Genomic DNA, 61,098 nt, shown 5'->3' with positions numbered 1-61,098 from the left:
TCTTTTTTCCCCCACACTTTCGACCTCCTTCCCAACAACACCTTTTTCCCACGCAAACCCTGGTCCTCCTCACGTCTAGGTATACCACTAGGGCGGTAATTACGCCTTATTCTTCGAAATCTCGAGAATTTGATCCAAGCAGATCGGTCAATTCTTTCAAGTGTTTCCTCAAGGTGCGTTCCTCGCCCCGCCATTAAATATCCTCACCTGCCAACCACATTCCAGCTATCAATCCACACCAGTTCCCAGCAGTTCGCCGAGGGTAATACCTGTTCTTTCTTCTCTAAGCTCACGAAGGTCAATGCTGGCTGAAAGGGTCCATTGGATCTACCATATTAGTGGCTTGCTCGAAGGAAACCCTTGAATACTTCCATCGCGTCTCCTGATTATCTAACCATTTGACCATCGATCTATGAACCGCTGCTAATATCTTCGCGTTGCAGCAGATAAAAGATTCTGCGGCCTAGATATCTATCGTAAAGGTACGCACTCCCCGATTTCTTACTCCAATACCACCAAGATCGCATTCCGGTCATCACTTGCTGCGCGAACCGCTGAGCACCACGCTGCTCGAATAATTGATCCCAATGCTCCATATACTAATAGCTTCACTCTGAACAGGTACACTTCCTCTGATAGCCACGACAAACCACCACTACGTTGTCACTAACTACTCGTGCGATATACGCGTCCCTCAACACTCACATTCCCCCTGATAATCTGTCATCTCAGACATAGCACTACCACTACCCCACAACAAAACAGAATCCCTACTTGATTCGTTTTGATCGCGGCGTTTGCTGACCTAGTCCTGTTCATAGGTTCGTACCTAGTCGTCCGCGATACCTCGGAATTGTTTCTCTTGCTAGAGGGTCTGTTTACTACATCAAGCGGCCATATCTCAGCAATTCTACTCACACCTACCTTCGAGCCCACACAGAAGTACACCTACACGCACTCACTGAACACAGGCTCTCCATTGAGCAACGAGTTCAACTAAGAAAGAAAAACAAAGGTACGTCTTACCCGATACCGAGATTCTACTTAGGAATTCTGCGCACTTCTCCGAGTGCTGGGAACTGTCCAGCAGCTTCGATCTATGAAATTGGCAAAGCTAATGCTCAGATAGGGAGGTCTTCTCGGAAATCTAAATTCCAACGGACTCCAGTATGTTTCCACTTTAATATATGCTATATTCTTTCAGTCAAGCTACTCCTTCCGAGAACCTCCACTTCTCTTACTATAAATCCCATTCCTCATGGTAATCTGAAACTCTTTCCGCATCTCGGAAGTATCTCGAATGCGGTGCTCCAGACCTCCTGCCACAGATTTGAGCCAAAATTTTGCCTCGCAGCTATTCAGCTTTGCTCTCAAGCATGAGAGATACAGGAGGCAGGAATCCAGTACTCGGGGTGCAGCTTGCCCTTGACTTACGTGCGTTTATTTTACTTCCTTTATACTTGCTAACAATCTCAAGTACACAGTAAAGGCTGTACACCAAGCGAACTGCCGGTTGTTTTCTCTTTGAAATCCGGTAACGGGTAAGCAACTTCCAGTTCCCTATGGCTATTGGGGGGAAACAGTCATTTCGTTGCAGTCTGCATGGCTCCAGGAGAGCCAATTGCTCTTGAGCTTCAGAATACGCAAAGGCACAAGCTCAACTGTTGGCCACTTGCCTTCTTATCTTCATGCCCCTCCGGCTGGATGGCAAGATCTATGGCTCAATTGTCTTTTATTGACTCTGTGCACGTATAGTCTTGTTTCCAATGCTAATATTCAAAGGCTTAGGGTACTGTCCACCAGGTGCATTGGCAAGATTAAAAAGATTGTTGAGGCGCCAGATCAGGGGTGGTAAGCAAGGTAAGCTCTGCCTCCCCTCGCTCTTCACAACCCTTCACAACTCTTCACACCCCTGCACCTTTTACCATTTCCTGCCTCGTTATAGCGCCGCGTTGTTCTCGCCGACAAGTGCCTTTCCTCTTTGGTCTCTATAGCCCCGAAGCGAATTCTGGGGCACACCCCAGAAAATTTCTCCTCCTTGTTCTCATTCACCTTTACCGCTCGAAGAGTCTTTCTTTATTTCCTTCCTTTCGAAACCTCTCATCCTCCCTCCTGGCACCTTTAAGTCTCGACATCTTCTGCACTTCCATTTTGCCCTTCGGCCTTGCCGACCGTTTTCGGTTTTGGTCAACATATTCTAACTCGTCTTTGAACTATCTGCAGGAAGAGCTTCAAGGCTCTCTTTGGATCCTCTTGGAAATAGAACGACACCCTTTGCAACAATCTTCTAAATCTTACCATCAGCTTCAATCTACTTATGATGTCCTTCAACCTCCCGAAGAGGCAAGCCACGGGCAAGCCACCAAGCACCCAATCAGATCCTCGTCCTGCATCAGGTTTGCTGAAGGCTCTGATGGAAACTGGCCGAACCAAGGGCAGTTCTGCAACACCAGCGCCCCCAGTCATCTCCCCGAATCCAAACAGAGACTTCCAGGCGCAACTTGACAAGATGAACAGCGCCAGTCATGCTCAGCAAAATCAGATTCAAGATATGGGCCCAGCTGATGCTCGTTATGGTCCGTCTTCCCAACGCCCAGGAGCCACTCACAACCGCAATATGAGCTCGGTCACACAGCAATCGTTCCAGACCGGGGGTTATACGAGTCGAAACCCAACTCCTGGAGCAGGCCCGTCTCATTTTAGACCTGATGAGGACCGTGGGTCAGGACAAGGAAATTACCAGGTAAAATTTGCAATTCCTATACGATTTTTACTTGCTAACTTTCTCAAAGCCAATGACGGTGGCCAGGCTTGGTCAAAATATTTACGATGGGCTGAATGCTCTCACCGCAAAAATCCAAAATTGCAATGGCATGAGCCCTGCTGTCCAAACCCACTTGATTAACGAGACCCGCCGACTCGATCACGAGTTGTCTGATGCTCAGCGACTCCTTCAGCTCGAGGTCGATAACGATTCCAACGCTCGAAATGCCCTCTACCAACAAATCGACCATGCTGAAAAGCAGCTTCAAACTGCACAGGGCGACCGAGATCGCTATTGCATGGAGAGAGACCAGCTCCAACGGACTCTCGACGCTGTCCGAATGAAGGAGAAGAAGAATGCTGAGAAATGGGAGAGATCCGAGCAAAAGTATAAGCAACAGATTGAGGATTTGCTCAAGCAGGTCACGGTTCAAGAGGAACAACTGAAGGGAAAGCGGGCGTTATGGCTCGAGTCTAACCCTGGCTCAAGTGCTCGCCGGGAGGCTATGAACGCAGCCATGCGTGATCCGTTCAGCTCACCATCCGTAAGCCAACGCACAGGTTTCGATAGTGGTTATATGGGCGGCGTTGGTGGATCCGTCGCATCGTCTGCAATTCGAAGCCCTCCACAAAGCTCATTTGGCCAACCTACCCCGAGCCTGGCTCCTATCGGCGCTCCGCGTGGCCCTCGCCGCCGAGGTAACCTGCCAACAGGCAGTGCCTTGCCAGCAAAGGTACTTCCCGCTTCCACCTGGACTGAGCCTTCCTCCTTCCGTAACTTCAAGACCGAGCCATCCACTCCGCCTCTTCCATCCATGGCATTGGTCCCGTTCTCCAACGAAACTGATCCGGCTCCTCGATACAAGGCCGAGTTCACAAAGGTCTACGAACTGGTTGAGGGTTGGGTCAAATCATATGCCAATCTCCCGAACCTGGGTAATGATCAGAAGATCGCCCGATCCAACAATGTTCTGTGGGACTTCATGATGAACTGCACCTATCCCGGCCAACGCCAAGATGCGCACACTCATGTCATGACCCTGCTCAATGATCCGAACACTCGTTGCTGGTTTGTCATGAGAATGGCTATCACGTACCTCACCAAGGACATTATGACTCTCGGTGTTTTCGATAAGTTCAACCCCGCCACGGACGCCGAGTTTGACGAGGTCAAGAAGAAGCTTCAGGAGCTCCGAGGTAAGCGAGCCTAAAGATTCCATCCGTAATACCGCATGAATGCTAATATCCTCATCAGGCCTGGCCACCGAATCTCGTCAGAAGCTCATCGATCAACAAGCTAGAGCGGTCCAATCTATCATTGCGTCTCCAACCTACCAAGACTTCCGGTCAACCCAAATCAGCTTTCACTCGAAGAAGCTTCGCGATATGCTTGGTCCACTCTTAAATCCTGGCTGCGTTCGTGCGGAGGCGGGGCGAGACCTCGGCGCCATTGTCATCAAGGCCTGGGAGCTGTCCGTCAAGATGTACACCTCTCACCTGACCTTCCAGGTTTACTTCCCTGAGACCGCTGCAAAGTTCATGGCTGCTACGATGATCGCCAAGGACCGTCCCGGAGTCGACGCCATGCATCTGCAAATCAAGCAGACTCGTCTCAAGCTCGTCATCACCCCCGTCATTACTTTGCGTGATGATCGCGGCACTACCATCAAGGCCAAGAATTTGCACTTGTCAACCGTCCTTACCATGGGATAGGTTGTCAAAACTGTTTGCAATCCCGGTTCTTTTGCCTGTATCTGGAGATGGGATGGTCATCATTCAACATTAGACCGTCAGCTCTTCTTGATATTCGTTCTAGATCCCAGGGATCCTGTCCTTCTAACGGTCTTTGATTGGCATCAAGTCTCACCAATGCGCCTGTTGCTCGGAGGAGGATATTCGTCTTCAACTTCGATTTTTACTTTCGGCCACTGGCCATGCCTATCACGGTTTCGATGAATGATCAAATATACTTATGAGAAGCTCGCTCGTCATATCAACTCGACTCTTCATTCTCGGCATCACTTGCTTCGGAGTGAATTCTTGCTCGGTCAACTTGGCATACGCGGCATCTCTCTCATTTGGCACTTTGCTGAATGGGTCGTGCGGACTTTGTTTTTCCTTTCATGACGAAAACATCTTTTGCAGCCGCCTCGATACAGCCTCGTTGGAGCAGTTGTCTCTGACGACTTGTTCCCTCCTGCGATGGATCACAGAGAGTACTGGCGTTGCATGTATTGAACCCGCGGTGATTTCGTTGGGGGCCGAGCATAGCATATGGCATATTCGATGGGTTTCAGATCATTTATGGGATTATGGCATGTCTCCGCTCTACTGGCTATTCTAACTTCGGATGGGCACACCGGCTGCTCGTCTCTTGATGAGCCGAGACGTTGTCTTCTCAAGAGAATGGATTTAATGCTGGGGAGCACTTGAATGAGACATTCGTTGGCAGGCGACTAATTTTCCTTTCTTCTCAAAAAAAATTGACTTCTGCGGCATAGACAATAAAACCCCCCACACCGTTCTCTTTGCAAGATTTGTGACCGTGGCCATGACGGAGGGACAGAAACAGAGAGCACAGCTTCTTCGCGTGGTGACTGCTGGAGTGCCTCTTCTGACTTGAGAATTTTCCTTGAACCTTCACCCGAAGCCCGTTGTTTCCCTATTTTATTGTTGATCTTTCCTGCCTGCCATCGGTCTCACTCCTTTAACTACAGTAGTTGCCATTGGTACGATTGAGACGAGAAGGATAGTTCTCGCGGCTATATCAGAATATTTTAATCAATCTGCGGGTATTTCAAGGGTGAATTGCGTCAATCTGTCCCACACGAACACATCAACAGATTACCAGGACTAATCCAGTCCGTTCGTGAGAGGATCCCTCTCGGCTGGCCAATACATTACTCTCACCGAGATTTCTGTAGCTTTTGCAATAATCTTGCTAGGTACAAGCGTACGGAGCCGGCAATCCCAACTGTCTCTGAACTGAACCGCAATGAGCAAATTATTATACTTGAATGCAACAGTTGCAGACACTTCGTTACGCCTTCAGCAGTCTGGGAATGATCATTATTGCACCCGGCTCTATCAATATCGAGCACAGCGCCATCCTAGATATACGTATGGATAAGATAACTGATATCTGACGACAAACATTCAAGGCTTTCCTCGTCCCGCCTCTGAAGCAACACGTCTTCCAATGGACACACTCGAAGACGCTTCCATGTTTGAGATCGCACAGGAGCACGTCAAGCCTCACTCCCGAGATGGCCTCGATTTTGTCATTGGTCTGATTCAGGATTCTGTATGTCCTTGCTACCACGCCCCCTCACAACACACCGTGATGCTAACTTACTATGCTTCTAGCTTCACACGCAACAGAATCTCAGTGCTCTGCCATCGGCGGAGACTCGTACTGATGAAGCTCGTTCCAGTCCTCTCCAGTCCTCTCCAGTCCATCTCACAGGCATGTCTCCAGGCTCCTTTCAGTACGCAACCCTTCAACTCCTCTTCCCGTTTTGGGTTGCCCTTTACACCAGCTTGTACATTGGCAGGTTCAGAGCTGGACCAGGTGGACACCTTTCTGTCTGTGCTGGACTCCATGAATACTCGTCTGTCCCCGGCAGCCCGGGAAGCAACAACTATTCAAGACCAAGCCTTTCGGGGCAGACAGAATTGAAAGGCTGCCTGCCCCGTAATATTATCGGTGAGATCGATTCTGCCGCCCCACAAAGCCGCCTATCTTAATTAGTATAGTCAACCCCGCAGTCTCAAGCTAAGCCCAAATGACCTGCGACGAGAGATCAAAACATAATTCGCGACCGAGAAGACATATGCTTTCCCAAGTTACAAATACAATACTGTACTCTGTAATAAACTGTGATTAACATGGGATTTGAAGGGGAGGCCGGCGGAGTTGCAGAAAGGGCTGTGATGGAAGAGCGAGTGGCATTACCCTGCGTGCACCTTCGCGAAACCTACGTTTCCCAAATAAGTTAGCAAATCGAATTAGAGGAATCAATTAGGCATCCTATCTTATACTTTTATATGGTTTCTAGGATTATTGTAAGCTCATTGTGAGATATAGTTGAGGTGGAAGGCTAGCTTAACTCCGCAGAATAATGTCACATTATCTTACAAATGTTCACGACAAATCAAGGGCAATGAAAGCGAGATAGGCAGAATTACGAAATCTGGTTCGATATCTATTTCCTAGGTGTCCCTGGGTATCAAGACCATGCTCTAAAAACGCCAAAGTCCAAAATCCAAAATCTAATGTTTTTGTAATACACTGTTGAATGAAACGAACAAGCAGAGTAGGAGTAAGATCTGCTCCTAACTTCAGCACTTGCCCGTCTGCGATCAAGTCTCTTAATACGCGCGCCGAGCAAGGCCAGATATCAATGTCTGCTTCTCCTGTCCAAACGCCGAACTACACTTCCTAAACAAACCTTAAGAATTCCATCCCCCGTCAAGCCAATACCTCCCTCGCTGGAGCTGCTTCCACCAGTCCAGGTGACAGTGTCAACCATATCTCTGACACCACCTTCAACCAGCTCACTGAGTCCGTCGTCTAGCTCCTCGAGTGCTTCCTTGGCACCCTCTTCATTGCCCACTTGGAAGAATTGAACACCGACTTGGAATGGTGGGGCATCGAGCTTGTCCAGCTTCTTCGCTGCAGACAAGAGAACCGACTCGACGTCATCCGAGGGAACACCGTCTGTGAGAACGATAAGGTTCAAAGGCTTCGTTTCTCTGCCTTGAGCCATTTCACTCTCCAACTTTGCCAAATATGGCTTCAGGATATTGTGGACTCTGATACCCGTTGGAGTTCCCCCCTGAGGTCGGACTCTCTCGAATATTTCGGTTATCGTAGCGGCTCGCTTAATGCCCCTATATCCACCAGCGGCAATACCCTCTGACACTGCGCCCGGGTGATTGGACTTGTGATTCAGGAAGTAGATGTCGATTCCGTCACTATCGTGCTGAGTCACGATAGGGGCGATGGTAGCCAGAGCTTGAGAAACCTCGCGCCATGATCTTCCCGCCATGGAACCAGAGTCATCGATCAGAAGGGTGGTATCGAAGGTGGCGAGAAATGAGTATGGATCTTCGCCGCCACGTGTGGCTGAGGAAGGTCTTGATGATGTGGCTGGTGTTGCTGCTTCTGGGACAGGAAGCTCAGAAATCTGGGTGGCGAGAGTTGGGCCTGACGCGGCTGTAGGTGATGGGGTGTACGCTGGCGGCGGCTCGTTCGAGGGAACTGTAAAGGCGTTCATACCTGGTCGATCCGGGCGCCGTGTCGCGGGCGATGGGTTTGTGAGGGGACTGGGGCTTCTCCGTCCCACGTCACTCGGCGAGAATGGGTTCAAATCAGCTGGGCCACGGAAGGTCGGGGTCGTTGGAGTTTGAAGTTCTGACTGCGTTGCTGAGTGATCGGATCTCTGAGAAACGTTGCTGCCTTTGCGACTAAGTTTGCGTATGGAGCCACTGAGGGAACCAAGGAGGGATGATTTGGCTGGTTGGGGTTGAGGGGTAGGCGTAGGATGAACATTCCATGGTGATGAAGGCATGATGAGAGTTGGGTGGTAGCTTGACAGGCGCGACATCAAGATTAATAAGGAGGAGGCGTTGACTTGTTTTTCTTTGTCACAAGGAGATGGTGAATGTTCGAGGAGTTGTTTGTTGGAAGCTGACCCGTGTGAGCAATCGCTTCTTTATACTCACTCACTCCTTGATCAATGTCGAATATGCCAAGATTTTTGCCTAGCCATCACTCGCTCGAGCAGTGCTCTGGGCTATGGAGCCATGTCACTTCGCCTTGCATGGCAAAACAGCAGTGATGCAGGCCACAGGTTTGAGACGTGAAAGCGTGAGTTTTGTGCTCTCCTGACGTGGGGGATGATCATTTGCTGAGCATGCGCGGAGCTCGGCAGCGGCTTGATTGGCTGGCACTGCCACAGCCACCTTGCCGCAGCATCTTCGATGGAACGACCTAGGCGGACGAGGCCGCCATTTCCTCACGCACCATCTTGAACATTGGATCAGGCTGTGCAATCGCGCCAACTGGTTTGGTGGCTCGGGCGGTTTGCCTTGCCCAGAGCCTTGGGTCAGTCTCAACAGCCGCCCACATTTCTTGAGGCACAAGGGCCTCAGCCATCCCGCCACCGGATCATCTCTGACCAGATCACCTTCCCCACACTGCCCTGGGTCCAGTCCAACGCCAGAAAGATGACTTGCAGCACTTGGCTTTGATCTTCCGGATTCCCCTGATGCAGGAACTTGTCCTCAAGATAAGAGTTTCACGATCGAGTGGGGGTTACAGACCAGCACGGCCAGCACGGCCAGCACCTTGCCAGCCTGGCGTTTTGGAAGGCAGAATTACAGCCTCGCTCCAAGAGAGGAGTTCTCTGAATAGGGGAAGGTGGTAGTGAGGCTACTTGGAGGGCTTCCTCAACCAATACGATTTTGAGGATCGATGTCTTCCAGGAGGGCGCAAGACAGAACGAGTATGCCACCAGTGGCGTTCTACACAATTCCCAATATCTAAGAATGCGGCTCTTCTGGGCAACTCTTCTTGGAAGGCATTCTTCCAGCCCGGCGTTCCCGGTATAAGTTGAGGGGTTTGTCGCCCCACAGGTCCAATTATACGAGGCTCTTGGCTTGAGCGCATATAACCGGCAGAAGAAAAGCCGGAGCTTTCAACACGTCAGCAGATGGGACTGCCCACCAGTGATCTCCTCACGAGGGCGTGTGTTTCTGCGGTGCTCGGCTGAAAAGTTTCCATTTCACTGTTATTGTCGTCTGGGAAGAACATGTGAAGAGTAGTGAAAGTTCAAGAATCCTCTTCGATCCAATATTTACATGAAGACTCAAACAAATTTTTCCAAATCATTCTCCCTTTGCTTCCTCAATCGAGATTTCTGAGCCCCGCTTTCAGTTGACCACACAACTGTAAGCAGAGGTTTTGAACACCGCACCAGACCCGGTGAAAGGTTCAGTGCCAGCGCCAATGTTCAAGAGATACTGGCTGGAAGGGAAGCTGAAGCTGGAGCTGCTTTCCAGATATGTGTAGAAGGCCTTCAGATCGCCAGAGAAGCTGGTTGTCTCGCTCGCAGCAACGAAAGAGTATACAGTTGTGGCACCATTTGGTCCACTGTAGAGCTTGAAGTTCACGCCACCAATAGTAGGTGTTGCCACAGCGGATCCATTGCTTGAAATTGGTCCCGCACCTCCGATAGCAGCAAGCCAAATCATAATTTCGTACTCGTTGGAACCTGATGCGGTTGATGAGGTAAACATATCGTAGGACACATCTGCAACGATGCTGCTTCCTGTGTAGCTGCGGAGGAACCTTGGTCAGTACTTAATATTAAGAAATAAGGAGCTCAATCCTTACCTCCATTTCCAAGTGGTAGGTATACTGGTGATTGCAGATATCTTCTTAATGCTTGACATAGCTAAAGATCAGAAAGTCAGTAGCTGTCTCCTTGATCATGGCTTGGAGATTTTATCAGCTCCTCAGATGACTTACTAACTGCAGCATTTGCGTAGGATTTAACTTGGTTCGATGCGCCTTCCCACGACCAAGATGTCGACCACGCTAGAGTGTTGCCAGAGTCCGATGTGACCGTGGTGCATTGAGAGCCATTTGCTGCTTGGCCTTCATTCCACAGATCCTGGTAGCTGAGCATCATGGAATCAGTAATTTGTTTCTTGACCAAGGGCTGAAACTTCCTACACTGTGTAAGTTCCTGTGACTACTGAGTCCCATTGGCCACATATCGTCGCCGACCGCTCTTGCAGAGTACCCGTTGGAACGGCAAGGGCAGTTGTGGAAATGACGAGAGGGAAAAATAATTGGATGAATTTCATGATTGTAGATTTAAGAAATCGTTGATTATGACCGTGTGGCGGAGAACGAATGAGTATGGCTACTAAGAAAAGGACTCACACACAAGAGGAAAGCATATTTGTATAGACTTCGCATCAAAGGGTATTGGTGGAGCAATTATGAGATGAAGGAGAAACACGCTGCTGTTGACCCTGCAATGTTTGATCAAACATGGCCTCACATGATCTTCCGGGAAGAAACCAAGCCAAATTCAGCACCAATCTTCGGAACAGTTCCTTCTCGAAGACCCTTGCAAGAAAGGTGGAGTTCAAGGGTTACTGTGGAGTTCCGTGTTTCAAGCGAATTCCGCCAATCCCGCTCTTCGAAGCGTAATCAAGAAGAAACGGAGATCTCGACTCAAGGCCCTGTTTCGCACGGACGCACGTCTTTTGATTGCTGGCGTTCGCTAACAACGAAATACTAGCGTTCAATACTCGATATTAGAAGCTAGCTACTAATAATTTAGAAGAGTTTCGCAAAATGCAAAAACTCAATAACCATTGCAATTACGGAAGTTTCAGAGTATTCTCCAGTGATCTTAAATCTCAAGGCTTACTTTTCTTTAGTGATTACTCCCTATAATTATAAAGTATTATAGCCTAATAACTATTCCTCTCATAAGGCAAAAGTAATTAATTAATTAATTGCTTTACTATAGCTTTTCTATTAAGAAGAATTCACAATAAAAATTATACAAGAATCGCAATATTTATATAATAATTAAAATATTGTGCCTTAAGAAGTGGCATTTACATTACATATGGTTGCGTAAGGCCGAGCTTCGAACGCTCAGTTTTTTCAGAACCACCTACCATAGGTGGTTCTGAAAAAACTGCGATTTGTATGGGAGCAAATACTGGTAATCGAATACCAGTATTTGGTTGCTAGCATAGAAAAATTTACGAAACACTAAAATTCCTAATAATCGAAGGCTAGCTGGTGCTAGTGTTCGATTGCTGACCAAATGCAAGCATTCAAAAGTTGCGAAACAGGGCCTAGTATAAGTGGCCGACAGGTGGAATTACTGTGCATTGCGCAATAGGAGAAGTTTGAGATGATTTGCAGTTCATTTTTCCTACAAGGGAACGTCAGAGTTCTGGATTGGCAGTGCAGACTGCAGAGCTAATCAGTTCCTTCAGCAAGTTCGGTACACTGTACACTGTCATTGGATCAGGAAGTTCATCGAGGTTTTTGAGGCGTTCAAGAAGGGTGGGGGAATGGAGTGGGTCTGCAAAAGAGCGAAGTCAGGGGAGTCCGCTGATTTGTCAGGTCTCGTCACTGGATTTTGCTCCTCAATCGTCCTCCACTGTCGTCGAGAATAGATTAAGTTTCTATGCCAGTAGACGAGTAGACGTCTTCCCCGTATCTGTTGAGCTAACGAGTTCATTGGCTAGCCCTTCTGCTATGCTAATAGGCTCGAAAGCTTGAATATTTGCTAGACAGAGGGTGGTCAGTTCTGATGAGCAGGACCAGCAGCCAAACCAAACTGCAACTCATCCGTGAGATGCGAGCTATATTCGGCTCTGTGCATCGTTCTGCAAGGCACTCCAAGATTCCCGTTACTGGTGACATGTCAATGATAATCATGATTCCAAGAGTCCAGAAAGGTCGCCGAAACTCTGCGCCGCAGGCCATGCGGAAGACTGCCCAGAATAACAAGGATACAGGAATGGTGCCAGGATGAGAGGATTTCTTATTCTCTTGTATGCGCATGTACTGAGTACACAGCTGGGCCCGTCAATTCGAGACTAGCACCAAAAGCGCAATACGGTCCTAAGCCCCTTGGCTGTTTTGAGTTAGCGGACGCTTCTGCACGTGATATCAATTGTCCTGGAATGCGAGGGGAAAGGTAAAAAGGACATAATGTTCCGACCACCAGGACCACCACCGAGCTTAGTGATTACTAATCGTGATATTGAAATCACAGGAACATCTCCATCCACATGCGGCTCTGCTCCCCCACATCATTGATCGCGCAGAACGTCCGGCTTCGATTTCATCAAAAGACTTCGCATCTACCCTATCGCATCACTGCATCACTTCCAATCCTTAATACTCACCTGCGCGTCGACTTATCGCTCCGCGCATTCCTCAACGTCACCCTCCAAGCAGCTTGAATTCCATTAGATGGACAGAGCAAGAACAAAACACTGATAACGACGGAGGGTTGCGAGCGAGCGCGTTGCGGAGGGCGAAGCCTCAGGATTTGGCTTACGCCGAGCAGAAATAAGATGGCTCCATCCGCGACCACGACCCAGCCAGTGTCTTCGAAGATAAAGCGCCCAGTACCGCCTGGTATCCAGACAAATGGAATCAACTCATCGGCTTCCTCCCCATCACCGTCTATGTCTGCGAGCAGACTTCCCTCCGGTTCCAAAATGGGCCCGAACTCAGCTACAAGCAATGGGGTTGGAAACAATTCAGCGGTGCGGCCTCCGAATCGCACCAGACGCGAAGCCCCACCTCAGTTACTTGGAAGAGGTCAGAGGAATGGCAGCGTAGGGTTGGGGCTGCGGTCTGGAAGCATCGTTGGAGACTCTGTGGTGGCTCAAACACTTACCCCGCAACCATATGGTACGTTGAGAATCCATTCTCATACGTACGGCACTAAATTTGGCAGTGAAATCCAACGAATATATCCTAAAAAAGTACCACGGCCAACCGCCGTCTCTCATGATCCATCTTCACCCAACACATTTTCGGTTTGACCAGCAAGAGGGCAGTTTCTCGTATAAATCTCCAATGAAGATGGTGCTCGAACATATTAGGAGTGGAACCATTCCCCATGACCTCATCGAATATTTTACGGATGTTCCCTTCTATGAGGGTTGCATGATTGTTCAAATATACGACCATAAATCCGCTGCTCCCGCACAAGGATCGACTCGAACAAACACAAGCGCCACGAAAACCGTTCCATTTTCTGTCCACAATTACAATGCTTACTTAACCCCCTCATCCTATGTTCCATATCCTGCGCAGAACACGATCTCTGGGAAAGGGAAGCTTCTTGCGGATGAAGTTGATGATAAGCCAAAAAGCGCTGAACAAACGGACAAGGAAAATATGCCAGCGCCTTCGATACCTAACGACGGTCAACGGAATAAGGGAGCTGGACCAAGAAAACCCAAAATACATACTACCGTTCTGCACCCCACTCCTCTCAGCAGCCACGTTGATCTGGCGACTAAAGCAGCTGAGGCTCGTTTCGGCATAGATGGGCGAAGGGATTCTCGACAAGACGGAGGCCCATTATCTGCAACTGTGCCACCTACTCCTACCACGGCGATACCTTCTACCCCGCAGATTAGTATGGCTCCACCTGCGAAACGAGTGAAAAGGACCAAGGTGGATCTGGATAGCGCCAACATCCATGCGGCAGAGGGACAGATCATTCACCTCACAACGGCTCCGCTGAATCTTGATCCTGTAGGCAATGCAAGGGAGATGGCGGCTCTTTTAGACTCCTTAGCTCATCCGATGCACTCAGAGAAGCCGCCGTTGCCAAAGAGCCGGAAGAGGACTGTCGCTGAGATGGCTGCGGATGAGGCATTTGCTGCCGAGCAAGAGCGCTACATGCTCATCCTAGACGAGAGGCTATCATCGAATACAGTAAATGCCCAAGGGGGTGCCAATCCCACCGACGGCGATGGTCAAGCTGGTGGGGCTTCCTTTGAGCCACGGTTCGAGAAGTTCAAGGCTCTTGAAAATATCAAAAATCAACACGAGGAGAATAAGAAGATCGAGAAACAAAGACGGGACGAAGCTGAGAGGAAACTTCAACAAGAGCGAGAGAGGAACAAGCTCAGAGATGAGGCTAAGGAGCGGGATCAAGAGAAGCTGCGGAATATGGCTGCTCAGCAGCAACAAGCTGCGAGACATCAGCAACAGCAACAGCAAGCCCAACAAGAAGCTCACCGACGTTCTCAAATGCAAGCCCAGCAGTTACAACAAGGGATGCAGGCTCAGGTTCAAGCTCAACATGCCCATCCTCAGGCGAATGGAACTATGGCAAATGGACTCCCCCCGCAATCTCAACGTTTCCATCAACAACAGGTCTCGCAGGCACAGGCTTCTTCTCCTATTGTTCGCAACGAGACACCGCAGAGCCATTCTTCTCCCACCGTGAATACAATGGGCAATGTGCCTATGCAACAATCTACATCAAGCATGGGTGGAAGCCCTCCACGTCCTGGATCTGTTGTTCAGCAAGGTCATCCTCAGATGGGAGCTCCTCCCGGCATGAGTGCTCAGAGAAGCCAGCAAAGTCATGCTGGGACTCCCAGGATGCCAAATTCCACTCCCAACGTGCAATCTACGCCTCTTAGTCGTCAAATGAGCCAGACTCCAAGGATGAGCCAAGGAAGCCCGATGCAGGGACCCATGGCACAAGCTCCGCAAATGCAGCAGATGATGCAAATGAATCCGGCTCTTCAACAACAGAGGTTGCAAATGATGCAAAACCAACAGGCCGCTCAGAGAATGGGTGGGATGATGGGAGGAGGTCAACAAATGCAACAAATGAGCCCACAACAAATTATGCAGGCACAGATGAGTATGTAGTGTTCTCTGACCCCAAATCTCTTCTTTCAGGTGTTTTGCGGAGTTTCCTGCTCTCTAGATATGTCTCGAGGGCGAAGAATTTGTGAAACACAGTCTTGGACCCTACATCTCTTTCTATACTGACTCTGAAATTTATAGTGCGCGCTCAGCAGCAGCAAGCTCAGCAACAGGGCATACCAGCACAATTAGCTCAAAATTATGCAGCCACAATGGCGGCCATGGCTCAGCGGTCTGGAGGCATCCCACCGAATATGAACATGAACTTCGGCAACAATCAAAGCATGGCAAACATGCAAGGTATGAACATGCAACAGGTGCAGCAAATACAACAAATGCAACATATGCAACAGGCACGAGCTCAAGGTAAGCTTCTTTCCATGCCGATCTGATATTTTCTGTTTGAGACCTCAAGCCCGGAGCTTCTTGGGAGCTGACTCTTGAGCTCCTGGGCCCCAGGCTCCTGAGCCCCCTCTTCTAAAACAATCAGGACGTTACCATACTAATTCGATGATTAGCACAAGCACAGGCACAGGCACAAGCCCACGCACATGCCCAAGCTCAGGCTCAGGCCCAAGCCCAAGCTCAAGCTCAAGCACAAGTCCAAACGCCTCAACATCAAATGATCCAGCAACAGATCCTGGCAGCCGCCAACACGATTTGTATGTAACTTTTTCTGGCCTCAAACCTCCCCTTTTCAGATGTCTAGCTAGGGGTTTACTCTCTCGAAACTCGCGAAACATTGTTTCAGCGCTCAAAATTCTTCCTGTCGGAGTAATGCTAACCCCGAGATCATCTAGATAATCAACAGAGACCAATTCTAATGCAACAATATCCTAATGGGATTCTTCCAGAAGAAGCTGACAAAAATTTGAGGGGGAGGTGCCAACATCTCGCTCAGCAACAGGTCACCGCAGGATTTAGAGCAAGGAGACAGCAGATGATGGCGGCTCAAGGAGGCATGCAACAGATGAACGGCATGCAGAACGGAATTGGTATGTAGGGTCAAAGTTTAGGGGTTAGGGGCATTTTAACCGGCGTTCTTGTGTCAAGAGTCTTGGGGGCAATTGGGCAACAGGTTTCGGCGCATTCATGAACCACGGATTTGGTTTGGAGTTGGGATACTGTATAGGATCCGATGGAAGAGATGGCGGCGTTTTACACGGTCTGCGTATCGAAGCAGGCTACTGGTATAATTTGACCTGAACATAGAGAAGGATACTTTTGAACGGAGATTCCTCACCTCGTCCAGGACGCGAATATCATTCTTCGCGACCACCTATCCTTAGGTGGCTAAGCCAAATGTGTTGATACATATTATTGTGCTCTCATCCTGCCCTTCCATCAGCATTGCCCTTTCTCCACTCTGCCTGCTGGCGATTCCACTCCTCGTCACTCCCATCAAAGTCTGGAAATGGAACATTGAATGCATCCCCCCACTCTAACTTCTTCTCTCTGCTTTTCCATACATCTTCACTACTCTCTTTGCCCAGAGTCTTTGCATACTTCATCGTCTCTTTTCTCCTGTAGTGCTCCTTGATAGCAGCCTCTTTCTCCCTCTCCGAATATCCCCTTGTGCGCATGCAAAACCAGAAATTATTCCAATTCTCTGAACAGGATCTCAGTGTCCCATAGCGATATAGGTCATTGAAGCGTCCACCGAATGAATTGCAATAAAATGCCTCGTCGAAGGCGACACGGCAGCTCATCGTTCTTGGAAGCAATTGCTCCGCCAAGGGTTCATTGCCATCATGGGTGCGGGTGTTGGGGCTCGAAGAAGCTGGTGGAGGCTGTCTTGGGACGCGGTTGTATTTCGAGCTGATTGGTTTGACATCGGCCTCTAGTTCTTTAAGGAGTGATTGAAGTTCTTGCTCCGCAATCTCGTCGCGGGATAACGGCTTCGAGGATGAGTTTGTGCCGTGGGATGAAGTTGGCGGTTCTGGTGCCGATTGAGGTGGATTCGACTGGTTTTGATCTTGAGCTGGAGACGGCGCAGGTGTAGGCACCGTATCAGACCAAAGCCAGCCCATCCTGTATCATGAAGTCGGACTGAGCTGATCGAGTAGCCTTTAGCCATACTGTGAAGCAGGAAGGCTGAGGCTGAGTTTTTACGCGAGCTCATTTGCGCGACAGCCTCATGACCTCATCAGAAAGATGGCAGCTCCAATTTCCTGAATTGCTTCACAAGGACAGTCTCCACGCGAAATTTTGGCACAGCCTCCGCGTGCCTACCTTGACAACATGTTGTAAACATCTCCCGTCACCAGTGAGCGACAATGCAGACTTCACGCCGCATCTACTTCAACCCAACCAGCATTCCCAGTCTGAGGACACCGAGATGTTCGAGACGAGACTTCTACAATGCGGGGGAGGTAACGAGAAGCGGCCGGAGAAACAATGCTAGAAGGGGAATTCGAATGGAGAGTACCGAAACAGGAGAAAATCAAACGGGACATATCAGCGCAACCTCAAATGAGGCCATCCTGTTCTTTGACAGTGAGGTGTACGCCAACTTCACGATTCTCAGAAGCTTATGCCTCCTAGACATTTTCCCCTTAAAGCTCACCTGGCTTCTGCGGCTGCCATGGCAAGCCGAGCGAGACCTACCGGACCTCCTCCGAAGATTCAACAACCAGACACTCAGTACTTTCGAACCCTTGACTCTTGTCAAACGTGCAATTCCTAACTCTGTACCTATGAAAATTACCGAGATCCTTCCACGGCTTAAAGATGGGTAAAAATAATTCTGGCTTCTGGGTGGACCTGGACTTATGGTTTTAGGGGCGCTTTTGTCAAGTTCTCGCATCCGGACGGTATCACAGCTAAGGAGATAGAAGGTAAGAGATCGTGGGGATCTGGGGGAATTGGCTGACGCTTCTGGAGGACTTGTCTCAAGATATTTGAAAGAAAATCCAATAAAGCCATGGTTCAGCCCCTTTAGGCGAATAAGATCAAATCTTGTGGTGGGAAAACCATGGCTAGAGGATCTCTATCGATTTCCAAGCTGTCGGATTAAAGTCGAATTTGTGCCTATAAGTCCAGGTGGACCGGCAGCTGAGCTATCCCAAGAGACGTTGTATAGCCTCTTTCGAAAGTATGGAAAACTTGCTGAAATATCATCACAACCGTCTGATTCGAAAGTCTTGCCTAAGTTCGCCTATCTGGATTTTGCGAGGATGCGTCACGCAATAATGGCAAGGAATTGTATGCATGGAATTAAAGTTTTAGAGGCAGAAGGTGGTGGGGCAGCTGGCACAGAGTAAGCATTGTCTCATTTGCTTTTTCTATCCTCATTTGGCTCTATCTGCATTCGAACATCCTAAACAAGCAAGGCTAATTCGGATATCACTAGGCTCCGTCTTTCCTTTGAGCAGAAGATGAAGTCACACTGGATCTGGGATTGGTTAGCATCACATCCTCGAGTGGTTATCCCCGCCGTTGCTGCCTTGCTTGCAACCGCTGCAACATTGGTTTTCGATCCTATCAGAACCTTCTTCATCAAGGCCCATGTTGACCATGCTTTTCACATCAGAGATAACAGGATATATAAATGGTTCAAGAGCCAGGCGACTGATATCTTCACTTTCCGTCTCCATAGATCGGAAGAAGCTGGTTTGGGCGCAATCTGGGACGATAGAAAGCAGGTCATTGATCAACTGCAAACCTGGCTGATGGAGACGGCCGACACGTTTATTGTGGTTCAAGGACCAAGAGGTTCTGGGAAGAGGGAGCTTATTCTGGATCAAGCACTCAAGGGGCGGCAGAACACATTACTTATTGATTGCAAACCAATTCAAGAGGCGCGGGGCGACAGCGCGACAATATCAGCAGCTGCAGCCTCTGTGGGATATCGGCCGGTCTTCTCTTGGATGAACAGTATCAGCAGTTTGATAGATTTGGCCGCGCAGGGAACTATAGGTGTAAAGTCGGGATTTAGCGAAACTCTCGATGCACAGCTAGGGAAAATCTGGCAGAATACGGCAACAGCTCTAAAGCAGGTTGCCCTCCACAGTCGGAAGAAAGATGACAAGGACGCTGCTCTCGGCGATGATGACTGGCTAGAGGCTCATCCTGAATGCAGGCCAGTTGTAGTTATTGACAACTTTCTCCACAAAAACGAAGAAAGTAGTGTTGTTTACGACAAGATCGCAGAGTGGTCAGCTGGATTAACGATGGGCAACATTGCTCACGTTATTTTCCTTACCAACGACATCTCCTACTCGAAGTCGCTAAGCAGAGCATTGCCAGATCGAGTATTTAGGCAAATTGCGCTTGGTGATATTACACCAGAGGTTGCCAAGAAGTTTGTCCTCACTCACCTGGATTCCGACCAGGATGATACTCCCGGCAATGACGTTAAGTTGACTGCTGGCCAACGGCAATATGATATTAGTGAGCTTGATGACTGCATCGAAGTCCTCGGTAAGTCAACCTATACCTCCTTCACCTAATGCTGATCGGGTATATATCTCATTGTCCTCTTATTTGACACAGGAAGAGAAATGCTGATTTGCAACAGGCGGTCGACTAACCGACTTGGAGTTTCTTGCGCGAAGATTGAAGACCGGACAAACCCCAAAACGTGCAATCGCCGAGATCATTGAACAGAGCGCTTCCGAGATAATGAAGATGTATCTTCTTACTGTCGACAAAGGGGATCGGAAATGGTCTCCTGAGCAAGCCTGGTACTTGGTCAAATCACTCGCCACCAATGAGATCCTCCGCTATAACGAAGTTCTGCTATCTAATACCTTCGCTTCATCCCTCACACCTTCTGCATCCAATGGAGAGGCTGTCCTGGAGGCTCTGTCTGCTGTTGAGCTGATCGGCATCAAGACTCACAATGGCCGTCCACAAACCATCAAAGCTGGGAAGCCTGTATATCAAGCGGCTTTTAGGCAACTCACCGAGGATAGAGTCTTGAAAAGCAGACTTGATCTCGCCATTCTTACAGAATTGTCCAAGATCGAAACGAAGAGTATCGATAAATACGAAGCTGAGCTAAATATGCTCGGCAGTCTGCCAAGGCAGCCCAGAGAGGTTGGACCAAGGATCAATTTCCTCTTAGGCAAGTTAGCAGCAAGCCAGCAAAAAGTTGAGGCATGGGAGAAAGAGATGGGAGTCTTGAAGAAGGTTCTGATGGACGAATACTAATGCGCCGAGTGATTCTGATGAATGTCATTACCCTACTCGCTTAATCTTGTAATGTACTCAAAGGAATACCGAACTTATTCCAGCACAAGAGCTCCCCTTGCTTCGAAGGTTTCCTTTCCTCGCTCGATGCAATGATGCAGCAGCAAATTCTCGATGTACCTCTATGGACAATTCTAGATGCAATTCTAATCTGTAAAATATCTATAAAGCCTCCAGAGACCCAGCAGTCTCCTTATTTGTGGAAGCCATTTTTTGTTTGAACGCCCCGCCAATGCTATCTTCTGTTCACGCACTGAATGATACACAATTGGACGAGCATGTTGTTGAAGAGCCTGTGGTTGAAGCTGAACCACTAGAGATCTGATACGTAAATCCACCACTGGGAGTATATCTGCTTTCCGACCAGAATGTTGCCAAACACAAGGAGTGAGGTATTTACTTATTTGAATGCAAGGACGAAGTAGTCTTGGCCTGGACAGCAATACTGCCCCATTGTACTTTGCCGAAATTCCATGATGCACCATTCTGCAATTCGATAGCAATAAGTGCCTGCAACTATTAGATGTCGAATTTCCAAAAGCGGGAGGGTCTCGAAGGTATTTACTTTGCTAATAACGTCCATCCCCGCGTGCCGGAAAACCCTACGTGCCGGAAAAAATGGTAGATACTTTGACTTCAAACATGTCAAACTTTGTGTACACGTCAATGACTCTAATATTTTTGCATAAGTCGTGTTCCATCGCCACCGCTGACCACTCTGAATCTATTCCACCAAAAAATTACGTTCGCATCGTCGTCCTTGCACTTGATTTGTAGGTAGTCTCCGTTCATGGTGCAATAGAGTTCCTTTACCGCAGCATTACCATTGAGCTTTTATTACTTCTAATACTTGTGAAATCTTATTCGCGAGCCTTAGGGTCTCACTACTTTGCTAGGAATTGTTATCAGCCTTGTGGCTGCTGTAGCGCTAATCTTTATACAATGTCGGGATGCTGGTCGGTACCTCCAATCAAAGGAGATCAAATGCCGAAACAACTCCGTGCATCCCGCAGGATTATTACGGCGTATTATATTTTAGCGCGCTGTCCAGATCCAAGCTTGTGGCGCTGAGACTGTGGCTGTGCAGTTAACTAGGCTCAACTGAACCACCTCGACCCAGTTTTCCACATCCTACAGACACCCCCTATTGTTTTCGCCTTGATCGCAACGTAGACACATGACTTCCTTCCTTAGTCTCTAGCCCTTCTATTCCGAGCTGTGGGCTGCTTCCCTTCCATTGCGCCGAGAATACGACGAAGACTAACTCTAACATACAGTAGCTAGTCGCGAGGCCTGCACGAGCCTGCCTCGAGAAATCCATTCGACCCGGAGAACAGAGCAATGATTTTCTACAGTCGCTTATAAAATCGACTTCGCCCTCTAAGCCCAGATCCTTCATCTTTAGAATAAGTCAATAGCTGACCCTATAGGCTAGTACAAGATCCAAGTATCATAAGTTGTTTTAATTTCTATTAAACTAGAACCATCGATATTGTCTTAGCAGCGTTGAAAGTTGGCGGTCCACCCCATATTCTTGCCATCCCTATGCGCTTATATTTAACGGTGCTATGTATCTCAACTGGTTCTAGAATGAGAAAAATTTCAGAAGTATAGTTGGACTCGGAGCTCTTTGTCTCAGAAAACAAGAGAAGGCACAAGTATATCGTCGCTTCACTTGCATCACCGGTATCAAACTGCCCAGCGCATCGCCAAGGAAACTTCGTCTTCACGGTAGGTTTTAGGTCCTCCCCGAAGACCTGAAAATATGGCGGTTTGTGAGAACTACCTTCGGTAAATGGCCTTATTTCGATCTCTCGCACGGGACCTTCGACCTTCACTTGCGCCAATTCGACCGGCGACGCGTAGGGCGTGCCCTGCCATTGCACATCCCAGTTTAGAAGCTTCAGATGCTCTACCACTTGCACTTCATAATCTGCGTACTTGGAGCCGATCGTATATAAAACGCAACCCTGGCACGCAAGCCAGGTCCAAGAAGGAAGCCCTGAGGTGTTAGACATTTGCTGACGACCACCACCGCGCAACCAGGCTAAGTCTCTTGCAAAAGACCTTACCCATAGTCCCAATATTGGCACATCCTCCAAAGTAGACGCAAAGTATCTAGTCATACCCGCGATAGCAGGAACTCTGTCTTGCGAGAAGGTGAACTCGCGCAGTGAATAGCCTTCAATGATGCGTCGCCAGCTGCTGCGGTACCACAGATCATCAAGCCGATGATTGAGATCAAGGAACAAGCCACCGCGATCAGGTGCCATTCTTGGCTCGAAGGAGAGACCGCTTTGAGTTTGGTAGTTGCATTGACATTTCCAGTGCATGTCGGGTTGCATACAAAAGACGAGCCTCGGGGAGAGCAACTGCTCTTGTAAAGTCCACCCCCGGGTGCTAATAACACTGTCTTCCACGACGGAGTCTCTGATATCATTGCGGTAGATACGGACAAGGCTGCTACGGTCATCCAACCCATTAGGTCGAGTGCGGAAGAATAACCCAGCACTGTGGAGACCAGGCTTCTCGGGAGGGAAACAGCCCTGCAGAGAATCTACGGATTCGGTTGCTGTAATGGTTAACTGGCTCCCTCGGTAGATCTCAGACATATGTGTTGCTTCGCTTTGCCACTCCTGTTCATCATCTTGAACAATGCATAGGGCATCGATCCAAATATATGGAATTCTCAGAGCTCGAGCTATATGTATAGCATCGGCAAATGTCCTTGGAATAAGCTTGGAGGGGACTTCCTTGCTAAATATAGTAAGCGTCCCTTTTGTGGTGCGCAGCTGTAAGGAGTTACCCCAGCAATAGCTTAGAGCTGCATAGTCCGTTCGAATCGTTGTAGTATCCCGTTCAACTAGTCTAAGCGGCTTGCCGTCGAGGCCAACAGTGAGGAGCCGCAGAGGTGCAAACGGCACGGGCCTACATTTACTGTGGCCGTTTTGAGACTCGCAATCAAACATCCACGATTGGATGGCTAAGAGCTTGGAGTCAAAAGTCGTTGTTGGGCTCCTCCAAAAAGCGGAAGATGATATTGGATCTGTACCCAAGGGGTGTAAGGCTCTTGGGCACATATTCTGCGTAGACCATCTCTTACCTCCCAATAGACAAGACACAAGTGTAAAATAGGATATGGACGTAAGGCCAGTATGTGTACTGCCTAAGCTGGCTTCCAGAAGCGTCCAAGAGGCACCAGAAGGCATTCGGCGAGCGACTTTGGTCGTTATTTTGACAGAAAATTCATCACGACAACCCCGGATGGGTTTTTTTGATATTTCATGTCTGTTTAGAATCGAATCGATATGGCCCCATAGAGAAGTTATTGTCCGGCAAATAGTGCATTTCTCGCTAGAGGATAAAATTAAACCATAAGTTGGATAGTGGGGGCATTGTGAAGAGGGGATTAGAGAGTCTGTTGTTGATTTCACCAGGTCCGAGCAGAAGGGACAAAGATCAATTTCCTCCACGTTCATTTTGCTATCCTTCGCATTGACGACGATTGTAGTAAAGCAAGCAGCGTATGCAGTAGTCGACGTGATGCGGAAATTCCTAGGACTAAAAGGAGGATACTAGGCCTTACATAGAGATAGGATGGGGATTGGAACGACTGAGTGGCAGCTCCGCCGTGCAGAAGCGGACACGTGGCTGCTTGTGGAAACTTCTAGAATAACGCCACACTTCACGTGAGTCTCGTATAATATGAAATATAAAACGATTAATTTACTATAACTGTAAATATGATTTTATATAAGCACCGCCTTCGCTTATTAAGATGCTTGGCGTATTGTGTACCTCCCCCTACTTTATCCGGATAAATCCGGTAAGTAGGTTTCCTTGTACTCTACGTCTTCAAAGCTTAAAGTTATATTCTCTCTTGGTAGAAGTTTTATCCTATGGTCCCGGAATTTGGAGACAGGCCAATAATTATAATAGAGCGGGGGAGAACAGCCGAAAGGGTTTTAAATGCCTTCGACGAGACAATCGATAACATGACCACAACCGTCAGTATTTTCTTACTGCAAACCGAATCCTTATAGAGAAATAGCTAAAGAACAATAGCAACCTGAATATAACTTTATATATTTATATGGTAGAGGTTTGAGACCCCCAAACCACGAAGTCGTTCCGGCACGTAGGGTTTTCCGCCACGCAGGGATGGACGTTAGTTCCAGCTACCAGTCCAACAATGTCAGTGACTTATCGACGCCATTATTGAGAATGATCCGCTTACCGAAAGTGTTGGAAGATTATCCACTCTGGGAGGACTGACCAGCAGAACTACCTGCTGAGCCGGGTGAGAGTGACCAGCTATCAGTCCAGCCTCCAGATCCCAGGATGAAGGTGCTCGTTATTGAATCTCCAGGGTACGCTATTCGTTCGTTAATATTTTAGATCACAAGAAACGTTGCTCCCATCTTTGATTGGCGAGGCTTCATAATTGGGGCTTATTTTGGAGAATCAGCTATGCACTTGAGCAGGCTCAGGATTTATCCTACTTGCAACGATATTCGACCCAGAACATCCAAGCACCAGGGCTCTTTGAGTCACTGATGACACCTGGAAAACGAAGCCTGCCCCATTGTTCTCACCGCCTGGCCAAACTCCATGTGCACCGCTTCCAGAAGGTAGTGATGGTACTGTCACTGTAACTTGAAACTAGTGTTTTAGTGAGAACATGCGAGAAACTGGTCGAGACGATATATACCCTTGTTACTGCTACCCCAGGCGCAAACCATGAAGATTTCACAATCTGAGCACTTGAAAAGGTTCTGAACTGGGTGAACAATGCTAGGACTGTCAGGATTGCAAATACGCTCATTCTATGTAGTGACGGCAAAGGAGCTACCTTAGTAGTACAACCGAGCTAGTTATGATATGCAAGAACAAGAATGCCTATCAGACGGCATGGTAACTGAAAGGAGGCAGGGCAGTGTTCGAATCTGGAAAGTATAGGTTGAAAAGTATAGTTGGGACAGCTTGGGGTGAAGTAGTTTTGTATTTATGTTGCCGTCAAGGGAATTAGGTTTGGCCAAGAAGGCATCGACCAACGCCGATATCTATATCAGATTCGTACGAACCTCGTACATTGGTTTTCGCTACTGGCAACTCTACCCCTCCGGATGATGCCGGGCCGTTTCCTCCGCCTCTAGCATCGGTTCGGTACATGACGGTGGTGGACGGAGAGCTTGTGCCGGTGGTTAAGTGTGCGTGTGTCTCTAAGTTATTCGTGCTTCAGCCGGCCCCATCGACACTTGACCGACAAACGCCCCGTATCAGGGACGCTTCTCTGACGCTTCCAGAGCTCTGCGGGCTTGGAGTCTTCGCCTGCAGTCCACCCACGAGAACGTGATAATACAACCGATTGGGCAACATAGGATTAAACACACCAGCATGGCCCGGGCATAGGCATGCAGAGTTAAACATCCGGGACGGATAGGTAGCATCTGTCCAATTCGAGAGTATGGAGGAAGAAGGGGGCCAGGGTGGGGAAACATGAAAGTGGGTTGGTTGAACGTGGCAGATCCCGGCTGGCAACAGACAAGACGAGGGAGTTGTAAAAATTAGAAATATATCACGTGGCCCGCCCCCCTTTTCCCTTCTCTCGGGGCGACACGGGCGAAATAAACAAGACCAGATCGCACTTAATATAATCGCGACTGCGGCAATGCAAGACTGGGAGCCGTGGCTGTCGCCTTCTTAGCTGACGGCCCAATTGAATACCTCTGCCAAGATTGGGTCCTACTTGTTAATTTTGCTCGAGGGTATGCCTGATGGAGACCGTGCTTGCGACGTACCATCGTACATCTTTGAAAGACCATGGTAGCCCTGGCTAAGACGTACTCTTCACGTCACCATAAGTCACACTCGCAGGTGGGCACAGGGATGCCCTTCACCATCATTTGCGGGTAGTGTCGAAACAGATACGGAGAAGGTGACGTCGGGTCTCTGTCACCTAGGCCATACCACTCTGGGACATGCTGATTTATACTGCGTCCAAGCAGAGCCCCGTGGTGATGCCTGTACGACCTCTTCATTTATCTGTTTTATCAGCAGGATTGAATGTTTGGCTCCTCCCCCGAGGCAGCATCGTTGACCAGCAGTCGGTACACCATACTCCCCGCATTCTCGCAAATGGTATTGTGGCCGGTAGAAATCGTCAGAACTTCCTCTTTCCTTATACCTGGAATGGCGAAATATCTGGTTGTCAATTTCAGCCGAGCCAAGCTGGCGGTCATTTTCTTTCTTTCTGCCTCGGCCGGCTTCTTCTGCTCCAGAGTAACACCAAGACTTCTCACTTTCACTTTCAATCCTAAACAAACCCCGCATGGACCATATGAGACTAGAAGATGGTTGCAAACTTGAACGGAGCCGTAGACCAGAATGAGCTATGGAGCAAGGGTCAGCATGGATAAATGACTGGCGATAGCGCACGAGATCTAGAAAGCGAGGACTCAATATTGCTAGACCAGGAACTACTCACACAGGAGATCTTTCTAAGTGTTCCGGATCTTCTGATCCATATTAGTGGACATCGAGGTCTTTTCAATGTGATCTGATAAAAGATCCTTCATTCGCTTACGAAGATTGCGGCATAAAGTGACGGGATTACAGGGCATTTGTATCGCAAGTCCACTTTCAGGCCACTTTCTACTACACTCACCCACTAAAGTCCCCTATATTTCCAGGCTACCCTCCTGTAAGCACGCTATAAACTATAAACAAGGGGTACCACACCTTTAGAAGGTATATCCCCTGTACTTACAAGGGCAATGTCGCTAAATAGTCCTAAAATAGCTCTCTCACAGCGCCCGAGCGCTACAGTTGCTCTGCCAGCAACACCATAACCCTTGAAGATCTTCCACCACCTTGGAAATGTCTCACAGCCCTTGTTTTAGGGGTTCAGGCCTAGAGTTACAAGGCTTATAGCGGGCGCAGTACCTTAAGCCACACCCTGGAGTCCGCTAAGACCCCTACGCGAGCGTAAATGCCCTGTAATCCCGTCACTTTATGCCGCAATCTTCGTACCTACTCCCTTTCCAAGCAAGTAATCAGTCATTGTACCAAAAACTTGTAGATCATTTTCGATTCATTGTGTCAATTCCCCCGGAACAATCGAGCTTGAGTCGACGAAAATTCGAACGTGCCAAGACTCTCTTGACATCAAGCAAATGGAACCCCAAATTTCCTGTACTTCACCTGATATCGAGGCGGCAGATACATCCGTATTTCATAACCCTAAGTTCAGTTAGCCACGATTGAAGGTTCCGATGGAGATACGGAGTGGTCTCATGGAAGATCTGACTTCTTTTGAAAGCGAAGGAGGTAGGTTTGAGCTTTGAGTGATGATGGCACCAGCAAAGAAACCAAGATGAAATACCGAAGGAACACAAAGTAAGGCGAATCTCTCTACGTCCATGTCAATATTAAGATACGAGGCCATGAAATCTGATTCACCGTACGTCCTCCAAAATCGACGGAAACGGATGAAAAAGTGAACATGGGCAAGGGGTCTGAATATTCCAAAACAACCAAGATTTCTGAAGGGAGTGTGAACTTATAATGTATAGAAATATCGAAGAGAATTAGGAAATGAAAAGATTCCAACGTCCAGCCTGGCCTTGGACGATAGAGGTATTTAAAAAAGAATTTCGTTTTCTGTGTCCACTGCGAGACCTGCCAATATCGCTTGTGCCAACTATTGTATCATTTTCAATGAGGGCAATACGGACAAAAACGTTCTCGAAAGGTAGAACAGGGACGTGTAAATAAATTCCCTGCCGAAGTAGCCAACAAGCCACTACAGCCCGCAGCCTCCTGGCTGCATGGCAACCAACAAGACCTTCATTTAACTTCCTATTCCAATTGTAAATATTTCCGTTATCGCAGTGGGCACGGTTGTGTCGCCATCACAATCCCCGTCACCATCCAAGGGCAGACCTCCTGTTACTGGGAAGCTATAGTTCCAAACACCGAAACTGTTGTCTGTGACGGAGAGGCCCTCAAGAGTGATGGGGGTATTTCCGCACTTCGGCGCGTTGTACGATAGATTTGTGTATGTTTCTTGGATACCCGATTAGCAGGGTGCGCTCAGCACGGAGCGAAAAGTACCAACATATTTTAGAAATGACCTGCGAGTGCACGACGCCGTCGAAGTAGCCGTGCTTGTTATCTTTCCACACCCTGGGAATGGAACGAACACAACACCAGCATCGGAGAAAGGAGAAAGGACCAGTAGGTGTGCCGGTGTCATCTCTTGTGTGGATCAAGGCGTCTTCGAGCGCGACACCAGCGGTACCAGTGTTGTTCACCAACAAATTAGGCTGCCCTACTTGAACGGCGTGGGCATTGTTTGCCAGAGTAACGACTATGCCCTGTTGTATCGGGAGAATAGTGTTAAAGCTGTTGTTTGAAAGTAATTAGTAGGATTTTGTAAAAGTAAGGTGCAGTGCTCACGGAAAGAAGCAAGCATATAGCCAGTGTTCCCGGGCTGTGAACCGTCACCGGAAGGACCTTGAGGTTGGCAGTCGCTGCAAAGTCAGCCAGGGCATCCGCGATTTGAGGGGATGGCGGGTACCATTAGCATTGAAGGCTAATTGATGTCGTGTTCTTTGATCGTCAATGGGATAAGCTGGGCTAGGCTTTTCGGAAGACCATCTGGTGTAGGATTGCAGAAATAGGAGGATATCAGAGAGCCATTGGTGAATGCTTGTGTGGGAAGGACTGTCGCCGGCGCCGGTAAAGAATGAATAATAGACACATTTTGAAAGTATTAATCGCAAAAATCGAAGTTGGGAATTCCAGATCCGTTAAAGCGCGAACGGACGAAGAAATGAAGCAACCAAAGAGTGAACGATAAGACTCGAAGAGAAATGACAGAGGCCTTGATGTGAAGGAAACTTGAACAGCTTGGGGACTGGCCTGATTTTACTTACTGAGCTGGCGGCACGGCCCAAGACGCCATAGATTTTTGGATGAAGGAGGGGAGCGCGAACATGGAGGAGGTGACATCCACCTTGATGCCCGGAAATGCAGACAGTGACATCTCGAAGAAAGAAGTTGCTGGACGGCGCTCGAGGGGGCCAGTCAAAGCAACGGCTGAGGATGAAGGAGGATGACTTTCCGTCTCAACTCATCCCAACTTGGGGAGGCGAGAGTTAGTTTCACAGCGGGCTGGCCCTTCCCTGCAGACGAATCGAAAAAAACAAAGCTTGTCTATTCTCGTCTGCCATTGAAGCTTAATACCATCCTGTCCAATGTGTGTATGGTGGCGGCGGGGGCTGACATGCACTGGGCGTCATCCGACTTCGAGACTTCGAAACCGAGCATGGTATCAGGCTGGCCCATATTCGTCGGTGCACTGGGTCACTCTCAAACGAGACATCACACTTACGATGTTTGATGTTGCGACGATGCATCCCCACCACGAATTGAGGCATTGTGGCGATTGGTGAGTGTTCCGCTTCGGGGCTACGAAAAGGATGGGGCCTGGAAATGAAAGAGGAAGTGCCGTTGAGCGAACACCCTGCTAGCACGTGATGCACCCGTGACCCGATAGGAATTCAAGAAATAAGAACGTGAACCCTGGAATCTGTTCCCCATATCTTGCTCGTTTTCGAAGCACTCGCTCTTGGGGCAGTTCGAGATATTCCACTGCAGCTCCCTGCCAGCTAACGCACAAGGCTCCGTACCTGCCTTGAGAATGGCAGCAGTACCAGGGTAATGAACGACAGCTCATATATCTTTTGAACTGTGTGAAGGTACTGGCTGCCTGCTTGAAAGTAGATCCTTCTCCTATCCGGGTATACACCATTTCCCTATTCAACGCACCCGACTCCTAAGCTCCAACTCCCACAACACACTCTGTCAAGCAATTCTTTCCTCGTACGCCTCCCAAGCCTTCTTCCTGTATCGCTCTGCCTCCTTTACGGGATCCCCGGCCTTAATGATGCCCCTCCCAACAATAACAATATCGCTTCCCATCAAGCCAACTATCTTTCCTGGCGTATTGTATTGCTGACCCTTTCCGTCACCCTGGACATCCGCATCTTCGTCCTCTGCGTCAGGGGGCAATTGACATCCGGGTGTCATACTCATGAATTGGTCCTCGGGCGCCGTGTTCAGCGTTTCCTGTGAGATGAAGCCCATGACAAAGTCCTTGTGCTCTCTAGCACTCTCCACGCAGGCTTGCGTGTATTCCTTTGTCATGAAGTTTCCCTTACTCGACATCTGGGCAAGAATCAAAAGTCCTCTATCCATCGGCGCCTCCTCAATTCCCGGCAGAACCTCATCTCCGAAGTCTTCGTAGGATCTAGGCGAGTTTGCAGGCTCGAAGTGCTGTGAGACAGTTGTTATGGAGACAATGCTCGCTTTCCTTCCAATACTGGCAGCCTTGTACGCTTCCAAGCAATGATCCTCTGGCATTGGTGTTTTTGTTTCATCATCATCGTCCGAATCTAAGCTTTCAGGTCTTGGGGTGCCTACGGTGATGTCTGTCTTGACTTCGTAGCGTTTCCTTTCCCTCCAACGCACCGCAGCTTCCGCCAAGGCATTGACTGCCGCTTTTCCTGGAATCATATTCACATTGGTGATGTGTGACCAATCAATGATCTTCGCCGTCCCCTCTGTGTATTGCAACTGCACCGTGTTTCCAATGTCCCCAAACTTGCGATCTTCGAAAATCAGGAAGCCATGGCGACGTGCTATGCGTCCCAGCCTTGCCCCCGTACCTGTTGTCGGATTATAGTCCCAATTGGCAATCAAGTCGTAGTGAGTCTTAAGAACGACAATTGAAGGCCCTACAGCATCTGCAAGCTGGAGGAGCTGGTTGGTAGTTGAGACATCAGCACTGAGACAGAGGTTCGATTTTTTAAGGGCCATGAGGCGCAGAAGATAGGACGCGAGAGGATGGGGGGCATTCTTTGCTCGTTCTGAGTAAGAAGCTTTCGTGACATGGTGAGAAGATTTCGGAGGCATCTTCTGGCAATTATGAGCGAGTGTGATGAAGTTGTCGAGATCTCAGGATTTTTTTTTCGACAGTGGTTTGACCGGGATGGTGTTTATTAGTGCAAGGCGGCTCGAGAATTGGCGATCAGACGGCCTGACCACAGTCCCAAATAGAGCAACCATGTTAGATTCCAGGGGTGGCGATGCCCCTTGGGCTGGTGCATCATGAGTTTAAAATGAAAATTGTTACACTCCGTCACACCATGTCACAAGCAAGGGGAAGCGAACTTTTTGAATTTTACGACTTTAGTTTTGGTGCGACCTTTGAAGGCGCAATCTGTAATACACCGTCGCGGCGAGAAACACCAGCTTTTCCTAGTGCATCGTCCTGAAAAGGAAACGCAAACCGCAAAAAGTCTAGCCACAATTATGAGAAAAAGCCCCGCTCGACACCTCTGTCACTGCTTGATTATGCGTTGACACGATGTTGCAAATGCAAGAGAACCAACTAAAGAAATTCGTGAGGAACAGCTTAGTCGACCTCCTCGACAGTTGGGCCGTCATCATGAGTAGCACCAGCACCACCAGCACCTGGGAATCCTCCTGGGCCACCACCAGGCATTCCGCCTGGCATGCCGCCAGCCTCGCCGCCAGCTCCATAGAATTTCCTGCCATCGAGTTAGTAAATTAATTTAAAACGGCAAAATGGTAAGAGGGCTTACATCATGATGGGGTTAGCAACGGCCTCCAGCTCCTTCTGGTGCTCCTCATACTCCTCCTTGGTAGCCTGTTGGCTCTCATCCAACCAGGCAACAGTCTTGTCGATCTCGGCCTTCAACTTCTCCTTGTCCGCCGCATCCAGCTTCTCATCGACCTTGGAGTCGGAGAGGGTGTTTCGGAGCGAGTATGCGTAAGATTCAAGACCGTTCTTGGCACCGATACGTCCAGCCTCGGCCTCATCCTCAGCCTTATACTTCTCAGCCTCAGCCAACATGCGCTCAATCTCCTCCTTTGACAAACGGCCCTTATCATTAGTGATGACAATCTTGTTGATCTTGCCGGTACCTTTCTCGAGAGCAGAAACGTTCATGATTCCGTTGGCATCAAGATCGAAGGTAACCTCGATTTGGGGGACACCACGAGGCGCAGGTGGGATTCCGGTAAGCTCGAACTTGCCCAACAGGTTGTTATCCTTGGTTCGTTGACGCTCACCCTCGAAAACTTGAATGAGCACACCAGGTTGGTTATCGGAGAAAGTGGAGAAGACTTCCGACTTCTTTGTGGGGATGGTGGTGTTGCGGGGAATGAGCTTGGTCATCTGGCCACCAGCGGTCTCGATGCCGAGGGACAATGGCGCAACATCGAGAAGGAGGATCTCGTTGGTTGACTTGGAGGAGGTATCGCCGGAAAGAATGGCAGCTTGGACGGCAGCACCGTAGGCAACAGCCTCATCGGGGTTGATCGACTTGTTGGGCTCCTTGCCGTTGAAGTAGTCGGTGATGAGCTTTTGGATTCTGGGAATACGAGTGGAACCTCCGACGAGGACGATCTCATGGACCTTGGACTTGTCAATCTTCGCATCAGCAAGGACACGGTCGACAGGGGTGGTGGTGGATCGGAAGAGGTCCTGGCAAAGCTCTTCAAATCGAGCACGGGTGATGGAGGTGTAGAAATCAATACCCTCGAAGAGAGAGTCGATTTCGATGGAGGTTTGTGCCGATGAGGACAGGGTTCGCTTGGCACGCTCGCAAGCAGTGCGGAGACGACGGAGAGCACGAGCATTTGAAGAGAGGTCTGGTGACGAAGTTAGTAAATGATATTCCCAATAAGACCAAAAAGATCAAAATGTTAAAAAAAAAATCAAATGGCTCATACCCTTCTTGTGTTTTCGTTTGAACTCGTTAACAAAGTGGTTAACGAGGCGATTGTCGAAATCCTCACCACCCAAGTGAGTGTCACCAGCAGTTGACTTGACCTCGAAGATACCTTCCTCAATGGTCAAGAGGGAAACATCGAAAGTTCCACCACCCAGATCGAAGATGAGGACATTCCGCTCACCCTCAACCTTCTTGTCAAGACCGTAGGCGATGGCAGCAGCGGTTGGCTCGTTGATGATTCGAAGAACGTTGAGACCGGCAATCAAACCGGCATCCTTTGTAGCTTGACGTTGTGAATCGGTGAAGTAGGCGGGGACGGTAACGACGGCGTTGTTGACAGTTCCACCGAGATATGCCTCAGCGGTTTCTCGCATCTTGACCAAGATCATTGACGAGATTTCCTCGGGTGTGAATTGCTTCTTCTCGCCCTTGAACTCAACCTCGACGACTGGCTTTCCAGCACGGTCGAGGACGGTGAAAGGGAAGTGCTTCATGTCAGCCTGAACCTCTGCATCTGCGAACTTGCGACCGATGAGACGCTTTGCATCGAAGACCGTGTTCGCCGGGTTCATGGCGACCTGGTTCTTTGCGGCATCTCCGATCAGGCGCTCGGTATCTGTGAAGGCGACGAATGAGGGAGTGGTTCGGTTGCCCTGATCGTTGGCAATGATTTCGATCCTGTCATCACGGAAGATGCCCACACAGGAGTAGGTGGTTCCGAGATCAATTCCTATTGCGCGAGTGTCAGCCAGAGCCTCCTCGTTGGGAGCTCGGCGAGAAGAGTACTTACCAATGGCGGGGGCCATGATGGATGATGTTTAAAGTGTACGATGAAAGGTATGTGGTTATGTGCGGTTGATATCTTCAGGGGTGGATGAAGACTCGTGGAGGGGGGGTTCTTGGAGTTTGTTCGTGGTATGAAGAAGAAGGAAAAAGTTGTTGCTGGAAAAGCGTGGACTTTATCTGTTTGTGGGCGAAATCCAGCCGAGCTGGAAAAGAAGCTTCCAGAACAGCGACAGTGCGAGAAGGCAGAAGAAGCAGCCAGAAAATGCGGTCACCTTTTACATTCACCCTGAAAGCACTGGGACATCCGATTATGGCGATGCAGTTCGTTTTTTGTATTTACCGGTTGCAAAGGGTGCCCTACCTCTGGCAAGCACTTCGGGCGTTCCTAGGATCCTTTCACCTTCGTCTTGTCCAAAATCTTTTTTATGACGTTCGTCGCTTATTCTTCGAAGCCCCGCCATTTGTCTGCCCCACCCCGCCAGCAAATGTCAATAACGATACAGTAGCATGATCACCTCCTCTCATCGACTGATGTTTATGCAAACTGCTATATTCATCGTACCACTCGAGATTTAACTGGGTGAATGAAGGCAGCCAGCTCTCCTCTTGCTGCGGCGCAATAGTGTGGTACAAATCGTGAGTCAAAACCAGGCTGCTGTGCCCGAAGCTGCCGTGGTAACAGAGCAAGGGCAGAATGGAAAATGCAAGAGGCGGTGTGTCATGTGATTGGGCTCACCATATTTGGTCGCCTCACCTTTAAAGAAAGGGTGAAGTTGACTTGTTCCTAACTTTGGTCATAGGGATTGTAACTTATACAGCTGCAGAATTGGAATTAGAGATGACCCTCGGGATGTGTCTGTAGCTCAAGCCCAAGATGGCTGCCATAACATCCATCACCTCTAGCAACATCCACTACAGTAGTCAATTCTCCTTGTAACGCAGCTCAATACTGTACAACGGCACTGGTGGTGTTTATCAGCAGCGTAGGGCCATTTCGAAGAACAATGGCCTGCCTTCGAAAGAGTGAAAAGTCTCATTTGCCCCTTGCCCCCTTTCCCCCGTGTCACGTGCCACTTTCAACTTTTTCGGCCCCTTCCTGATTCGTTGAATGAATCCCTAGCGCATGCAGACGTGAGGCTGCAGCCAAAATCCAGAAGGCGCACGCGACTGCTCGTCTTCTCGTCTTCAACCACTTCACATACGTGACAGAACATGCATTGAATTGCTGCATTAACGGGCGCATTGGTATTTTCTTGGCTTTGCATTTTAATACATTCCTTATCATGAACCTCTTCCAAAGCAAAACGTGGAAGAATCTAAAGGCTACTCCGACAATACGGACTGAGAGAGTCCCCATCGCGAAGAAGCCTGCACCCCTCCCCTCGAAAGCTGCATCTACCAAAGCAACACAAGACCAGCGATCAACAGCTTCTTCCTCACGAGCGGCGTCCGCCACAGCAAGATCAAGGCCTGCAACACCATCTTCAGACGACCACGGTTCTTCGCAGCCCCGGCCGAACAAGCGCAAGGCTTCCCGCCAGAGATCGCCAGCCCAACCACACTTTGACGACGACAACGACGACGAGGACGAGGACGTGTCAGCGCAGGGGCCAGCGGCGACTTTATACAAGCGGCAAAAGACTGGCAGAAAAGTTGATTCGAAGCGAAGAATCCGATCCGATGAAGCCTTTTCAGAAGCTGATGCTGGGGTCTTTGAGATGATCCATGCAGCCGATATTGCTTCTGTGAACAAGAAGTCGAAGCTTGCCGTTTCGGGAACTACCGAAAAGGTCACGGTCGAGTTGCAGTATCCAAGTAACTCCCAACGGGAAAGGTTCGTCCTGGACATGAATCTTACTTTATATTAAAGCTAACCAACGTAGGTACGATCTGGCATGTGGGAACGATACAATAAATTCTTTCGAAGAGATCCTTGAGATTGCGAAAATCGTAGCCGATGTCTATCTCACAGAAGAACAAAAGCACGCCTTCTGTGATCCAGATTCAGGTCTTATCCGGCAGTTGCAGAAGGCAAATAATTTCCTGTCGAGCATTAAGTACACCATGAACAAAGTATTACTCGACGGTTTTAAAAAGGCAGTAGAAAATTACAATTCGGCTATCGAGGGTCTCTTAGAGGAGGGAGCTCTTGCGACAAATCTGGATGCTATGCATCATTTGCCTCTCCGGATGGTCCATTTTATTCTGCAACAAGTATATGACCGCGCCGTCTCGCCGAAAGTTGAGCTTCTGAAGCACTACGAGAATGGATCAGACAACATCTATGGCGAGCTTAAACCCCGATTCATCTCCGAGGCGCTGGCTGAGGCGGGACTCAAATCAGATCAGATTTTCGTCGATTTGGGATCAGGCGTGGGTAATGTTGTCTTACAAGCCGCACTGGAGTTCGGATGCGAAAGCTGGGGCTGTGAGATGATGGAAAACGCATCCAAGCTTGCCGATGCACAAGAGAAAGAATTTGCTGCTCGGTGTCGACTTTGGGGCATCGAACGTGGTCCGGTTCGGCTCGAAAGAGGGAATTTTTTGCAAAATGCAGCCATCATTGAAGCCATCACGAAGGCCGACGTTATTCTTGTCAACAACGAGGTCTTCAGTCAAGAGCTGAATCAAAACCTCATCCAACTCTTCCTGGACTTGAAAGACGGCTGCAAGATTATCTCATTGAAGAAGTTTGGGGCTGGTGGGGATGAAGTCTCTTTTCGACATGCCAATGACCCAGAGAATGTGCTGGTTTACACTGAACTGCCATACTACAGTGGTAGTGTCAGTTGGACTGGCGTTGGTGGTCGTTATTACATTGCTAAAAAGGATGGCAAACGCCTCGAGGGTCTTTGAATGATCTGTTGTGCTCGGCCAGTCGACTGTTGGCCCGTGGATGTTGGGTAAACTGCATAAATAAATGAGAAATGAACAAATTGCATGACAGCATACTCACAATTCGAGTGACCTGGCATGAAATATGTGGAACGTCGACGATCTTATTCCTCATTCAACTCCTGTAGTGTTTTGTTCATTTCTTCTGCCTCCTGGCCCTTATAGGCCATCCATCGATCGATCAATTCTTTATTCTCCGCTCTCAGGTCCTTGACTCTTTGCTCGGACATGTTAAGCTGCAGGTTCAAGGAGATGACTTCGTCATGAACATCCTTGGATATGTGAGCACTGCGTTCATTTGCAGAAGTGGAATTTCCGTACATCCAATAGTTTCGTTTTCCCCCTCAGTTCCTCGTCCCGGTCTTTGAGCTTCTGGTTGAGAAAGGCGCGTTCCTTGGAGAGATCCTCAATAAGCTTCCTATCTGATTTACTTTTTGCCTTCAGTTTGACTAATTCAGCTTCGGCAGCCTTTGTTCGGGCTTGGAGTTGTCCGTTGGACCGCAAAGCTTCAGCCAATTCACCCCGAATCTGAGCCGCCCCGTTGCTTGCTGTGTTTGTTATTGTCGTTTCCTTGGCCTTGGGGTCGGAAGAGGAGGGATTCGCAGCTTTCTCGGCCTCGAGAGCGGCCGTACGGTCTAGAAGGTTTGTGACTGTGGTGTGTCAGTGAGGGCAAGATTAACTTGGGTCGTTGATACGTACTAGCAGCTATCAAGTCGTCGTCAACCTTTTGATAACTGGACCTCTCGCGTTGGTCTCTGTCCTGAAGAGCTTGGATATAGTCATCCCGCCATGAAGTCATTTTCTGTCATGCAGGCAATGAGTACTGACTGAAATCCGCATTTCTCGAAAGGCTGAGTTGTGAAATGTGACGAGTTCAAGGCTGCAGTTTGTGGTCTATTGTGATAGGCTGAAGCTTGATTAGCGCGGGATGTCCGAAGCTCCCAGCAGCAAGGTCCAAGCGACCTCGCGACTTCTGAGAGACCTCAACATCACATTGATATTACATCCAGACCTTCCCAGAAACGCAAAGAGGAAAGCGGTCCTTTTCAGAAATTCTACATTTTGGTCCTTCACTTTTGCAGATCTTTCCAAAGTCCGACTCGAACTTCCTCCATCTCCCAGGAATCGTTATCTCGCACCTCCAGCCTCCTCGCTCTCTACGATGGCGTCCAGGAAGAAGGTCTTGCTCAAGGTTCGACACCTCCGTCCCGAATTTTGTCAACCTCATGTTAGACTGTGAGCTAACCATGTGCCATTTAGGTCATCATCTTGGGCGATAGCGGTGTCGGTAAAACGAGCTTGATGAACCAATATGTACGTTCAACGTCTGCCTCCTCTCCGACCTCTTCGCAAACTTCAGCATTCCACGGCCATAGGCTAACGAATGGTTAGGTCAACAAAAAATTCAGTGCGAGCTACAAAGCTACAATAGGTGCGGATTTCTTGACGAAGGAGGTACTGGTCGATGATCGTTTAGTGACAATGCAGGTAAGTGGTCATGCGACACAAGACAACACACGATCAACTTGCTGATGGGCTGTAGCTTTGGGACACCGCGGGGCAGGAAAGATTTCAATCGTTAGGAGTTGCATTTTACAGAGGGGCTGACTGCTGCGTACTTGTCTACGACGTCAACAATTCTAAGAGCTTCGATACACTCGATAGCTGGAGGGACGAGTTTCTGATTCAAGCCTCACCCAGAGATCCGGACAGCTTTCCATTCGTGAGATTCAATGCTGCGCTTTCGAGGCATGGAGTTCTGACCTGGCAATAGGTCGTGCTAGGCAACAAGATTGATGTCGAGGAGAACAAGAGAGTGGTAAGTCCAGAGCCTGGACTTAGGAAAGAAGGCTAGCTTACTTACGTGCGACATAGATCTCCTCGAAACGCGCCATGACTTTTTGCCAATCAAAGGGCGGGATCCCGTATTTCGAGACCAGCGCCAAGGAAGCTATCAATGTCGAGCAAGCATTCGAAGGTGGAATTTCTTCTCCCCATCCACTTAGTGTTAGATTTTACTGACGATGACCATTTAGTCATTGCAAGAAACGCTTTAGCCCAGGAAGAATCAGAAGAGTTCAGTGGTGACTTCTCGGATCCCATCAATATCCATATCGAGAACGATAGAGATGGGTGCGCATGTTAGACCTTGCAGACTTGCGGTTACTGCACTGCATTGGGAAATCCTCGTTCGACCATTTTCATGATAGTCCTTTTCTTTACCCCAGATCAGCTTGCATACAGCTAGCGTGATGGGAGGGGTAGTCGGTGTACATAAAGATCATTCACGGCGCTTTGGTGTCTGTGTTTCCTCGTCCAAGCAGAATGCATAATATTCGAACATAAAGACCTGACTTCCTTAGCTCTTCCGGGCAGAATAAGCTCATTACTAACGCAGATTAGTCTGATTCCCCATTCATTCATATTGTGCCACGAAATCGACCTGCATGAGCACGACTTGTGAGATAGAGTGTTGCGACTTGCCGCTCTTTATCGTGGCGGGTTTGAAAGGGGCCGAAGCCGGCTCCTGCAGGGGACGCGCCTAATCGGTCGCAAGGGTCAACCACCAGAACGTTGTTTCAAATCAGCCGCTTGTGAAGAACATCGGAAAACAACCATCACTTTCTTCTCAAGTGCACTTTAACGCTTCCGAAGCCTCCGATACTCTCTAACTCAGAAAAAAGCTAGAAAGCCTCCGTTGGTATCAATATATAGACACCTGGCTTGCTCACCTTGGCTGGTTCCATGAATCGGCCAATTTCCCTCTTTCGACCTCCATGACTGGACGCCGCTCATTTACGATAGGAACATAATACAGCATCATGAGTGCACAAGAGCCCCCTGTGCCACCAGCACGATCGGAGGAGTTCGTCGTGCCTCGCCGAAGATCATCGGAACATCACGATAGACCATCCATGTCCTCATCCAGGTCTGCGTTGAAGCCTCGAGGATTCAGGGCTGGTGTTGGCTTGCAGAACGTAGCCCGACGAACATTAGGGATACTCCTCCTTCTGGTGACCGTCTTCCTATGGACGAGTTCGAATTTCCTCGCCAGCGTAGGTTATTATGTTCCGCAGTGCAGGCCTAAACTGACTAAACCAGTACATCTTCGCAGACAACACATATTCGAAGCCATACTTTGTAACATATATTAACACATCTTTCTTCGCTGTATCACTCATCCCGGTACTTTTGCGGTTGGGACATCGACACGGCTTTGCTCATATTAAAACATCAATACTGGAGTACTGGCGAGGGCAGATGGACGGTTACAGTGCAGTTGGGGCGAAGTCAACGACGGAGGGCGAAGAGGAAGCTGAAGACCCACTGTCTGCCTCGCAAACTCGACTCCTAGTTGATGATGAAGCAGGGCCAGCGATTAGCTTGTCGGGAGATCCACAAGGTCCCGAAGAAGTACTGAGTGTCCGTGAGACAGCTAAGCTCAGCCTGGAGTTCTGCCTCCTGTGGTTCGGGGCCAACTACCTCGTTGCAGGATGTCTTGAATATACAAGCGTAGCCAGTTCCACCATCTTGACCTCGACAAGCAGCATATGGACTTTGATCTTCGGCGCGCTGGTGCGAGTGGAGCACTTCTCGTACAAGAAACTAATTGGGGTGCTGGCTTCTCTGGCTGGGATAGCCTTGATATCCACAGTGGACCTCTCAGGCAAGGACAACGACGAGAATCGGGGGAACTTCCCACACAAATCACAGGGAGAAATCGCAGTTGGGGATGCCATGGCCTTTGGAAGCGCCATAATGTACGGCCTCTACACTGTCGTCATGAAGAAACGCATTGGCAATGAGGACCGTGTCAACATGCCACTGTTCTTTGGCTTGGTTGGGCTTTTCAACGTGGCCTTCTTGTGGCCGGGATTTTTCATACTTCATTTCACCGGCGTCGAGCCATTCGAGTTTCCTCCCACCGGCAAGATTTGGACGATTGTCCTGGTAAGATACACATCTTTATTTCAGAGCCCACTCTAATCTGTGTTCCAGTTGAATTCGGCGTCGTCGTTCATCAGTGACTACTGTTGGGCATATGCAATGCTCCTCACGACGCCGTTAGTGGTTACTGTTGGTTTATCCATGACTATTCCACTGTCACTTATCGGACAGATAATATTGAGCTCTCAATATTCGAGTGTTCTGTACTGGGTTGGGGCTTTCATCGTCCTTCTCTCCTTCCTGTTCATCAACCACGAGTCTCGTGAGGAGGATGAACCGCGACTTCGAAGGGGAGGGACTGAGCCTGTTTCTTGAATAGTCGTAGATGTTGATAGATGGCAAGATAGATCACGATAAGCTTTCATTTTGTTCAACATCTATTCTTGGGCGTCCCGGGCTGGGCCGAGCCAAGCTCAGAGAAGCAAATCGTGATTCTCACGTGGATTAGCATACTGGGGATTTCGCACAAGACCAGTAGCCAGTACGAAGGATGTTGACGTTCCAGCATTCACTCTACCCACAGCATGGCTTAAGAGCTGACGGATGTCTGGCGAACATCGAAACCCCTAGGGTGAACACAGCGAGGTGCCAGTAAACGACTGCCTAGGACGCACTTGGGCTCGGGCAGCATCGACAGACTTGAGCGGACTAGTCAGCCGTTTCGTTGTCACTCGCTCTAGGGAGCATGCTTTAGAATTCACGCAATACTGCACTACTGCTTCTTTGTTCATTCCAAAAGTCACCGATCGTTGAGCATGGCCCAGATTGGAAGAGACTTGTGTGGTTGTCCAAGATGGGAAGCTGGTCTCGCCTCCTTTCGCAAGCGATCAAGTTTAATGTTAGCCCGCGGGGCCTGCTTTCCTCGCCAAAACAAAGCCATCCATTCTCTCCCAAACAATAACTTTCCATTTTCTGCATCCCTCATTTGAGTCTTCCACTACGGTTGATCTCTTCCACTCCTTCACCACACTTCACCTCCAGTCGTCACGCCCTTGCCGAAGTCTTTTATCGATTCCCTCGGGCAGCAGTATTTACAGGTGACTGGCTTCGAATATTCTTTCTCGATCCCACTCCACCACATGCTCGGATGCTTCCGGCCTTGCACATCCGGCTTCTTTCGATCTTCAACTCAATTCTGTCTCCTGCTTCGCCATGGCGAGCTACTTCGATCCTTCGGCCCTGACCATCTACGATCTCAGCCAGCATGACACCGTCACGCAAGGCGTCGTGTTTAATAATCTTGTGTGCATGGCTGTAGTGGTATCAGTGATCACACTACGAATATATGTCCGACATTCCATAAAGCATGCTGCCGGTTCAGACGATTGTAAGTGCTGCTTTCCACTCCCTCGACCCCGCTCGCCCTGTTAGGATCAAGCTGCCCTCTGAACCTTTACCCGAGAGCAGAGCAAGCCTGGTCCTAACTAGTTTCCTAGATTTTGCTGCCGCCGCTGCCGCATCTGCGATAGTCCTGTCAACTTGCTGCCTCTTCGCTGCGGCTCAGGGCCTGGGAAAGCATATCTGGGACCTTGGTATCGACAGCTCGACCTCTTCTCACAATGCTTCGCTGCGTATCAGCATTCCACTCTACATCTGCTATCTCAGCTACCTCGCTGCCAACACTTTCATCAAATGCTCCATCCTTGCGTCCTACTATAGGCTCTTTCCCGGCCAGATGTTTCGCAGATTCTTATTGGTTCTTGGTGGCTTGGTGGCGGCGACCTGCGTTTCCTCCATTCTCGTTGGTATCTTTGAGTGCTACCCGGTAAAGAGTTCGTGGGATTGGTTCAGCCCAAGGGAGAATTGTATCGACATTCTTCGATTCTTCGTCGTCAGCTCCTGGATCAGCACTATTACGGATATCATTATATGGTGTTGCCCTTTCCCACAGTTCTTCAGATTACAGATGAAGCCAAGACGCAAACTCCAGCTCATTCTCCTTTTTGGTGCAGGTGCTTTGTAGGTCTAACAAATTCTCAACGTTCGATACGGGGGCATGCTGACTCTATTCTAGTGCCTTCGTTGCTGGTATACTCCGTCTTGCCCGGCTTGATGGGCTCCGCTCGGTAGACATTACATGTAGGGAATTTGTGCCGTATCAAACGTGGTAGCTAACGCAAATTTCAGATACTGGTGTGTCTCCGATCAACTGGTCGGTGGCGGAAGTCAGCACCGCAATCGTTTGTGCGAGTGTTCCGAGCTTGCGGCCCCTGGCAGTACGCTTCTTCCCGTCGTCCTGGCAGAGTGGCCCCGTCTCTTCTCCCGAATCGGCAGGACCGCGTGTGATGGACAAGGCATCCGGAAGCTCGCGGGGTGGAAGTCCATATTGCGGGCGAAACATCTATTTGGACGATCTGGAATCACAACAATCAACGTCACTGTACTCAACCACCCCTGACAGAGCATTACGAGGGTATCGGATGTAGGGAAATACCGATATAAGGAGCCCGACATCGCACAAGCTATGGCAAGATAATGGGGCGAGGTGAGAGAATGGCTTTGATATGAATATCGAACAAGCAGCAGCTATGGCTAGCTGTGTGGTTTTTGCACACAAGCCTTGCTTCATCCTTTGCAAAATAACAGATATCAGATCAGCATAGACACTAGTAATGGTAATAATGGTCATCGAGACCGAGCAACATCGACCAACCTAGGTCCAAGATTACTAATCATTTGCCGATTTGTATGACTCCGACCTTGCCTATCCATCTGCCGCGGAAGTTCTTGTCGATTCATTCCGATAAGCTGTGAGAAATCATCGTTGCTATTCTCTCGACCCAGATCCGATCAAGTTGGAGGACTGCTATTAGAATAATCAATTCAAAGTATTGCATTGTAGGAGTACTCAAGCAACCACAAACATAACTAGGAAATGTCCACACTTCATCCAATTCCCCACATGATCTGATCGTTAGACTCAGCCCACTTCCGACTTTCATGATCCCAGACTAGCGTCACACTCTACCCTTGACATGACCCAAGTTGGCATGCTTCTTCCACAAATGCTCCTTGACTTTATCCCAACGACAATATCCTATGCCCATGCCCTGGCTCTTGGCACATCCAGCAATGGGACAAAAATGACGTCCCTGGTTGACACCGTGAACCGAGGTGTTGTGGCGGATGCGGTCCGAGTCCCGTTTGAAAAATGCGAAGCATCCTAGATGAGTGCAGAAAGCCCTAGCTATTGCGGACGGCTGTATCAGATAATTCATACCAATATTGATAAGACTGCCACTGGCTATGGGAGGAGTAGGCGCCTCTTGATTGGACTCCCCACTGGGTTGAGCTAATGTGTGAGTTGCAGAACCATCAACCATGTTCGTGAAAATGTCATCAATGTCATTAAAATTGACTTGAAGTGGCATTTGGGTTCCAAATTCCCTGTTAATGTTAGTGCTCACGGGTCAGATACGATCGACGGATCATAAAGTCTCACCCATCTTGGAACACGTTTTCATCAAACACAAAGTTACCAATATCTGGACTGATGGCCAAACTCCTCGGAGCGATCGGAGCGGGGGTACGGTGAGGTTGCGACGACCCGAGATTGAGCATAGGAGACGACAACTGAGTCGGATGATCATGAAAAGTCGTCGGATTACCGGTCAAGCTGGTTGCGAAAGGAGAAATCTCAGCTTGCAAACTAGCGAAAGCAGGGGCAGAGCCCAGCGATCCGTTTGTGGAAACGAGTCCATTGTAGATAGGCGTGTAGTACACATGATTGAATGCCGTTGATGTGTTAGACTGATTACCCCAAGGGTTGAGGCTACCAGCGGACGAAGGTTGGACCAAAGGGTTACGGTCCGTACGCACAATTCCAGTGGCGAATCCATCAGCGCCAGGGAGATTGGATGGTAAGAGGATAATTCCTTGGTGCAAGTCTCCAAGCGCAGCAACAGTGCTGATTGGAAATACGGGAGACCACAAGTATAGCCATTGGTACTCGACGGAGTCGTCGAAAGCGAACTTAAAGCTTCTAGCAAGAGGTCAGTTAAAAAAAATTTAAAAAAACTCACTCCATCTTTGGCCTTTTGTTATGGGAATGCGAGAGCTTAATATACGCCTTCCACCGAAAGATGACTACTCGAACAAAAACATTCTGTCCTCTTCTTTCAGTTGAGCCTCCAGAACTGGCGCCCTGAAAGCTCGTCATTCCCGACCTGGGGCTGCAAAGTCTGGTCAGTCGCCCTTAGCGTGCTCGCCCCGTATCAATTCTAGGACTCTGATACGTACGGATAGGGTTACCGAAATTTATTTGATTTATATAAATAATATTGGTCTAGCCATATATATTGCATAATTATATACTCAAATTCATGGGTTTTATGTAATATTAGTGCAAAAAAAAAGAGGAAAACCACAGATTGGAAGAGAAAATAAAAAACTAAAGGTATATTAAGTCCTTCATTCCAATATTAATTCATATATCAGTCTCATCCACCTCCCTATTAATAGGTATTGCGAGGTCCAGTTTGCACGTGACTTTTTTCTAGTGATTCTATTGGCTATAAGGGGGCGCTAGTTTGATTTGTCATTTGCCTTTAAAAATACTTCATTTATTAAGTATTATTGGTCTAAACCTCCATTTATTACATAAATAATATTGGTCTTCCAAAATCCTTACATATTGCATCCCTACTATGGGCACCCTTTGGCTTGATACTTAGACCTACTTTTTGCCCTGTGCGAGATGGATTTTTAGCCAGGTCCCCGAGCCACTCAGAACTCAGAAATCGTACTTGACTAAAAATTGGGGCGGTGGCGGGCACCACCCCTTTATGATGGATGGGTGGGGGGCATGTAACGCTGGTAGGTGTAGGCTTAGGCTAACAAAATGTTTTGGGGGCTGTGGGGGCTGTAGTCTTCAGCAACAGACTTGTGGTGGTGGCTGGAGTTGCTTAGCTCGCTTGACTGAACTTTCGCATGGAGGATGCCTGACGTACAGTAGGACTTCGGATGCAAATGCCCACACTCCCCACTCACTGATAATTTTGATTGTATCTTATAAGTTGCATTCAGTTCGGCACATACCAAATCCTGGTAATATAGATAGCCGTCCGTGATGTCGCACAAGGATATAGCCGCAGTTTGGTCAACACTTCAATGTCGCGCGGACATCGACAACATTCTCCTAGAATTGATCGGTCGCTATGCCCTGGATGCTTCGCCAGATCGGGCCCTATCTCGTGCAACCGCTTTCAGCCATGTCGTAGCGTTACGAACAATCTTCGATTTACAGCGAACATACCTGCAATCACCAGATTTGAGTTTCGAGTCAAGAACTTCACTTCTGAACCCCGACATTCTCTTCTCAGCGATCAAACATCTCCTGGAAGTCAAGGTCTTGGCTTTCTGCGCTCACGATGGCCTGCCTGATCACGATGCACACTGCAGCTTCGTCGGTCAGGCTCTTGTTTCAGGAATTCGTGCCCTTCATCTGCAGAATAGACGGCTCTCACTTTCCGAGTATGAAGCAGTCATCCGTAAATTCGAACTAGCTTGGAGCATTGAGACGCTTCGTGCCGTTGACCACTTTTCGGTCAACCACTTCTGCCGTAGAATGTTGGCAGAGCTGTCGAACAACGAGCAAAATCATCGCTTGTCAAGCCCTGCTTGTGGAATCGTCCGATTGCAAGATTTCTTCCATGGACTTGTAAGTTCATCATATATTACCAAATATACCAATTCTGATGGTTTCAGTATCCTTTGGATGGCAGCCTTGATGCCCTCGCCCATGCAGCCAAGACAGCCTTAACAACATTGAGAAGCTCAGCAGACTGGTTTTACTGTGCTTTAGTACTGTATGATATGTCGTGGGGCACGGCCGGAGCCATAATTCAAATTTGCATGGGTAATCAATATTACAAAGGCTCTGATAATAACAACTTTGCTAGAGACGCCGCGCTCTTGACTTTGTCCTCTCAGTTCAAGATGTTAGATCTATTGTTTGGAGACTCCACTCCTTCCTCGCCACCAGGAGAGCTCGAATGGGTCTATGAGCAAATGCAGACGATGCTATTTATGAACATTAAACCTGCTTGTTGTGGGCGGGAATGTATTTGTCTTGGCGCCCACTCAGAATACGTACAGCAACTGGTAACATTTTCTATCCGGCCTTGATTCCGAGAGTTACTAATTCTTGATGTACCAGTGGGCACAATGTATCTCGAAAGAAGCCTCCGAGAGCATTCACAGGCATTTTGAGAAGATATTGCATCTAGAAATTGAACCAACGCTCAAGTCGTTACAATTAACTTTAGAAGCCCGTCATGCTATTCTTCCCGATGCCGGCGAAGAACTCATTGCCTTCTCGCGAAAGATGGTCGACTTCACAAATGAATGGTGTCCTGGAGTCCTGAAGGGCCTGGAGCATGACAGCAGAACAGTCATCACACCTGATGATACATTCATCATGAATTGTCCCGAACTACATCCAGTGCCAGGCAAGATTCTCCTTCCAAGTCTTGAGGAGAATTCGCTTATGAGGCGTCGACGGGCGAGTCTGTCTTCTGTATGTTCGGAGCAAAGACCCATCCTTCTCATCTGTGTTGACGCTGACCTCTGTAGGAGGATTTTCAAGTTTTAAAAGACATTCCTTCGAGGACGGGCTGTAAGCAATGCCCACACCAATCAAATTTCATCTCTGTACGGAAAATAGAACCGCTATCAAAATTGTCTGCGTATGTTCAGGAGAAACTGAATGATCGACATAAGTTGTTGCGAACCAAAGCCGACACGACAACGAAATTACCCAACAAAACGCTGTCACCGCCACTATCCGGAAGGGCCACATTATCCCGCCGACATGAATCCTCAGTGTTACCACGCTACAATAGACCTCAAGATCATTCGATAGCCGAATTACCAAGCATCGTCCACACCCTCCAGCCGAGAAGGGGAAGTAACCTTTCACTCGCCTTTTCGGAAACTGCGACGCGACTGTACCGTGCTACTACAAGCAATGTCGACATTCCTGGGTCAGGCATGTCAAGTCCACCCAAGTCCTCATCTCCAGCTACGACTTATCTCACATCTTCAAGTGCGCATTCTCATCACTCAGACTCTTTATCACGACCGTCATCCAGGACTTTTAGTGCATCCCCATTTCCGACACAGGAGGAAACCACAGCTCTGCCTGAAGTTTTTGAACCTTCCAAATCAAAGCTTTCTAGTCTCACTTCGCCTCGATCAATACAATCGGATGCAGGCTCTGGCATTTTTCAGTCACCGTCTCGGAAGTGGCCTTTCAAATCACGTCGCGGACCCAAAGGAGCCTTTAGCATTCCTTCTGCAACATTTTTCACATCTGGCAGGGCTTTACTGCTGTGGAATGACAAAGGGGTATGCTTATACGATTTTCAGAATATCCTTTCCATCTCACATTGCATCATAACTCCTGGTGATATTCTGCTCGCAGCGGGTGGTACAAGGAAAACCGGAATAGTAAGCAGAAACGGCCCAGTATGGCATCAAACTCATTAATGATTACGACGCTAATATGCAATAGATAATTCTGCTCCGCATATTTCAATGTGCAAATCAGACTCCGATACAGGAGATAGAGATAGAAGAAGTGCCTTTCGCAATGGCTCTATCAAGCAACGATCACTATCTAGCCTTGAAATTCGGAAATTACGTTCGTGTCGTCGATACTACCAATAGGTCGTTCTTTCAACACAAACTACCAATTCAAAACGGCCGAAGCGGTCCTAATGATCATCTCGTCACCTTCTCGACTGATTGTCTCTCGTTCGCTGCAACTACCAGATTCGAGCCAGAGAAGGTGTTGACATATTTCTGCGAATGCCAGAATCCGTCGAATGGAGACTTTGTCGAGAGCAGCGCTCCATTTGTAAGCCCATTTTCAGTATTTACTTATGCCCTCGGCGTACATGCCACCAATTGCAGTTATTTATCTATATAAAGTTCCCTTCCCCCATACTAACATATTATAGGGTTTGGTCGGTGATGATGGCCTTTCGTCTATTGTCTACTCTGATAAATCTGCATTTCTCACTACATTCACAGAGAAAGGCAACCCAGTTTATCTCAATCTCCTACCGACTAGATCCTCTAGCCGTGTCATGCGTGACAAAAATCAGCAAGTGGGATCCAGAATACACGGCGCTGCTCTGTGCGCCACCGGCCAGAATCTGGTCCTTCTGAATGATCGCAATGAGATCTTCTGGGTAGAAACTCCTTTTGGGAAAGAACGTGCTCCAACACGTGTTGGAAGCATTAAGCGAGAGAAATCTGTGAAACGTGAAGTCGAGCTAGGTATGCCTAGCAGTAGCGAGGCTCATGTATTTTGGATCTACAAAGGGAAAGGTGTCCTTGTTACTATGGGTAGATTTGGAGGCAAGAGTAAGCCTCTGGAGCTGGATATCGATCTGGACCATCTGTTAGAAGCAGAGTAGTTGAGTCTGGCATGGAACATCTCATTAGTTTTCGGTCTGTTGCAGATTCTACGTATGACTCAGAAGGTATCTGAGGGACGGTGCCGGGATGGATCCTATAGGATCCCGATATGTCTCCCGACAGTCGGATCGACAGTCGGACTGTCCTCGATAACCACTGATAGGCTCGATTCTGCCGCGTTTTCTAGCGATAAGGCTACTTGGTGGGGTTTTGTATAGTCGGGCCAGGCTTGGCAACAATTGGCGTTTTTAGTAATTAATTACAATCAATGCCATAATTATAAGGTATCGATTAAATTAATTAATAATCGATTATAAGCGAGCAAATCCCTGCCCACCCACGCACCCCCTTTTCTAATTCTGGACAGTTAAGGAATTTAGTAAAGTATTATACTTAATAAAGGTAAAGCTTTCTTTTATTTATATATTTAAAGAAAATATTTAAAATTCTATTTTTCTTTTAATATTTAAGGTCTTCTTTTCTTTAAAGTTATATAATTTGTATTATATATAAATAAATATAAATAATAGCCTAAAAATAGTACTTCTTTTCTTATAATAAATATATATAAATAATATATAAATAAATATTAGATATTATAGATCTAATTTCTTATTTTAAATAAAGCTTATAATTAGAATTATATAAATTATATAAAATTATATTTCCTAATTAAATAAAGAGCTTTATATACTTAGCTAAATATTAAAAAATATATAAGAAAATGCTTTTAGCTTTAGAAAAGAATATTAATTAGTTTTTTATTAAAATAAATTCTTAGAATTAATTATATTTATAAGTATTATTCTATAACTTATTTATTTTAATTATTTATATATTATTCTAGCTAATAATTTTATATTAAAAAAGACTTATTAATAATTAATTATAATTATTTTAGTAATAATTAATAATTTCTATTTATTTATTTATTCTAGTTATTTTAGTAATATGAAGTATTTATTAGTATATAATAAGATAATAGAATGAATTAGTGAGTTATGAAACCATAATATTAAATTTAGTATAGAACTAATCCCTGTTTCTCCTATAAGGTCCAGAGAAGCCCCCTCTAAATAGGAGGCCCTAATAATATATATATAATTAGTGATTTATAAGCCTAATACTTATAATATAAATAGTAATTAGTTATAAAGTCAAAGGGCCTCTAATTTCCCTAATTAATACTTGTAATATCCAAGATTCATTATATACCCTTAAGTTATATATGACTCTATATATATTATAACTATATCCCCCTTCTAGGATCTTGTCCCCAAGATCTATTAATCTATTCTAGTAAATATTTAATTAATTATTTATTTAATTAAGGTAAACTTCTAGTATCTTGAGAGGTAGTTTTACTAATATAATCTGGATAATAGATATAAAAATCATCTAATTAGATTAGAGCTAAGTAAGCGAGAAGAAAGGATAATTATACTCTAGATATAGGGACTAGCCGGTAATTGCGATTTTATTTAGGATCTGAGTATTCTAATTAGCTTAATCTAAAATACCAAGATATTATCCTACGAAATTAATACTACTTATTAGATCTTGTATTAGAATAATCTAAATAGCTATATAAAAGGAATTTAATAAATATTCATATAAGAAACTTATATAAATATTTCTGAGATCCTAGAGATTATTTATAGGCTCCTGGAAATATATATTAATTAGTTATACTAGTTTCTAATTAGGACTAGTATAAAAACTAGTAGTTAATTCAGGTAGTTCTCTATTTCTATAAAAGAACCTCTTTATATTACTATATGCTTTTTTTCTTTCTAATAATTATATATATAATAACTTTTTCTATTATTATTTTCTAGCCTTTTCTTCTACTTTTCTTTAAACCTTTTTTAATTATTTTTAATTAATTCTATAATATTTTCTTCTGGCTTTATTATTTGCCTATATAATAATAAGTATAAAAGTAATCTTATAGTCTTCTTTCCTATTACTAGTAAATACTTGAAATATTTCAAGTATTTACTTATTAATTTCTTTATCTTATATATTATAATACCTAATAAGAAGAATTATAACTATTATAATAAGGGTTTTAAGTCTTATATATTAGTAAGTTCTTTAGCTTTAATATTTATTAAAGCTAATATAATTTCAGATTCCTTATTACTTATTAGAGGCTTACTAGTTCTAGGAAAATACTATTATAATTTTTAAGAAATTTCTTAAAATATATCCTAAATAATATTATACTAATAAGAATAATACTATTAATTAGGTTTTTAAAGACTAAAAAAATACTAATAAGCTTCGGAATTCTTCTTTCTATTTTAATAAGGCAGATAATAATACTATTTAGATTAGTATTCTAAAAATAAGTTTTTTCTAATATACTTAGGTACTTACTAATTCCTTAAAAAAATACTATAATATTTACTTTTAAGGTATTAATTTTATTACTAAGCTTATTACCGAGATTACTAAATAATTTATTACTAGTACTTTAAGTACTAATAATATAATACTTATAGTTATTTGGGATCTGACTTTAGAAGTTCGGGTTTTTTATAAGATATATATAGCTATTATAAGTTTCTTATTTATTTCTTTTAATATCCTTAATACTAATATTATTATAGTATAACTATATTCTATTAAGAAATAAGCGGATTCCAGAAAGTATTAGCTAATTCTTTACTAAGTTCTAAATAGAGCCAATATTTAGTATTCTTGCTTTAAGAATTAGGAATTTATAGGAATTAGAGTTTATTTATTTAAGATATCTATAACTAGTTTACTTATAATAAATCTTTCTTAATCCTAAATCTTTTTCTAATAATTTAAATATAATTCTTATAAGCCTTAATAAAACCCTAGAAAACCTTTATAAATAAAAAAACCCTAAGGAAAAGTATTTCTATTATTATTCCGGGCCTTTTCTTAGCTATCTAGATTATTTCTTTCTTTTAAGTAGCCTTTTTCTTAGTAGTCCAGAATTCTTTTTAATTTTAAAAGATTATTAAAAGATAATTTCGGATTCTAAGCTATAGTTTTAGTTATATAATTTTAGAAGTTCCTTAGAATTTTTAAGATTAGAGAAAGCAGATAACTAGGTATTATAATTTTTAGGCTAGGATTTTTATTTAATTAAATACTATTATTTCTTATTTCTATTATTTTATTAGTAATTAATAATAGCTTCTATTTCTTATTCTTATTCTTTATTATTATTTATTAATTCCGGAAGTTCTCTAGAGAAATATAAATATAGCTCCTAATTCTTTTTTATTATATATTCTTTAAGAAAAGAAATATAAAAAGTTAAATATAAATAATTATATATATTTAGTAGTTTTAACTTATATACTAAATTACTAATATATTTAAAAATCCTAAATAAACTTATAAATTTTAGCTTAAGCTTTCTTATCTTAAGTTTAATATTTCTTATTAATAGTATTATCTAGACTTCTTTAAAATAGTATTTAGCTAACTAGTATCTATTATAATAGATTTCCTAATTATTTTATATATAATATTATAAATCCTTAAGCTTTTTTTATTTTACTTTAAGAATTTCTAGCCTCTTATATATAGCTAGTACTTCTTTTATAATCCTGTTCTTAGGATTCTATAAAAGTTAAGAATAATATTCGTAATATATATAGAAAGATATATCTTATAAAACCTAATATTTTAAGTTATTATATATAAATTCCGTAAAAAATAACTTCTTAAACTAGTTATTTTTTTAAATATTATAATAATATCTCAGATAATATTCCAGGGCCTAGTTCTATCTTTTTATTTAATTATTTATCTAAGGATAATAAGCTATATTTAAATACTATTTATATATTAAATAGAAGTAAAAAGCAAACTAGAACTAGCTAGTAAATACTATTTCTCGATTAGAAATAATTCTATTAGGGAAGCTAAAAATTAAGAAAACATATTCCTATATAATCTTAGTAAACTTTAGAGAATTAATAGTCTTATAATATATAATATATCTTACTATTTTAGAGTATTAGTTAATAATTATAAGAATTATATTAAAATCGGGACCTCTTATTAGGTTCTTATATAATAGTAGACTTATAATAAAATCTATAGAAATCTCATTCTAGGGTCTTTTAGGCTATAATAAATTACTAAGCAAATTATATAGTAAATGCCTCTTTACCTTAATTCTTTAGTAAATATTATATTTTTAATAATAATTATAAATATCTTCTTTTATATTCTCTTAATATTAGGACTTTCTAAAAAGCTCGAGAATCTTCTCTATTTTATAATATCTGGCTATTAGATTATTATAATAAAGCTTTATAACTTCTTAATATAAAGCGGAATTATTAGATATAATAATTCTTAAATAGTACCTAAATAGGCTCGAATTATTTTTCCAGATTTCTTTTCTCTTAGTATCTTTCTTATTAAGCTTCTATTTTATAATATTCTAATATTAAGAATTATTTCTCTAAGCTACCTAAATAATATCTAAAAGAGATTTAGATAAAGGAGCTAGTACTATAGCTCTTTTAGTAGCCATATATATTTATATATAGGAAATTAGGTATTTATAATTATCTAATTTAAAAACTCGAGAAACTAAGAAGTTTTTAATTCTATTAAGTAATACGGTTATAAATATTCTTATTATCTTAGCTATAATAATAAAGCCTTTAAAATATCTTTTTATATCTTATTTCTTAACTGATTCTATAATTAAAGAATTTATAAGATAATTTATTTATTTATCTTATAATAAATATTTCTTTTTAGCTATTATAAATATAGTAAATATTAAATAATACCTATTCTAAAAAGAGAACTCTTTAGATATTTATAAGAACCTCTAAATTATAACTATAAAAGCTCTCTTTAGCTTATTCTAAAAGATTAGAAGCCAAGTTATATTAATAAGACCTTTTTTATAATTAGGTCTTTTACTAGGTCTATTTATTAGGTTTAAGGCGCCTTTATAATAAATAATATTAAAATTATATATTATAAGATATATTACCTAATATACTTAATAGCTCTCTAGATACTTTATTTCTATAAAGTATTAGAGATTATTATAGTCTATAATAACCTTAATTATAAACCTAGACCCTTTAAGGTAATAGTACTAATACTTAAAGGCTTTAATAATTACAAGTAGCTTTCTATTATAGGTACTATAGTTATATTTAGCTCTAAAGAGTTTCTGGAACCAGAATATTATTAGATACTAGTATTTTTTCGGGCTATTACTAGAATTAACTTATTATAAAATAGTACTAGTAATTATGAATTTTAATATATTAGTTTTAATATGAATTTTCTTAAAAGAATTAAAATAGACTAGGATAAGTATTATAATAAAAGCTTTTTTTAAAGTCTTAAAACTTTTAGCTACTTTATCTATTTATATAAAGAGACTAGATTTCCGGCCTTTTTTTTATTTCTTTTAAGAAATCTATTAAGCTTATAATTACCTGAAAGTAATAGTAAATAAACCTATAATAAAAATTAGGAAATCTAAGAAATACTTAAATATTATAAAATAATTCTAGTTCTGGCTATTTAATAATATTATAACCCTATTTAGGATCTATATAAATACTTTCTATTTTAATAAAGAAGCCCAAAAATTCGATTTCCTTAATATTAAACTCGCATTTATTAAGTTTATAAAATAGGTTATTTTTATATAGCCTAGTAAGTACCTAGTAAATATAATTATAGTATTTATTCTTATTTCGGGAATAAATAAGGATATTATCTAAATAAATAACTATAAAATAATTTAAGAGCCCTATAAATATAGTATTAATATATACTTAAAATATAGCTAGTATATTAGCTAGCTTAAAAAGTATTATAAGATATTTAAAATAGCTATAATAGGTCCTAAAAGCCGTCTTCTATTTATATTTTTTATAAATTCTTACCTAATAATATATATTCTTGAAATCTAGCTTTATAAAAATCTTAGCTTCTTAAAGCTAGTTAAGAGTCTTATTAATAAAAGAAAGCAGATATTAATTCTTAATTATAATTTAATTAAGTTTATAATAATTAATATAAAAATATAATTCTTTATTTTTCTTAGAAATAAAAAGAATAAGTATTCTTATTAGGCTTTTACTAGGCCTTATCTAATATTTATAAAGTATATCTTATAAATATAAATATAATACTTCTAGTTAGGTCTCTAATAGATTATATAAAGGCCTATACGGGACTATACTATTTATATTAATAAAGTATTTAATACTATTAAAATTAGGAAGTTTCGAAGCTTTATTAGAATTAAAAACTTCTAAAAAGTCTTTATATTTATTATTCCGGAGATAAATAAGTATTTCTAAGGCCTTTTTCTAGAGGATATTAATTTATTATATTAAAAACTCTTATTTAGTATTATTAGAACTATATAATAAAATAGAGACCTAATAATTATTATAAATATATAAAGCCTATTATCTAGAATAGTTATATTTGCTTTTAGTTAAGAATAAGACTTAAGATATTAGCTTAGGGTACTAGTTAAGCTTTTTACTAAATTCTTTTAGTATTAGAATTTTAATATTATTAGGCCATATAAGTATATATATTTATTATTTCTTAATATAGTTTATATATTATATAAGAATTACTTTATAAAATTCTATACTAAAAATAAGGCTATAAGAACTAATATTCTTATATTTATAGAACCGGAGCTTAAAAAAATATATTTTATTATAATTATTTATAATAAATACCTTAAAATTATAGGCTTAATAGACCTTAAATTAGTTCTTATAAAAGGTTATAAATTCTTGGTTATATTTAGCTAAGGTAATAAAGCCCTAGCTTTAAGCCTAATTATTATTAAAGAAGTTATAATCTAATCCGGTATTACTAAGTCTATTATATATTTCTAAGATACTTATTTCTAGCTATATTAATCTTATTTAAATAATTATATAAAGTAATATATCTTTTTTATTATAGCTAAAATTATTAATATTTAAGATTTGGCCTTTTCTTTTCCCTATTTCTTAGAAAGGTCTTTTCTAAAGTATTTCTCTATAATTATAGTATTAATTTACTTTTATAAATACCTTAACTTTTCTATAGTTTTAGCCTTATTAGGGTTCTATTAAGCCTATTTAGTATACTTAGAATATTTTATATTTCCTGAGAAATATTCTTTCTATTTATAAGTCTAATAAATCATATCTAAAGTAAAACTAGTACTTTATTAAGGCCTTAAAAGAGCTAAAGTACTACCTAAGGATTTCTTATATAATCTTCGGAACTTATTCTTTTTTTTTAATAGCCTTATAAATTAGAATTTACTAAGCTAAAGTCTTTAGAGGCAGAGTTATTCTTACTAGACTTCCCTATTTTTACTTTTCTTAATTTAGAATAAGTAATATACTTTACTTTCTGAGTTTTCTTAAGCTATTCGGAAATAGATACTATTTTACTTCCTAAGAAAATAGATATAAATATCTAATAAATCTTATAATTAAATAAAGTAATATTAAGAATCCGGACCCGGTTCCTTTTAGGGCATAAGTTCTAGTTAATTTCGAGACTAATTATCCGAGTATATAATTTAGTAATTATTTTACTATTTTTCTAATAAAGATCTCGGAATTCCTTAAAGGCATCTTATTAATAGGTTTAAGGTACTTAGAATATATTAGTTAAATAGGCCTTAAATTACTCCTAATAAACCTTATATAATAGTAGGCTTTACTTTATTATAGCCTCTCAAGTATTATAAGATTTATTTCTAAAGGCATTTATAATAGAGTTAATTCTAGAAAAGTATTTATTATAAGTTTAAAATTAAGTCCTAAAGATTACTTTTCAGGAAAATATAAATATTCTCTATTTCTTAAAAGACTTTCTATAATATAAGTCAGGTATCTAGATCTTAAGAAGCTTCTTTTAATCTAAATATATCTTTAGGATATTATATAATAGCTCCTAATAAATAGTATTAAGATTACTTTTAAAGCTTATTATATTAGAAAAAGAAGTAAATTCTAACTTTATTTTAGGAAGTTCTCTAGTAAGAATTACTAAAGAAAATAAAGTAAACTTATAAATAAAGTTTCTATAAGATATAATAAACTATAAGATATTCCTAAAAGTATTCTTATATTATTTTAATTATAGGATATATTAATTAATTATATTTACTAATTCTTACTTTTATTAGAGTACTTTGACTTTAGTATATAAGCCTTATTCTATAGCTTAGGTAATAGTAATTCGGGTATTAATCTTAGTATCTTAATTATTACCGGGATTATTTCTGTTATTATTACTAGCTCTCAGAGGCTCCTAAGAAGCCCTATTAAAAGTATTAGACGAGCCTTTATTATTACTCGTATTAGGATTAATCTAGTCGACTTCTTTTATAGGAATAGCTTTAGTAAAAGATTATATATTTCGCAGATTTCGAGACATAATTACTTATTAAACTACTTTCTTTAAGAATAGAGAGATTAGCTTATAAGGTATTTATTAGTAAGTAATAAAATAATAGAATAAATTAGTAAGTTATAAAACTATAGTATTAAATTTAGTATAGAACTAATCTCTATTTCTCCTATAAGGTCTAGGGAAGCCCTTTCTAAATAGGAGGCCCTAATAACATATATATAATTAGTAATTTATAAGCCTAATACTTATAATATAAATAGTAGTTAGTTATAAAATCAAAGGGCCTCTAATTTCCCTAATTAATACCTGTAATATCCGAGGTTCGTTATATATTCTTAAGTTATATATAATCCTATATATATTATAAGTAATAATTAATAATTTCTATTTATTTATTTATTTAAAAAATAATTAGTTATTAAAAGCTTAAGTTTAATATTAATTCTTATATAGAATTTATTTTAAAAATTAAATATAAATTAGGGTTTCTAATCTAATATAATTATTTCTAAAATATTTATTTAATATATTATATAAAATAAAAATAGAAGAATTAATTATTTAATTATAATTATATCTTATATAGAAATTATAAATATAATAATTATATTATAGCCTATTTTATTTTCTAAATAGCTTTTAAAGTTTATAATAATATATTACTAGAAATAATTAAGAATTAAAAGAAAATAAAGTAAATAAGGCTTTTTATTTCTTAGTATATATAATTTCTTATAAATATAATAATTATTATAATATTAATTAATATTCTTATTTATAAATAGCTAATAATATTATTTCTTAAATAACTAATAAAGCTTTATATATTACTAAATCTGGAAAAGTTATATATAATAGTTTAAACTAAAAGTAATATCTAAATATTATAAAATAGCTTTTTTTTTATATAAAGTATTTTATAATATAAAAGAAAGCTATTTTATAATATTTAAATATTATTTTTAGCTTAAACTATTATATATAGCTTTTTAAATTTAGTAATATATAATTAATTTATAAAATTTTATTTATTAATTATAAGCTATTATATTTAATAGAAGCTTCTAATAATATTTTTATAAAAATAATAATAATAGAAGCTATTAATAAAGCTTTTAAAAAATACTTTTTTTTTAAGAAAATTATATTTCTAATAGAAATATATTTTTCTAGAAAGTTTTTAATATATATTTGATTTTTAGAATTAGATTTCGAATTAAATAAACTAATATTATAAAATATTATTATAAGTTATAAATAATAAATAATTTCTAAATTAATCTTATTTCTATAAAAAAAAGTATTTAAATTTATAGCTTTTTTTAATCTAATTCTAAATATTTATTTTATTTTTATTTTTATAATAATATAATAAAAGTTTAATTTATTTAGTTTATTAAAAAAAGAGCTTTTTAATAATTATAAAGTATTCTAAAATATAATAATTAGAATAAATCTTAAAAGAAATATTTTAAAAGCCTTAGCTTTATTTTTTATTTCTTTAATATTTATATAATAGTAAATATTTTCTTATTATATATATTATAATTAAGCTCTATTAAAAATATAGTTTTAAAAAAGTAAATTATAAAATATTAAAGGCTTATTTCTGGGTTTTATTAAGAAAATAAGCTAGTAATTATTTCTATTATTATAAAGAAATCTAAATTATAATATTATAAAACTAGAATAGAAATTATAGTTTCTTTTAAATAATTAAAAGCCTTTTAATATTATTTGAATTATTTAAAAAAAAATTATTTTTATAAATAAAATAAAAAATCTAGTAATTTATTTATATTTTCTAATAAAGTATTTATAGAAGTTATAAAAGCCGAGAAAATACTATATATTTTTTTTTTTTTTTAGAAATTATTAATTATATATTATTTTAATTTTATTAGAAATTTTTTTAATATTAAATATAAAAATAATAAAGTCTAAATACTTTATATATATATAACTTTAAATTCCGATTTTTTTTAAATATTTATTTAAAAGCTAGTAAAATATAAATAATTTAGTACTTTTTATATATATTATTTATATTTTATTAGATTCTTTAAATAAATAAAAATATTATTAAAATATATTATATAAAAAATTATTTATATTATATTAATATATAATTAGACTATTTATAAAAACTTTTTAAAAAATATTATATTTATATACTTTATAATAAATATAAAATATTATTAATTTTTAAAAGTTCGAATCTATAGCTATATAATAAAAAGCTTAATAAATATCTAATTTAATATAAATCTTATATAAGGCATATAATAATAAAATAATATATAAATAATTAAAATAAGTAAACTATAAAGTAATACTTATAAATATAACTAATTTCAAGAATTAATTCTAATAAAAGACTAATTAATACCTCTTTCTAAAGCTAGAAATATCTCTTTATATATTTCCTAGTATTTAGCTAAATATATAAAGTTCTTTATTTAACTAGGAAATATAATTTCATATAATTTATATAATTCTAATTATAAGCTTTATTTAAAATAAGAAATTAGATTTATAATATCTAATATCTATTTATATATTATTATATATATTTATTATATTAATTTTCTTTCTAGGCTCTTGTTTTTAAAAGGCCTGAGAAAACTATAAATAGTTTTATAAATAATTCTCTAAAACTTTCCCGGCTATTAGTTTTTCCTAAAAACTTCCTATAATTACCCTATTATTATACTAGATAATAGAATTAAGAATATAGTTTACTAATTTTATCTAGTTAATTCATAAATTATTTCTAATAATTTCTTTTTATAAAAGTAATATAAATATAATATATATTATTAGATATAAAGCTTTTTTGGTTTTCTAATTAGTTTATAAATTTTAACTTAGCCTTTATTTATAAATAAATAATTACTTTATAGGCCTAAAAGCTTAAAAAAGTTAATCTAATCTTCTAATTTATTTATAAATTTCTTTTTTAGAATTTTCTAAATATTTCTAATATAAAGCTAGTTCTAAATTTATAATTACTATTTAAAAAAAGAATATTATAAAAAGGCTTTCTTTTTTCTATTAATTAATCTTTCTTTTTCTTAACTATAATACTATATCTAGCTTTTTCTTATCTCTTATCTTTTTTCTTTAAGCCTTTTTTAAGCTTTTTTAAATTTCTTTAATTTTTATTTAAGCTTTTTTCTAATTTCTCTTTTTACTTTTTTATTTATTAAAATAAATACTTCTCTTAATACTTATTAGTTTATTATTATTTATTTGGCTAATATTTTTATATTCTTAATTTGCTTTTATTATTTTTAATATTTCAAGAATATTACTAAGTTTTCTAACTTTATTTATATTAAAAGTAATAATTACTTAATATATAATTATTATTATTCTAAGAATAAGAAATAT

The 61,098-nt window shown here is 42.9% G+C and overlaps 17 protein-coding genes across 17 annotated transcripts; 8 read left to right on the top strand and 9 right to left on the bottom strand.

The window, feature by feature from the left end:
- Nucleotides 1–2,873: 2,873 nt before the first annotated feature.
- K444DRAFT_531529 (uncharacterized protein) lies at nucleotides 2,874–4,476 on the top strand (the record flags this gene model as incomplete). Its single annotated transcript, XM_024874991.1, has 2 exons — nucleotides 2,874–3,960; nucleotides 4,019–4,476. 2 exons carry the CDS (start codon nucleotides 2,874–2,876, stop codon nucleotides 4,474–4,476), a joined length of 1,545 nt encoding a protein of 514 aa, XP_024735798.1.
- A 2,344-nt stretch (nucleotides 4,477–6,820) lies between these two features.
- Nucleotides 6,821–8,625, bottom strand: K444DRAFT_613694 (uncharacterized protein). Its single transcript, XM_024880401.1, has one exon. The coding sequence runs from the start codon at nucleotides 8,334–8,336 to the stop codon at nucleotides 7,164–7,166; it is 1,173 nt and encodes a 390-aa protein (XP_024735797.1). The 5' UTR covers nucleotides 8,337–8,625; the 3' UTR covers nucleotides 6,821–7,163.
- A 1,074-nt stretch (nucleotides 8,626–9,699) lies between these two features.
- Nucleotides 9,700–10,638, bottom strand: K444DRAFT_531710 (glycoside hydrolase family 12 protein; the record flags this gene model as incomplete). Its single annotated transcript, XM_024875017.1, has 4 exons — nucleotides 9,700–10,105; nucleotides 10,163–10,223; nucleotides 10,298–10,449; nucleotides 10,505–10,638. 4 exons carry the CDS (start codon nucleotides 10,636–10,638, stop codon nucleotides 9,700–9,702), a joined length of 753 nt encoding a protein of 250 aa, XP_024735796.1.
- Nucleotides 10,639–12,888: 2,250 nt separating this feature from the next.
- K444DRAFT_531045 (uncharacterized protein) lies at nucleotides 12,889–16,220 on the top strand (the record flags this gene model as incomplete). Its single annotated transcript, XM_024874951.1, has 5 exons — nucleotides 12,889–13,231; nucleotides 13,278–15,212; nucleotides 15,359–15,583; nucleotides 15,736–15,879; nucleotides 16,018–16,220. The coding sequence occupies 5 exons, from the start codon at nucleotides 12,889–12,891 to the stop codon at nucleotides 16,218–16,220; spliced, it is 2,850 nt and encodes a 949-aa protein (XP_024735795.1).
- A 325-nt stretch (nucleotides 16,221–16,545) lies between these two features.
- On the bottom strand, nucleotides 16,546–17,247 carry K444DRAFT_530824 (uncharacterized protein; the record flags this gene model as incomplete). The annotated part of the gene is made up of 1 exon (XM_024874925.1): nucleotides 16,546–17,247. The coding sequence occupies one exon, from the start codon at nucleotides 17,245–17,247 to the stop codon at nucleotides 16,546–16,548; it is 702 nt and encodes a 233-aa protein (XP_024735794.1).
- Nucleotides 17,248–17,378: 131 nt separating this feature from the next.
- K444DRAFT_590809 (escape protein-like protein 2) lies at nucleotides 17,379–20,559 on the top strand. Its single transcript, XM_024878166.1, has 6 exons — nucleotides 17,379–17,713; nucleotides 17,762–17,951; nucleotides 17,999–18,054; nucleotides 18,101–18,476; nucleotides 18,570–19,639; nucleotides 19,737–20,559. Exons 1-6 carry the CDS (start codon nucleotides 17,494–17,496, stop codon nucleotides 20,369–20,371), a joined length of 2,547 nt encoding a protein of 848 aa, XP_024735793.1. The 5' UTR covers nucleotides 17,379–17,493; the 3' UTR covers nucleotides 20,372–20,559.
- A 1,294-nt stretch (nucleotides 20,560–21,853) lies between these two features.
- K444DRAFT_590807 (HET-domain-containing protein) lies at nucleotides 21,854–23,991 on the bottom strand. The gene is made up of 2 exons (XM_024878165.1): nucleotides 23,514–23,991; nucleotides 21,854–23,456 (listed from the first exon to the last, which is right to left on the bottom strand). Exons 1-2 carry the CDS (start codon nucleotides 23,887–23,889, stop codon nucleotides 21,883–21,885), a joined length of 1,950 nt encoding a protein of 649 aa, XP_024735792.1. The 5' UTR covers nucleotides 23,890–23,991; the 3' UTR covers nucleotides 21,854–21,882.
- Nucleotides 23,992–25,441: 1,450 nt separating this feature from the next.
- On the bottom strand, nucleotides 25,442–26,348 carry K444DRAFT_417815 (uncharacterized protein). The gene is made up of 2 exons (XM_024872682.1): nucleotides 26,160–26,348; nucleotides 25,442–26,102 (listed from the first exon to the last, which is right to left on the bottom strand). Exons 1-2 carry the CDS (start codon nucleotides 26,219–26,221, stop codon nucleotides 25,649–25,651), a joined length of 516 nt encoding a protein of 171 aa, XP_024735791.1. The 5' UTR covers nucleotides 26,222–26,348; the 3' UTR covers nucleotides 25,442–25,648.
- Nucleotides 26,349–29,854: 3,506 nt separating this feature from the next.
- K444DRAFT_613686 (orotidine 5'-phosphate decarboxylase) lies at nucleotides 29,855–31,481 on the bottom strand. Its single transcript, XM_024880400.1, has one exon. It carries the CDS (start codon nucleotides 31,388–31,390, stop codon nucleotides 30,281–30,283), a length of 1,110 nt encoding a protein of 369 aa, XP_024735790.1. The 5' UTR covers nucleotides 31,391–31,481; the 3' UTR covers nucleotides 29,855–30,280.
- A 411-nt stretch (nucleotides 31,482–31,892) lies between these two features.
- K444DRAFT_643651 (putative heat shock 70 kDa protein 2) lies at nucleotides 31,893–34,043 on the bottom strand (the record flags this gene model as incomplete). Its single annotated transcript, XM_024884878.1, has 4 exons — nucleotides 31,893–32,028; nucleotides 32,083–33,154; nucleotides 33,236–33,967; nucleotides 34,028–34,043. The coding sequence occupies 4 exons, from the start codon at nucleotides 34,041–34,043 to the stop codon at nucleotides 31,893–31,895; spliced, it is 1,956 nt and encodes a 651-aa protein (XP_024735789.1).
- A 1,263-nt stretch (nucleotides 34,044–35,306) lies between these two features.
- K444DRAFT_531387 (DOT1-domain-containing protein) lies at nucleotides 35,307–36,879 on the top strand (the record flags this gene model as incomplete). Its single annotated transcript, XM_024874976.1, has 2 exons — nucleotides 35,307–35,857; nucleotides 35,907–36,879. The coding sequence occupies 2 exons, from the start codon at nucleotides 35,307–35,309 to the stop codon at nucleotides 36,877–36,879; spliced, it is 1,524 nt and encodes a 507-aa protein (XP_024735788.1).
- A 47-nt stretch (nucleotides 36,880–36,926) lies between these two features.
- On the bottom strand, nucleotides 36,927–37,770 carry K444DRAFT_417719 (autophagy protein 16). The gene is made up of 4 exons (XM_024872681.1): nucleotides 37,618–37,770; nucleotides 37,240–37,568; nucleotides 36,980–37,190; nucleotides 36,927–36,931 (listed from the first exon to the last, which is right to left on the bottom strand). Exons 1-3 carry the CDS (start codon nucleotides 37,715–37,717, stop codon nucleotides 37,023–37,025), a joined length of 597 nt encoding a protein of 198 aa, XP_024735787.1. The 5' UTR covers nucleotides 37,718–37,770; the 3' UTR covers nucleotides 36,927–36,931; nucleotides 36,980–37,022.
- Nucleotides 37,771–37,900: 130 nt separating this feature from the next.
- K444DRAFT_613683 (uncharacterized protein) lies at nucleotides 37,901–39,271 on the top strand. Its single transcript, XM_024880399.1, has 7 exons — nucleotides 37,901–38,110; nucleotides 38,179–38,232; nucleotides 38,311–38,406; nucleotides 38,462–38,641; nucleotides 38,693–38,737; nucleotides 38,794–38,896; nucleotides 38,955–39,271. Exons 1-7 carry the CDS (start codon nucleotides 38,081–38,083, stop codon nucleotides 39,062–39,064), a joined length of 618 nt encoding a protein of 205 aa, XP_024735786.1. The 5' UTR covers nucleotides 37,901–38,080; the 3' UTR covers nucleotides 39,065–39,271.
- A 562-nt stretch (nucleotides 39,272–39,833) lies between these two features.
- On the top strand, nucleotides 39,834–41,181 carry K444DRAFT_531113 (uncharacterized protein; the record flags this gene model as incomplete). The annotated part of the gene is made up of 3 exons (XM_024874957.1): nucleotides 39,834–39,974; nucleotides 40,021–40,869; nucleotides 40,918–41,181. 3 exons carry the CDS (start codon nucleotides 39,834–39,836, stop codon nucleotides 41,179–41,181), a joined length of 1,254 nt encoding a protein of 417 aa, XP_024735785.1.
- An 837-nt stretch (nucleotides 41,182–42,018) lies between these two features.
- K444DRAFT_630538 (uncharacterized protein) lies at nucleotides 42,019–43,292 on the top strand (the record flags this gene model as incomplete). Its single annotated transcript, XM_024883229.1, has 4 exons — nucleotides 42,019–42,193; nucleotides 42,303–42,825; nucleotides 42,881–42,945; nucleotides 42,994–43,292. The coding sequence occupies 4 exons, from the start codon at nucleotides 42,019–42,021 to the stop codon at nucleotides 43,290–43,292; spliced, it is 1,062 nt and encodes a 353-aa protein (XP_024735784.1).
- Nucleotides 43,293–43,656: 364 nt separating this feature from the next.
- Nucleotides 43,657–44,655, bottom strand: K444DRAFT_417692 (uncharacterized protein). The gene is made up of 2 exons (XM_024872680.1): nucleotides 44,309–44,655; nucleotides 43,657–44,253 (listed from the first exon to the last, which is right to left on the bottom strand). Exons 1-2 carry the CDS (start codon nucleotides 44,425–44,427, stop codon nucleotides 43,824–43,826), a joined length of 549 nt encoding a protein of 182 aa, XP_024735783.1. The 5' UTR covers nucleotides 44,428–44,655; the 3' UTR covers nucleotides 43,657–43,823.
- A 1,207-nt stretch (nucleotides 44,656–45,862) lies between these two features.
- On the top strand, nucleotides 45,863–49,038 carry K444DRAFT_664082 (uncharacterized protein; the record flags this gene model as incomplete). The annotated part of the gene is made up of 7 exons (XM_024886921.1): nucleotides 45,863–46,525; nucleotides 46,573–46,968; nucleotides 47,024–47,383; nucleotides 47,440–48,333; nucleotides 48,380–48,724; nucleotides 48,828–48,833; nucleotides 48,901–49,038. The coding sequence occupies exons 1-7, from the start codon at nucleotides 45,935–45,937 to the stop codon at nucleotides 49,036–49,038; spliced, it is 2,730 nt and encodes a 909-aa protein (XP_024735782.1). The 5' UTR covers nucleotides 45,863–45,934.
- Nucleotides 49,039–61,098: the final 12,060 nt, after the last annotated feature.

Source organism: Hyaloscypha bicolor (assembly GCF_002865645.1).
Source record: "Hyaloscypha bicolor E unplaced genomic scaffold K444scaffold_87, whole genome shotgun sequence".
Taxonomy (NCBI): Eukaryota; Fungi; Ascomycota; class Leotiomycetes; order Helotiales; family Hyaloscyphaceae; genus Hyaloscypha; species Hyaloscypha bicolor.
This window is presented reverse-complemented; position numbering and strand designations above follow the sequence as displayed.

Coding starts and splice junctions, on each gene's coding strand:
- K444DRAFT_417719 (XM_024872681.1), bottom strand. CDS start 37,717: ATGACTTCATGGCGGGATGACTATATCCAAGCTCTTCAGGACAGAGAC. Junction 37,569..37,617: donor CGACGACTTGATAGCTGCTA/GTACGTATCAAC, acceptor GACACACCACAG/TCACAAACCTTCTAGACCGT. Junction 37,191..37,239: donor GGAAAACGAAACTATTGGAT/GTACGGAAATTC, acceptor CACATATCCAAG/GATGTTCATGACGAAGTCAT.
- K444DRAFT_417692 (XM_024872680.1), bottom strand. CDS start 44,427: ATGCTCAATCTCGGGTCGTCGCAACCTCACCGTACCCCCGCTCCGATC. Junction 44,254..44,308: donor GAAAACGTGTTCCAAGATGG/GTGAGACTTTAT, acceptor TAACATTAACAG/GGAATTTGGAACCCAAATGC.
- K444DRAFT_590809 (XM_024878166.1), top strand. CDS start 17,494: ATGCAGACTTCACGCCGCATCTACTTCAACCCAACCAGCATTCCCAGT. Junction 17,952..17,998: donor CTTCCACGGCTTAAAGATGG/GTAAAAATAATT, acceptor TTATGGTTTTAG/GGGCGCTTTTGTCAAGTTCT. Junction 18,055..18,100: donor CACAGCTAAGGAGATAGAAG/GTAAGAGATCGT, acceptor ACGCTTCTGGAG/GACTTGTCTCAAGATATTTG.
- K444DRAFT_613686 (XM_024880400.1), bottom strand. CDS start 31,390: ATGCCTCCGAAATCTTCTCACCATGTCACGAAAGCTTCTTACTCAGAA.
- K444DRAFT_417815 (XM_024872682.1), bottom strand. CDS start 26,221: ATGTACGATGGTACGTCGCAAGCACGGTCTCCATCAGGCATACCCTCG. Junction 26,103..26,159: donor CCCTCGAGCAAAATTAACAA/GTAGGACCCAAT, acceptor AGAAGGCGACAG/CCACGGCTCCCAGTCTTGCA.
- K444DRAFT_613683 (XM_024880399.1), top strand. CDS start 38,081: ATGGCGTCCAGGAAGAAGGTCTTGCTCAAG. Junction 38,407..38,461: donor ATCGTTTAGTGACAATGCAG/GTAAGTGGTCAT, acceptor GATGGGCTGTAG/CTTTGGGACACCGCGGGGCA. Junction 38,738..38,793: donor TCGAGGAGAACAAGAGAGTG/GTAAGTCCAGAG, acceptor CGTGCGACATAG/ATCTCCTCGAAACGCGCCAT.
- K444DRAFT_613694 (XM_024880401.1), bottom strand. CDS start 8,336: ATGCCTTCATCACCATGGAATGTTCATCCTACGCCTACCCCTCAACCC.
- K444DRAFT_590807 (XM_024878165.1), bottom strand. CDS start 23,889: ATGAACGTGGAGGAAATTGATCTTTGTCCCTTCTGCTCGGACCTGGTG. Junction 23,457..23,513: donor TGTGTCTTGTCTATTGGGAG/GTAAGAGATGGT, acceptor CCTTGGGTACAG/ATCCAATATCATCTTCCGCT.